Genomic DNA, 63,877 nt, shown 5'->3' on the forward strand with positions numbered 1-63,877 from the left:
GAAGGGGGGACCCCAGCCCTGGTGGGACGGGGACAGCTGGGTCAGGGAGGGCTCTAGGGACATCGCCCTGACCGGCCCTACCGGGCTCTAGACGGGGGAAAAGCCGTGGTGGGACAGCTCCGGGAAGGATGAGACATGTCCCCCCTTCAGACACGCGCTGCAAGTCCGGACGCGTGGCGGTTTGTTTAGCTACATTTTTATAATTACAAAATATTTTTCAATTATGCATTTTATATATTTTACAGATAGCACCTAGTTTATATACCACGTAAAATATGTAATTGCAATTAAAAATACATATTTATATACAATATGTAAAAAATATAAAATACTTAATTACTACTTAAAATATATTTTAATATATTTTACATAAGATGTATGAAATATATATTTTTATGTTGGTATATTTTAAAACTTAAGTAAAACTTTGAAATTATAAAAGAAACCGTGAGGGGCATTTGGTGGACCCTGCTGGGAGGATGAGCTCAGGCACGGTTTTCAAATAATTGGCGCCCTGCCATAACTCGTGGGTTATTTTCTCGGCACGTGGTTGAATATTGGACACTTCCAATACTCAGTATCCCAAAATTGGACGCTTCCCCTTCCCCATGCAGCTGTTCCTGGCAGCTGTCGGGATCAGCTGCAGGATGGGGCCTCTTCTGCTGAGGTCACCAGGCTATAATTAGTATGGAGAGAGGAATAAAATACTCTGACATGCTTTGTGGGGAAACAAAAAAAATCTCCAATACTTGTTTGTTTGTCAGCCAATTTTATTGACAGTGATTAGTATGGATAGAGCAACACAATACTCTGAAATACTTTCTGGGGAAACAAAATAATCCCCAATATTTAGTTGTTTGCAAGGCAGTTTTAATGACATTAATTGTTTTATTAACTTCCTCAAGGTATGTCAGCGGCAAAGGAAACCACTGTTTCTTACTTGTAGCTGCAAGCAGCAGACCTGTGTCAAGCTCCAGCTGTAAAATAGCTTTTAAAACAATTTAGTAATAAAACCCTTTCCTCCTCTCCAGTTACTTTTGCTGTGTTGAAGCTGTAAGTGGTTATCTATTGTCAGTGTCCAGCTTCAAAACAGCTGAACACTTGTTCCAAGGAGCAGTGGAATGTTTAAAGCCCTGCTGTTTACGTGCAGGGTTGAGTAATCCTATGATCTTCCAAAGGGATCTGCTGCAACGTCAACCACGGCTTCATAGATCCCCACCTTTTGCATTAAAATAAAATTTTGGGCTCATTTTACAAAACAGATTATCTCTTAATGTGGAGCTTAAAGAAGTGCAGCTCCCTGTTCTTCACAAGAATGCCCTAATTCCCATGGAATGGGTCAGAATGATTAAAGGTAAAGCATTTTGTGTGGTGCTCTGGGAAAGCAAATTAGCCATTCACTTCTGGAGAGTTAAATCAGATTTGGCTTTGGATCACCTTAAAAAAAGAGCTTAATGTTCAAATGAATAAGGAATGAAGATGGATGGGTAGTGACAAGAATTAACACCTTTCCCTTTTCCCTATTCATTCTTTGCTTCTGTATTTCAAGAAAACTGCAAATTCTTTGGCATGAGCAGAAGCTGTGATGAAGTGCTGAAGTCTTTTTTGGGGTAAAATAGTTGCAAATAGTGAGTACAGTGTGCTGCTGTAGCTGCTATCAGGAGAAAACACCCACCTGCTACACACATTTACAAACTTTTAAAGCTCCTAAGTTCTGTTTTTATAAGGTACTTGTAGAGGACAATGGTTTACACAGAAAACAAGGTGGTGGTTATGGTTTGTATGCTGATTAACAATATATGTGTTTATCAAATACACTTGAAAATCTTGACTTATAAAATTATGTCATAATCAGGCCAGGTTTCATGATTCAGAGTGATTACCTTAGCCTATTTGCAGGACAAAATGTATCGTTTGCATTTGTAGGAGTGTCATGTAAGATTTCTTCACTTTATTTCCCTAGTTTAAAGAGCAGATATAATAACACTTGTGTTCTCTCTCAGTGGTGACACTCAGGAAATCATCTAAATCTAAAACTGTCACTCTAAATCATCTAAAATTGTCAGATTAATATGAGTGGGATAACAGGAGATGTGAGAGTTACTCAAATGAATCGGGTCCTGAGATCTTTAATAAATCAGAAGTTAATAATGATCAAGGTATAGTGGTTCTAGGCTGCTTTATTCTTAAAATAATCTCTATGGGGCTCTAACATCATTTATTTTATACGCAGTGATTGACACTCACCAAGCTCCTTCAAAGACCTTTCCTCCACCTTGAAAAGTGCGTTGAGAAGGAAAAGATCTTGTGAAAGAGGTAATTAATAATTAAAAGTATTTTAAAATGAACAGTCAGCTCCTAGAGCGTAATTTTGTTGTAAGTTAATTCCCTTCAGGACAGAAAAATGTAACCACTCTTTTTTATTATTTACATCTGACTTTTCTGTTTTTCATCAGCTTTATGACCATTGAAAACCCTCTAATACTGAAGCTGAGGAAGAGTTCTCTTATGACAAACTGCAATCTAATTCTGTGGCTAAGCTGGTCCCTTTTATATATAATTCTAATGCTTTTTTGCAATAAGCACTCACACATTACCAGCATCTGGAAGCCTCTTAAGATCTTTTTAAAACATCTTGGCATAAGAAACAAGTTGTAGAGAACTCATGTTTGCCCCATAGAGGTGTCAGGCTGGGTGCACATGGAGAATTTTACCTCCACACTCACCTCTTTCTCAAAATACATTATATTCAACTATTTCAAGAAGTCCTAGTCTTTCATCTCAACCCTGTTTTCAGTGAAGCTATCCATATCTTTATGGGGAACAAGGCCTAGGTTTTGATATGAAGATACCACACTGAAGAATGTATGTTTTTCTGCCCCATGACATGTTATTCTCATGGGTGAACAAACAAATAACTGAGGAGATGCTGGCTGTTGCAAGACTGAAAGTCTTCTGCCTTTTTTTTGCCAGAAGATGGCATTAGCAATTTAGGATTCTTGAAAACCTCCTCTTAGTTTTCACAAAGCCAGTTTATTTTGATGAATTGTTATCTGTTACAAAAAGCATCTTCAGACACAAAGATCTCTCATTTAGGGTTGGATGAATTAAAGTATTCTTTCAATAAGGAGAAAGAAATTCCTTTTTTTTAGAGCATCTGTGATCGAAAGGTGAGAGGAGTTCCACTGGCAATTGCAGTTTTCCCTGAGTTCTTTCATGTTTGAACCACACAAAATCTTTTAGCAATTGTCTACTCTTGAGTTTCAAAGTGATCAAAAATGCTGATCCTCTTGTTTTGCCAACCCCTAATATTTTTTCCTGTGGTTAATTAATTTATTCCTCCTTTATTAGTAAACGGGTTTGTTTTTTTTCCCTAGCTTGTGAAATTCCTGTCCTGTCAAAAAGGAGTTGGTGGAGTTATGCCTGAAACCACTCAGATCCAGTAAGATTTATTCTCTCTGGAAAGGCAGATCTCAAGTCTCATTAAGAGGCCAGGTCTCATTAAGAAACCATTTAGTTGCTTTCACATGGCACAGAGCCTTAGCTAATTAGCCACAGAAGCTGCTTACATTGCTCTTGTAGGTTCTGGAGTACCTACATTGCTTGGATTTTCCTAATGCCAAGAATTCTTCTGACTTGTCATTCCATATAATCACAACCTGTTATTTTTAGCTGTTTAAATATATTTTGTTTCATTTTTAATTAGAACCTTGGCCTTGAAATTTGTAATTCTCTTCCCTTGTCTGCTGTTCTATTTTTAGAAAGTGTCTCCATTGTTTCCCTTTTTATTTTTTTTCTCTCTCCTGTGTTCACCATTATAATTTGAACAGAGGTTGTCACTGAATTAGGGTCCTTGGACACTCTGTATTTAAGATAAGGATATATAAAGATGTAGATGTAATCTGGGATACAGATAGAGAGTAGACAAAGTAAATTTATTTGATTATTTTTGCCTTTAACAGATTCTCAACATTTTTGAGATTGGTATCTTGGCCTTAAGTTCTAGTTGCTCCTTTCATCAAACAGAAGCTTCCCATGGCAGTGCATACAGAGAGTTGCATAGTACCTGTACTGGTTTTACATCTAAAGCTACCTTATGTAAGAAAGGGAATTTTTCCAAAATGTGTTCAATTTAAGTCTCAGGTTCCTGTGTGTTTTTATATGTTGGCAAGTTAGAGAAGTTGGCAAGTAGAGAATGCTTGTGAAACCCTTGCACACATGTGGTGATTAGTCTCCCTGCTCTCTGGGTTTGCTGTCCTCTCTGTCAGTTTTGATTTCCACCCTCCAGGATCTATCAGCCTCAGCAGTGACTCTAACTTTACCTCAGGATTTAGAATCATGTTATCTACAGGTTAAATAAATTTACTTACTTGTGAACTTTTGGGTCTTGTAGTTCATTGTTGTTGAATCTCATAATTTTACCTAAAGCATGGACTGTAAGTAATTTTAAATGTTCTCTACTGTACATTTTGGCCTCTGTAGTATCTTACACAGTCAGCACTTTATATATTAATCCGTATGGTTTTATTGTTGGTATCACTTCTACATAATGTATTAGTTAATGACATGGACTCAAATTTGGGGATGACCTTATTTTCTTCTATAGGGTCGTTGTAAAGAGCCTTGAAAATCCTCACAAAGACTCTATCCTGAACTACAGGGAGGAAAAGTTAAATAACTTGTTTTTGTTGAGTCTTACTGTGACCTCCAAACATGAGTAAGAGCAGTATTTGTTAAGGTCCTAGACTGAACAAACATATGAGAAGGCAGTGGGCAGCAAATACTTGAAGTGCTATCATTTTTGTGTTTTATGGAAGAAGTAAAAATATCTGCAGATACTAATCCGTCGGGATACAGACAGCTGCACCATGCATTGCCACTAAGACATAAGTGAAGAAGTTGGGGGATTTGGGGCATACTTTTTGGTGATTCATGTTTCTTTTTTGGGTTTCCCAAGAATGCAAGTATGGCATTCCAGTGGCATATATAGATTTAGAGAAATGCTGTCTTTCAGATTTTGCAGAATTGTTTTTTTGGTTTTTCTGTCAAGGAGATTCAGAAATGCTCAGAGGATTCATGACATAAAAGAGAAAGGTAGACAACAAAACTGCAACTTTGCTATAGTTCATCTGTAAGATGAATGGTCTTAATTAGGCAGCTTGAGGTGAGGACAAGTGCAATTTTTTCTCCTCTGGTTAGTTAACCAGGGGTAGCTGAACCACGTTTGACCATGTGCCTTGATATTAAATTGACTGTCTAAAATTAGGCATTTTACATTCTATAGCTTGAAGACAGGGTTTCAGTGGCTGAGGCATTCATCAAGTAGACACCAGGCGTGTAGGAACTCTGTGGCAGTGAGTAATATTGCCTTGTGCATTTCTTACATGTTGTATATTGTATATAATTTTAAAATACAGTTTCATGGTGAAAAGATGTGTTTCATGTTTTACTTTATTGTTGTTATGGCTATTTTCTTTAGTGTTTGTCAGTCTGGTGTGTGGTAAACTAGGAGCTAAACAAGCTTCTAGCCTAACTGCAAGTATTGGCATCAGGAAATGTGTAGTTTCTTCATTTAACTTTGTCAGATGTGGTGTTTCATATTATTCTAATGTTTATTTTGTTTGATTTCTTGTAGGCTCTAGGTTAAAGATGGCATCATGCCTTTACGAATGCCTTTGTGAAGCAGAACTTGAAAAATACTATCCCCACTTTGCTGCCTTTGGTGTTGAGACAATTGATGAGCTTGCCGAGGTTTCCATGGAAGATTTCTCCAAACTGGGGGTCCATGACATAAATGACCGCAAACGTCTTTTCCACCTCATTAGAATAATCAAATATACTCAACAAGAAGGCTCTGCAAACTTAAGCAAGCAGGATTTTCAACCACATGGCCTTTTCATGCAGCCTCAGGTGACCAAGTCAAGACCCCGTAGACAGCTGCATTTCGAGTCCTTTTGTGGAGAAAATGATGGAACAGTTAAAGACTCTGAACCAGAGTTGTATCAGTCATCTGATTTCAGTGCCAATGAAGAGAAGGACAATGTAGGGGAAATGCTGGGACACATCCCACCACACAATCCAGAGCCAATCAGATTAACTAGAAGAGACCTAAATATTGCTGGAATGGGTACAAAAAATGACCTGAGCTGTCCAACAGTTTCTGATGATATTGCTCCTCTCCTGGGCGATTCTGAAGTTCCTATTGTACAAAGAGTAACTCATATTTCAGGGTATGATTACGGACTACCTCATTCCTGTATCAGGTAATAATCACTCACCTTTATTTTGCTAATATTTCAGGTTAGTCATAATTGATTCTTTCTTAATTGTGGAGCAGAATCTGTCTTCCTTACCTCCAAATAAGCAATCCAAGCACTACAGAGCAATGCAAAGTCTTACAGACAAGAGAGATATTAATAGGCATTTCCAACTCTCCGAGTCTTATAGAAGGAATCATCTGAATTTGACCAGCTGCTACTCACCAAGGTTGTCTAAGAATAGTCTTTATTGTCTTTCAGGATTTAAGGCTTTCTTTTCTTGGTATTTGAGCCAATCTTTGTCTTTCCATGGGACTATTTTGTAAAACATTATTTTTCCAAAATACAGCATTGCCTGTGGTTAAATTTGTCAAGCTTTTCTTGGTAAAAAGGATACAAGCTGTGATGGCTATATTTGTTTATAAGGAAATTTATGAACTGAAGCTTTAAAAGGAAGCAAAATGAATGCAGCTGGGAAGGGTTACAGACCTGATGGTGAGAAGGATGCCTTGCAGCTGCTCCCTAGGCATGTGATCTGTAACTTCCATACTTTTCCCAGTGTTTGGTACTGGAGAGGCTGGGGTTATCATGAACCACTGGTAAATCTACCCTGGCAACATTTTTAAAGCACTAAATATTTTTTTCCTGATTCACCAGAGGCATATACACACCCCTGCCTGCATAATACCAGTATCTAGCTTTGGCAATGCAGTCATGGTAGTTAACAGGAATGAAAAGAGGTAGTTTTATGAAGTTAGGTTTGGTCTGGGAAGGTTGTGGAGAAAGATTTGGTCCAGGGAAAGATCCATGGGGTTGAGGTGTCAGTTACAGCTCCCACCTGGAGTGTATGTAGCCTGGAGGGATAGATGGTGCTGCCACGGTGGAAAAGTACTAAGGTGACATAGTAAGTAGAGCACTTAAACTGTGAAAGGTAAGACAGGTTTATAACTCTCCTTGGCTGGACAAAAAATCATTCCTACCTTCTGGAGAAGTGCACTCGCCTCCAATATATATTAATACCTGGGTGCATTCTCTGTCTCTTCTGGAAGATGAGCCTATGTGCAGCTAAAAGGACAGGATTTATAATGTTGGCAAATTACAAAATGAAACATTATTAAACCTAATGCCTCAAGTAAAGGAGTTAAAGATTTTTAATCCTGCAATAGAGACATGTTCTTCATTGTTCTCTCTTTCCTTGTTCTCTTCTTTTGCAAGCACATTCTTTTGTACCAAGCATTATGGCTCATCTCGTGGGCTTTCTGCATCCTCCTCCTGAAATGCCTCAACTTAATTTTCTTGTGTTTGGAGAGTTGTGCATTTCAGGCAGGCTTGGAGCAGCATGCTTACACTCAGGTTTGATTCCTGTTTTGCAAGTGCTTAACTGCTTTACTGAATCCATCCATTTGCATGGCACCTTGTGATTTGACCACTGTGAAGGCTCACCTAGTCTCATTTATGAGAAATATTGGAAAACACAGACACGATTTCAGATAGCAGAAGGACAAAGAGTTCTGTTAATATGTTCAAATTTATTTTGAACTTGCCCACAGCAAATAACTTGATTATGCAAAGGCATAATTGTCCTTCTGACCTATTATTAGATTTATGATGATCTGTGTCATGACTGTTGTTTGACTTTTTTTCCTAGTAATGAAAAATTATTTTATCATAAAATACAATTTATATTTTAAAAGAGTTAGTAAGAAATATGAACTTTGGGTTCAGCATATAGAATTAATGTGCATTCTATTCCCATACAAAATATACTCAACAAAAATGTTCCTCTGTACTAGAAAAAAATTATTCCTTTTTTCTCATTAACAGAGTCTCTAAATTTTCAGGGTTTTTTTTCTCCAAATACTGCAATCCTTTCTGCTTCAAGCTCTTAGAGCACAACAGACTCTTGCTGCAGGTCACCAATTACGCCATCTGGCATCAGAATTAAACTTCAGAGCTTCTGATCATTTGTTGGACAACATTTGGTGCCTAGTGATATGCATAAGCTCACACCAGCTTATGAAGTGGACATTGCCTTTCTTTTCTGACAAAAGAATTTTCCATCTAAATGCACAGCCTGATCCTGGACTGCACGGGAAAGCTGTACTAAAATTACAAGGACTCTGGTGACCAATGAAGATTGCTCATGTGTGGTCTTCAAAGACATATCTTGAGATTTAAATGTGCATCTCACATGCTTCTGGGGAATCATGGAGCACAACAGCAATGATACCACAAGCATGTGGATGTTAATGAGATGTTGAGTAGCTTGGGGGTTACAGTTTGTTAGACAACTGTATATATGAGTTTTCAGTTGCTATGCTAAGAGATTTTGGCACCTGGACAGTGTGGCAGAAACACTGCTTTTGGGCAAGTTGGGGCTTGATTATTTGAAATGCAAATCCAGGCTGAAAATTTTTACTGATTTGGCTAAAGACAGCTTGAAGAAGGGAGAGAAAAATTGAATACACTTTGTTTAATTCAAGCCCATTCTATTCACAAAATGCGGTACGCAGCAGGTTAATCAATGAAACATGAAATTACTTCCTGTGTCTGAGGTGTCTGAAAGGGGACTAAATTAAAATTGCTGAAACATAAGAGCACAACTTTGTGTATGGTCTAAAACCACATAACCCTTTTATGAAAAAAGACCAAAGGGGAGACAAGGATGAGATCAGTTTGGTTTGGGTTTTTTTTTGAGCTGAACAGGAACATGGTGATACTATCTGATTTGCCAGTTTGAGTCATTTACTTGTAACCAGCTGGACAGTCTATAATGGGAAGAAAAAAGTCCAGCATGAGAGGAAAAGCAACTAAGTATTGTATCTTTTCCTTTTCAAAATCTATTCATATTTTCATTGTACATGATTAAGTGACTAATCATGAGTACAAATAATTGCACAAGATTAAATTTCATTACATTAACTTGGATATTATGTCAGCTTCCATCTCATGTTTGTGTACAACTGAAAATATGTCAGTCCAGCAGCAAGTTCAGGAGTGTAACTGTGCAAACATAACTATTCCTTTAACAGAAGTGTACAGGAAGCATCAGTCTGTTTAGGAAAAAATCATCAGAAACTGCATCATGTAAAAATGAGGTGTGTTATGGAGTTTTTTGATAGGCATTAACAGCAGAAACATTCTGTGATGAATGTAACAAATTCAGGTGTATTCTATATTCTGTTGTAACTTGATTTTAAAATGTGGACCTCCATTATTGTTGTAGATCCAATACTTTCGACAAAGAGACTCCATGGACAGAGAGTGACAAAATCAGAGTGTGTGTCCGAAAACGTCCTCTCTGCATGAGGGAGGAGAGACGTGGGGAGGCAAATATAATCACAGTGAAAGATCAGGAAACCCTACTTCTCCATGAGAAGAAGGAGGCAGTCGATCTTACACAATACATTTTACAGGTAACATCATCCATTGAAGGTTGTGTTTATGGGCCAGTTATTTGCATGGAAGGGTCAAGCTGGAGTTTCCATGAGGGAAAACAGAAAAGGACTATTAGTATTTCTTATACTGAAATAGGTGGTGGGCTTTTGATTTAGCTCAGAGTTGTCTATATTTGAGTTGCTTCTGATTTATGCCAGACTGTGCCAGCAAACCCAAGCCCAGAATTTTAAGGTGTAGAGGTTTGTCTTTTGGAACTTTGTATGTGGCAAAATAAGCCCTCTGCTACATGCCATTGCTGCAGGAGTAGTGCCTGCTGAGGGCTTTCCAGGGTACTTCAGTGAGGAGCTCCCTTTCTACTCTTTAAGCATTGTAGGTCTGTTTCAATGAATCATACATACCCTCATCCCCTCCCTTCCATTTTTCTCAAATGCTTTTGGAAATTAAGTTCCCGTTTGTCTTTGTCTCCTAATCCCAAATATTTTGTGCTGTCATAGTTCAAATTCTCACTTGTGACTGACAGCACCAGGAACAGAACTGATTGGTAGAGGCAGCAAGCTATTCTCGCTCTCCTGACTGTTATTTTTACAACCTGGGCCCTAGTAACAACAGTTTGAAGTATCTGGTAAAATTTCAGATCTCTCTCAGGCCCAGTTCTTGTGCCACCTTTTACAGTGGGAAACATACTGAATCATTTCCACAGACTCTGTTTCTTTGAGTCTGATCTGAAGTGTGGGAAGTTTTGATTTTCTTGCCCCCTTTTGAGTTCAGACAATGTAGCTTTGCTTAGGAGCAGCTTCTTTCTTTTCTGGCACAAAACTTTTTATAAGAATGGAGGCAATTAATCACAACTAAGTCACAAGTGAGAACTAATTTTGAGAGAGTCAAGAGTTGACTCTCAGTTCTTTTTACTGTTACAGTCTGACAGTACATCTGTAGACTGATTAATTTCATGAATAAGTTTTCTTTAATTAGCTTTTTTTTGTTTCTTGTTAAAAGGCTCTGGCGTGTTATGCTTCAGAGTAATGGGAAATTGAGGCATTTTTGTTTTCTTTTTTTTTCCCTACCCTGAATCTCTTGACTGGTGTGTTCCTACATGAGTTGTGCTGCATATTAAGTGTGCTAGATCACTCTCTACTTAATCCAAAGCCATATGAAGTCACTGGAAAAGCTTTCATTGTTTCATTTTACCTTTGAATGGAGTTGGAGGGGAAGTGAAACATATTCATGCTCATGTAAAGATTGTCTTTGTTTTTTAGCATGTTTTTTGTTTTGATGAAGTCTTCGAGGAGTCATGTACCAATCAGGATGTGTACATGAAGACAGCTTATCCTCTCATTCAGCATATTTTTAACGGGTAGGGCATCAGTGCTTACATTGGTTATTTGTTGTTTTGCTGTTTTCCAGTTTTATGTGTATGCCTGAATTTTGCTTTATGCTTTTCATCTTTTGACACGTACCTTGATTTCACATTTGCCACATGCTTTCCTCCTTTCAGAATATCTTTGATTGCAATTTTGACGAAAGTAAATCATGGCAAACTTTTTTCATGCTAAGTGACAAATCTCAATTACAGAAGAAGGTTAAATTGAACTCAGTTGCAACCAAGTGACAGCATGGTCAGCCTAGAATAAAAACGTGTCCCAGGATTTCAGAGCTCTCATCTTCACTCTAACAAAGGCTCCTGTGTGGCAGAGCACACTCATCTGTAGAAAAATAATGTTACCTCTTTCCTGACACTACTGAGAGATATTTTTACATGTATTTGTACAGTTCACAAGGTAATAGAAATTAAGAATAACCTTGTGATTTATTTTTATTGATTTATATTTGCTTAGAGGTTTAATTGTAATTACATACCTCCTGATTAATGGGAAATTTATGGTGGCTTTACATGAGGCATCTTATTGCTATGCAAGGTTATATACATATATATATTGAATATATACTTGAATATAATTACTTTGAGTCTTTGAAGGAAAATATGACATATCCATAATGAAAATAACCAAAATGGAGCATTCTGTTACTGAAAATCTCCAAGTGTCATCGACAGAGATAGAGTATCATGCTCTTGAGAAAAGGAAAGTGAGAGCGGAGAATGAGGCTTCTACCTTGCTGTGTAATAATCACTAAAGCCACAATTCTGCTAGTCCAGTAATGCCACCAGAAGAAATTATGCTATTTTTTTCCCAGCTTCCCCCTTACTTTTCCATCCCTCCTGCCGGCATTCATTTAATGTGACACCATGGCGAGGCCAGTCTGCAATCTAAACTGGCAAGAAATTGTTTGCTGTGATTATTGCAGCCCTACATTTTTACCCATTCCTCTGCCAGGAGTACTGAGCCAGGTGCAAAATCTTTTTTTTAAAAGGGGCAGGGAAAGGAAAGGAAGAGAGCCAGCACCTTGTGCCACATCAGATCTCCATAGGGTATGCTTGGAAATCATTGTTAAGCATCCTTCAGTTTCCCAGAGAGGGTAGCAGATCAAACCTCATTGCTAAGGGGCCGCTATAGATAGATACCAGCATTGCAGAATATTATTTAATAGATATGAAGGAATCAGATGTGTCACTAAACACATATGCTGTCTTCACAGAGGCAATGCAACTTGCTTTGCATACGGGCAGACTGGTGCTGGCAAGACTTACACCATGATAGGGAATCACCGGACTCCAGGACTCTATGCCCTGGCTGCCCAGGACATCTTTAGGTACCTGGAAGCATCACCATCCAGGAAAGAGCAAGTGGTTTTGATCAGTTTTTATGAGATCTACTGTGGACACCTTTATGACCTGCTAAATGGAAGGCAAAGGTATGATTTCCTACAAGCCTGTGGTTGTGAATCAGTTGGTTACTGTTTGGAAATCAGTTACTGTTTTCATGTGATTACATTTAACATACTAGCATTTATAGTAAATGTTACATATTTAATTAGGGTTGTTCACAGGAGATACTTAGGGAGAATAGCAAGATCTGACAGTAGATACTGTGACATTGATAGGGACTCCTGGTTTGTTGTTTGGGGGAAAAATAAGGACTTAGGTTTGAGATACAAGCTCAGGCTCTTGCTACACTGTAATAAGATAATAGCTGGACATCCATAGGTAGAGAAACAAGTTTCTTGTAGCCAGAAGTTCCTGTCTTGAAATCATAGAACATTTTGAGAAGGTACCTTAAAGATCATCTTATTCCACCCCTGCTGCCCTGGGCAGGGACAACTTCCACTAGACCAGGTTGCTCCAAGCCCCATCCAACCTGGCCTTGAACGTTTTTGGGCATGGGACATCCACAACTTGTTTGGACAGCCTGTTGCGTGTCAACCATTGGGGAGTCCTTATCTTTCCCTGTTCAAGCATAAACTGTGGCTGTCCCTCCTGCTGTGCCAGTGGGGATTTGGCTCTTGCCAGTCCAGTCTCTGAAGATCCTGTTGATTCCTACGTTCCAGACTCTGCAGAGCCTGCGCACCTTCTCCCTGGGCACCTTTGCCTGGCAGCCCAGTGACTCAGCCCAGCAAGCCTCTGGAGGTGATGCTGAAATACGACTCTAAGGCTATAGGAACTGCTTTTAAATCCTGTGGAAAAAACATTAGAATATGAACAGAACAAAATTTACAGATTGATGAGGACTTAGGGGAGCCTGAGTTGTAGTTTAAAGCGAGACAGGAACTCTAACATGTAAACATGGTAATTTACTCCCCTGCTTTATTATATTCTTGAACTAGCAGAAATGCATTGGTAATGTCTCTTTAGCAGTGAAATGTCAGTGGTACTTGTTATAAATTAAGTACTTCTTCAGCTCTGAAAATAAATGAATGACAGCAGGGCCTCTCCCCGTCAGTAGCCTTGATTGCTTTTTCTCAGTGTCACGGTGCAGACATGTGTTTTCATTGCTGCTTTTTAAGATCTCAGATATCTTCTTTTTTACACTGTTCTCTTGTCAGGCTTTTTGCAAGAGAAGATGGCAAGCATGTCGTTCAGATAGTTGGACTGCGGGAGGTTCAGGTGGATTCTGTAGATGAGCTGTTGGAGGTAATGTTTGGGATTTGTTCTTTGTCTTCTGCAACCCAATTTGCTCATTTGTGAAGTGTGTCACTTACAGAGATTATTTACTGTGTAGCACCAGTGTATATTCCTGTTTAAGGCCCTGAAATTGGCAACCCCAGCAAGACACCAAGGGGCTCTATTAAAAGTGCCTTTATTTCTTCAGCTGTGTTAAACAGTGTCCCAGTAAGGGACCTTGAAAGCTGGATATGTATTTTCTGGCAGGGTGGTATCTTGCGGCTTTACGGATTTAGATTTTGTATATAAAAGATATGTTTTTTGCACAGAATATATAAATTTGAAAATTATTAGAAACAGACATTAGAAAATACTTAAGATTGACATATTTTGTCTGGATTAGGATTAAAATACTGCTTATGTGTGTGCATGATAACAGCCAAGTAAAATGAAGATCTTTAAACAGTAGCTAACATTCACCAAGAACAAGGCTTCAGTTTTCTTCCCTACTTGGCTGAGCCCTAAAAGGACACTGGCAAATTTTGTGTATTGTCCTGCAGCAAGCAAGCTGATTAAATCCACTTGCTATTTAGCCTGACTTTGCGTAGTTTAATTCTTTTTTTTTTGGTGAGGAAGTGTCAATTACAAGTACCTGATACTGTAACTGGCTCATTAAAATTGTCATAGTGTTGTCCACTGATATTGCACTTAATTTAGTTGTTCATCTTCCCATTAACTCCAAGCTTCAGGACAAGCTGGTGATGCTTCTGCAAGTTAGAGTGCAAATTTACTATATGATTGATTTGCAATTCCTTGGTATTATCACATTCCACACACAGAAGAGCTATTAAATTACTTAATTTTTACAGATATCCTGGGGGGAAAATTACATTGTTCACAGGCCCTTTTGAAGACAGAAATGTCACTGGCTTGACTCAGAACTTCTGAGTATTCTGCAACAGATATATGGAAATATATCATATGGAGCTTTGAAAGCATCCCTAATTAATCACTGCTCATTGATGTTGGCTTTGATTCAGAAATTATCTTCACTTAGCACTGATATAAAGCTCAGAAGCCGCAATGGGTGGTTATGTTGCTCATTGAGAACTGGCCACTGAAAAGCATGAATAATTCACATCTATTAGCTGAGAATGTATTGATTTTTCTAGGCAATATTTTGATTTGTTCTTGCAGCCAGAAGCAAAATTAATGGCTTTTCGATGAATGTCCTGCTGCAGTCAACGTTAGACTTTCTGCAACAGTCCTTTAAATTTTTCAAAAAAGAATTATCCAGATTTGTATCTTGAAATAGCCTTTATCCTTCTGCCTTGCCTTCCTTCCTTGTTTTCTTATTTTACTGTTTTATTGAGTATAATTAATCTTTTAAATTTGTTCCTTACTCTGGCATAATTTTTCTTTTTAGTTTTGGAAATTTAGAAAGGTTTTGGCAGTTCATAAATTTGTGTGTGACTTTCTGGATAACTGTACTCATCTAGTGAGTAAGTAAGAAAGTACTTGAGAAAGTAAAATTTTAAAAGAACACAAAAAATGGTCAATCTCATAAGTCTCTTAGATTGTATCTGTAGTACTAGAAAAGTATGCCAGCAATATAAGAAATAATTTAATTTTATTATTTGAATATTTTTCAAATATGAGTGAGTGTCTGATGCAACATATTGTTAGTAGCAGTGTAACTCTTTAAGCAGTGTAGCTCTTTAAGCTCTGTAGTGTCACTACAAACAAGTCCATGCATAAAGCTCTGAAAGAACTATTGGAAGGGATCCAGTCTACCTCAACTGCCTTGCACCAAATCTTAAGGCTGTAATGCACCTTTCCTCACAATGTTTCCTCACCTTAGGAGGACAAGATCTCTTTCTGAGAGATTGTGGTTTTATTTACAATTCGTTTGGATTTTGTCCCCCTTATTTTGCAGGTGATTTTGAAGGGAGGGAAAGAACGTAGCACAGGAGTTACTGCTGTCAACTCAGATTCCTCTCGGTCTCATGCTATCATCCAAATTCAAATTAAAGACACAAGCAACAGGACATTTGGGAGGTAAGACCGGAAGCAGAAGTGCTCAGTGCTGATGTCAAGCCCAGGGACATCCAAGAGACAAAGAGGAGGTGTTAGTGCACAAGTGTGAGTTAAATTAGAAGACAGAGTTAAAAGGGACTAAAAAAGTTCCACAGTCCTTTCTCCATTTCCAAGGAGAATGTTGTAGGCACGTCTGCAAGACCTTTGTCAAAATTGTTCATACAAATTTCCAGTGAAGGAGTTTGACAATCAAATCCATCCCCTCATCTTCAGTATTTAATTTGGCTAAAGGTAGACACCTGCGGTGTACTTATCCACATGTGAACTCACCACCACCTTTGAAGTCAGTAGAATGAAATTGCCACTTCTGGGATCCCTGCAGTAAATTATGTCAGGTGCATTTGCCCCTCAAAGCAGTTCTGTCCTGTAATTGACTACAAAGAGAGTGTGGGATGACCAGCCCAGGTGGAGATGATTCCACAACAAATGTTTGCCTTTGGCCAGAAGAATCAGAGTACCTCACATAAACCTCCATGATAATTTGAATGTGTGACTCTGATGCTATCTGCAGCAGACAGAAAGAGCAATTTACTTACACTTGTGGCATCCACTTTGTGTATTCAAAAATAAAATGTACCTCTTCTCAGTCATCTTTTCTCCAGAGTAAACAACCTCAAGAAATAGGTCTGAGGAAGAATGTCTGTGCATCTGCATTACTGCCAAGTATCACAAAATCCTGCTAACACCTCCTTCCATTAGCTACCACACTGTCTTCTTTCCCAGGATTTAATTTTGAACACAAGGCAAAATGGGAGGGCCACAAACACTGGAGAGAGCAAAAGACAGAACAGGCAGGCTTAGAAATAAAAGCGTAGAGGTTTATGTAGGTGTGGCATTTGAACTGGGCGGGTTTTGTGTGTCTGAAAGGGAGGTGGAGCTGAACTGAGGGAAGGGTGCCAAGATGTGCCGATAAAAAAAGTCAGGGCTGTTGCAGGAAAAGAGGTAGAACAAAGACAAAGATACAGTGCCACAGTCAGTACAGCAGCTGGCACCCGGAGCTAGGGAGTGTGAAAGGGAGTAATGGAGTTCTGTGGAAAGAAACAGTAGGGATCACTGAAAGCTCAGTGACTTGCTACACTGGAAATTTCTGTCCCTGTTGTCCTGAATTCCCATTTGACATGGCAGTTGTCTGTTTTACCTGGAAGGAGAAATCAAAACACTTACAATTTCTTTTAGCCCTTTTCTTAGGAAACTACAAACACAGTGATTATCTGGAAAGATGAATGTGTTGTACTTTACACAGCTTATCCATTAAACTGTGGAGCACTGTCATTGCGTGTAACTACATTTTATATTATTTAATGTTAAGATGCTCTGACACGGTTCTTGCTCCTATGCCTATTTTGGTATCTCAGATATTTCCAATGGATGTTTCTTGTTCAAAAGGAGTTCTTTCTAATCACTCTTCTAAGACCATGTGTTGCAGCCTGCTGGTTTAATAAAGAAAAAAAGAAGAGGGGAAAAAAGCCCCTAAGATAAATGCAACTTTGTTTTTTCTAGGATATCATTCATTGACTTGGCTGGCAGTGAAAGAGCAGCTGATGCCAAAGAAAAGGATCGACAAACAAAAATGGAAGGAGCAGAAATAAACCAAAGTCTTTTGGCAGTAAGCTACTATTATGTCTGGGGAAAGTTTTGTATTTAATTACTAGGATGTATTTTAGGATTGAAATGAACCACAGAATAATGTATGCATGTATTCCATAGAGAGGAAAAAATAACCAAGATACTATGTGTGTTCAGTTTAATTTGTCTCATGACTGAAAAACAATTTAAGAAGGAAGAGATATCCTTATAAAAATTAAGTATTTTTAATCCATTCTTACTGCCAGACAGGTAAACATAGCATGGACAATGTTAGGTGTAGTATAAGTCCCATATTTAATATAGAAGGTTTTGTCCCTTCTAAATAATACTGGCTTGGAATTGCCATGTTTGTTTCATGAAAGCACATCTGTTCCTGCCAGTTATTTTTACCACTTAGACTTCTCTTTCAATTCTGGAATAAAGGACTTAAGAGCATAAAAACGATCAGTCTATGTGTGGGGAGAAAGGAACAGGAAGATATGCACTCCTGAGGCAAACGGTCTTTTTAAGTGTCCTTAGTCAGGCAAAGAGGGACAAAGGAGCAGAAAAATGCCATCTAAGATAAAGCAGAAGTGCCTGTAAGTGTAAATGCTGCAGAAAGGTTTGCACCTCCTCTAATGCAAACAAGCAGGGCTCAGTGGTGACTGGGGGCTTCTCTAAGCCAGGCTGAAGGTGATTCAGGTTCCAGGGTAGGAGCCAGCAGTGCAGAAGTCTGCACACAGCTGTACCTCTTAGTGTGTTGTAAATAGGAGGTAGCTTGGTCTGCTTTAGGAATGTGGATGCTCTTTTGCATAGAGGCTCTCTCTGCACTGGAATATTAGTGTTTGTGCTGGGGTGGTAGCCTGTGAAGTGAATGTGTTTCTGTGCTTCATGCTTTCTTGAGTATTTGCTGATGAATAACTGAGTGTCATGGGGAGTTGGTACCTCTACAGAAAGAAGTCTGATCTTGAAGGTCTGCTCCAGCCTAAACAATTCTGTGATTCCCGAGAATCCTAAGCCCATGAAATTCTTTTAAAAGAAGCTGTAAAATCAGAGTCTGTACATTTTTGGTATTGTGTGAAACTAAGAAGATATCTAGACAATCTACAAGTAGTGACTGAATTAAATATAAAAAGCAGCTTTGGGTAAATCTTCATAACGTGCAGCCTGTAAAACCTAGCTCTGGCTGCAACGATCTTAACACTCTCTTCAGACCTTTTAACCCATGAAATCTCAAGTCTGCTGCTGGTTTGAATATTCGTGTTGTTTTCAAGTGGAAGACTTTCAGACACTGCAACTATGAGAGCCAGACTAAAGAATTACAATAGTTTAATCTCTTGTTACAGGTGCAGTTTTTGATAAAATGCTGTGAAAGTGAGAATAAGTGTCATTTTCAGTGGGAGTTTGTGGAATGTAGAAAGGCTGTAAATGCCTGATGGCAGTATCACTATGACAATGCTGTAATCTGCTATCTCGAGAAGAAAGAAAATAAGAGAGGTAGCTCAAAAAGCTCTGTCCTTTGGGTACACCTGCCCTGCAAGCTGCAGCATAGTGTAGGCTACACCCAGTCTGGCTTCAGACTAGCTAGGTGTAGTGCAGGCAGCAGCTCTGTGGAGCTCCATGTGTGCTCAATGTGTGTGCTTGCTCCTTGCATCTGGTGCTGCCCACAGAGCCATCAGGCAGGGCACAAATTCACCTTGCAAGGGACAACACATAGTAAGAGTCAAAGTGACACAGGACCTGGGTAGCCTTGGTTTGTTGCTGTTCAGATCCTTGCCAGTGCATGACTGATCTGTTTTTCTCTTCTGTTTTTTCTTTCTTTTGGTAGCTAAAGGAATGCATTCGGGCCTTGGATCAGGAACAAGTGCATACTCCTTTCCGGCAAAGCAAGTTAACTCTGGTAAGATGAGCAGAAAGGCAGGAGGAGAGATTTCCCTGCTGAGAACAAAAATAAACAAAAAAATCAAATAAATAAATAAATAGATTGCACAGTTCAGTAACTGCTTCCTCTCTTGAGGAAGAGAGGAAATGCATAGCTTTTGTAAATTTTAATTTTAAAGGTAATCACAGAATTAAAGGCAACTGCCAATTTCCTCCAGCCAACAATGGGGACTGGCATGGGAAAAAAAACAAACGAGCCAAGAGCTGAAATCAAACAAAACCCTAAACACTACCGTCCAGACTCATACAGACTTACCATCCATCTCCCCACAGTCTGAAAACACTCTTGCATCTTCTATTCAGTTACTGTCCTGGGAGCTTTCATCAATAGTTCTTTACTTCAGCTGTAACTTCTGCTTTATTCCTCAAACCATATTGGCACCCTTGCAGCATCTGGAACAAGGGCTTGTTTAGAGCTGTAATTAATACCTGCATTCATTTTAAACTATAAACAAATACAGGCAAGAAAAACTGAGACAAGAGGACTACATTTATCAAAAAAATTTAAAAGCCACTATCTCATGTTGAATTTCTTCTGTAGATATTGTTAATTTACAGGATATGCAAGAGACATGAACTGCTAAGAACTCAGTTTCTTTTTCCTTCAAACCCTAGGTGCTGAAAGACTCTTTCATTGGCAATTCCAAGACATGTATGATAGCCAATGTTTCACCAAGCAACCTAGCTGCAGAGCACACCCTGAACACTCTGCGATATGCTGACAGGTAGGAGGCGAAACTCAGTTCTTGCCAGGGTGAAAATCACAAAGTAAAAAGCAATGTGTGATGTTTGCAATTACATTTTGTTATAGTTGAATTGAAAATGTCGGTTTAGGCGAGAAACAGAATCTTTAAAAAGCTAATAAAATTGTTACTTATTTAGATTCTTATATTTTGTCTTAAATTTTTTGGGTCTTGTAATACTTTCTGATGGCCACTTTCAGTGATGAAAATATCACTGTGTGCCCTGTAACTGCAGGATTACTGACCTGAGCAATCAGAAGTTTTGATTTAGTTTTGTATTTTGATTCTACTTAGAATGTGTGCAAGGCCTTCACCCTCCCTCCTACAGAGCAGGAAGTAAATTACAAGCTGTGCAATGCTGGTCTTAAAAGGACAACAGACAGCTTGAGGGGCAAGAGGAGCAGAGGGAGCAGCTGAGGGTCAGGGTGGTAAGGGAAAGGGTGATACCAGTTAATCATCTCTTCCAGCTGTACTGCTGAGTCTGATCCAGGAGCAGTGCAGCCCTGTGCACATCACCTGAGCTATGAAGCCCTGCTGCAACTACTTCAAAAGTCCTGCTTTGAGCCTTGTGGGACTCTGTGATGTGCTGTGGAGAATACCAGCTGGTTCTGCTGCATTATAATGTGTGGAAATGCACTTGCACTGGAACTGAGGCCATTTCCTCGCTTGACCCTTTATGCACTGCTCAAGGAACAGCTTAAAAAGACTGCTATAGATTTTTCCAAAAGTCCAGGAATTTTAGCAGGAGGGTTTTGATACCTGTGAAGATCACAGACAGAAAACAAACCATGATGTTCAATTCAATATTTAGTCTTAGTATGTGAAAGCATTAATTTGTTCTGAAGATGCTGTTATTTATCTGAAAGCATGACATCTTCTAAATCCAGCCTCTTTTTTACAGGGTCAAAGAGCTGAAGAAAGGGATTAGATACCCTGCCCCTGTCACAAAAAGGCGTCGCAAAGCTGGAACTGTATCTCCAAGGCATATCCCAGGCTCTCCCTTTTTGCCGCCTGGGGAAAAGAGCTCTCCAAAGAAAGTGAAGCTAGGCCTACAGCATCCCTCAAGTGCTGCAAAACCAAAGGCATATCCTGCAACCCTCCAGCCACCTGGTGTCCCTCTTACCTCTACCCCCAAGGGAGCTGGCAAAGGACATGCCTACATAGAAGATACCAGCACTCCCTGCTTCCACCACACCACCCCAGTTAAGGGAGTCCTAGAAATAACACATCCCCTGAAGAGAAGTTATCTATCCCCCCTCCCTGAAAAGAGCTCCTCGGTGGAGGATTTCATTGCCACAGAAGAGAATGGCCAGCAAGACAAGTATATGCAAAACAGAACACCTGTCCAGTGCCTGAAAGTTCAGACAGTGCAACCTCTTCAGAAACAATTTGTTCCTAATGATGATAATTCCTCTGGAGATGGCAATCTCCAAAGTGAACAGGAATGGGGAAATACTTTTGCTAAACAGTCTGTTGAACCACGGACATATTTGCCTCCATATCAGAAGGAAAGGGAAGAGCATTTACGTCTTTATCACCAGCAGTTTCAGCAACCCCCTATTCTAAAGCAAAAATTGAACTATCAACCCCTTGAGAGGTTTTTAATGCAGTACAAGCCCGAGGAGATTCAATTGAAGCAGGAGCTGAGCCTGCCTCCAACTGAAGGGCAGAGCAAAGAGTGGATACAGCAGGAAGATCTGGATGACAGTGATTTCAGTGAAGATTCTTTCTCACCTGTCTGTAGTCAAAAGAGTGTGAAAAGAGGAAATAGCAGCAAATCCAGTCAACATTCATTTTTCCTTCATGAAAGAGAGCAAGGAACCGAAGAAGAGCAAAAAGGCCAAAAGCGGCAGGATTTATTTTTTAAATATTCAGTACCCATGGAAGACCATGGATTAGATGACAGCTGGAATTGTAGTGAGGGTCGCTCAGAGGTAGAGGAACCCATTAAAAATGCAGGCTGCAGCAAAACTCCTGCAGACTGGAGCTATGACTTAGCTGAATTCCCTCCAAGCAATACTGCAGAAAAACCTTACTGCCTGCAGGAAGATCCTGCTTGCAGCTGGAGAAATGGCAAGGACTCCCTACCTGATCACAAAGAGTACAAGTCCAAACACAGACATCCTGTTTACTCCAGTGAAGCCACCTTAACTCCAGAAACAGATGCTTCAACCCCATGTGTATCTCCTGTGTTGAAATCAGGAACTCCAGAGTGCAAAGAATGTGATCTCCAGCATGAGGAGAAGGAAGAATCCACTTTGGCTAAAAAGGCTACCCTTGTAGGAGGAGGTGTAAATTGGAAAGCTCGAAAAAATGGAGTCAGCCACTCCGTTTCTTCCAGTTGTTCCTCAGAATTCACCTCTGAGCTCATGACCCCACCCCGGGTATCACCTCTTGATGGTGAGGACACAACTGAAACAGAGAAAGCAACTTCCAACCAAGAGCAGCCCCACGGCGAGAAGCAGGTGCCAGACAGTGATGCCCAGAGCAGCTTTGAGGACGAGGACTGGCCGTGCACCAGGAGCAGAGCCATGACTGACAGCATGCTGGAGCTGGCAGAGCAGCCCAGCCACGGGGAAAGGCTCTGTGCCCTGCTGGGCTCCTCTCAAGCCACAGACAAGAAGCTCCCACCCACCTGTGGCCGTGTGAAGCCGTGCTGCTGCCACCTGCGATCAGTTTTATCCAAGCAGGGAGTCCGGCGCAGTTTGTTTGTTGAACGTGACCCGGCAGAAACATCCACAGCTGGATCCACAGCTGGATCCACTGTCCCCGGGCCAGAGACCCCCTCTCAGGAGAGCAGCCGGCTGCAGCAGCCCAAGCCAGGACTGAGGAATGAGGACCTCACCCATTTTGAAGACCCTGCCAAGTCATCGTTTGGCAATGAGGAGACAGGATTGCCAAAAAACAAGTCAAAGCAGAGTATTTTTACACAAGAAACTTTTGCTGCAGATGCAGGATTTGCAACCAAAGATAATAAGGCAATAGCAAATGCAAAATGCCCCTCACAGGTATCCAGCAGCTGTTCTCCAAGTGCTGCATCAGAGATGGGGAAATGGCAGAGGGAAGCCCTAGAAAAGGCACAGTAAGTCTTGCTCATCATGAAGTTTGTAGTGAAGCTTAGAAAATATGGACATGTGATACATTTGCCTGTTTTTGTATGTCATACTCCTATGTACTTAAAAAACCAATGGTTAATCATTTTATTAAATAATTATGAGGTTCATCATAATTTATAGTAATTATCTTAAAAATATATGGTTGCTTTTATTTAGTGATATTTTAAAATCTCACAGGAAACCAATTATTATATTAGAGCTTCTAGGATAATGCTAGAGGAATAAATATTATAATACAAACTGCAGTTCTCAGTAATTAATTGGCTTACTCTAAGCTGTAAAGTACCTAAAATATATCAAAACCTTCCATCAAGAATCAGGTTATAGCTGTTCCATCAATGAAAAGAAAAGCTGCTAGGGCAGCTGAACAGTCACTAAAGATGTAGATATAAAGCTTCTGAGTACTCTGAGCTGCCATTGTCAGCTCCCAGGACTAGACTGCATTCTCTTGACTGAAAATACATTGTTGGTCAGTGAAACTTGCTCAGAGGAATCAACAGCAGCACTGCTTTCCTGCTCAGCCTGTTTCGTACTGGAATTATTTACAGACTCATGGCCATAAACCATTTCACCTATTAATTAGACACAACAATTAGTTGTACTCCTTGATTCTCCTACAGTGAAAAGCAGTTGTGTGCTGCCTGTGCTAAGGGCGGGCTGTGGTCACTCCTCTGTGAGCAGCCCTCAGTCACCCAGCTCATCCTGAAGCCCACACCAGTGCAGTCCAGTGCACTTCATGGAGCACTGGCGTGCCCTTCCTGAGTGCCAGGGACACAGGAGACCAAGGCTTCCTCTGGGGTGTTCCTCTTTCTTGAAGGTTTATTGAGGCCAGCTGTGATTACAAACAGTGATTACACTACAGGCTGTGTAACCAGTGTGTGTTTTTGTTAATCAGAAAGACTCTAATTCGTGCTCATCAGCAGCAGCTGGATGAACTGGCACACCTGTGCTTCAAAGAGGAATGCTTGATAAATCAGATGTCAGCAATGGTAAGTGTTTCAAATGATGGTTTTGGTGCCCGTTGAGCCTGCATAAATTAATCTTAGAGATTGTTAACTTGAATTGGTGGTATGCTGTTCCTTGTCAGTTCAAGCCCTTCTCCAAGGCCTGTCTTAGTCCTGGGAGAGGCCTCTCATTTTCAGTGCCTACTGTGTTTGCCAGTCTCCAGTCTGACAGGCCCTTGGGGAGCAGGAGATGTATGGGCCAAGCCTGAAGCCCTTGTCTCTGATAAGAGAGCCTTCCCTTATCTTGCATCACGGGGCAGACTGTACCAGACAGGCCATCTGTCCCTGTGATGTTTTAGTTATTGCAGACTGGGACAAGTAAGCCAATACCACAAACAGAGCACACCCCTAGGGCAGGACACTGGTGGGATTTGGCTCTTCCCTCTGGGAGCCTCTTTGCCTCTCACACTGCAGGTGTGCCAACAGCCCGGGCCTCACTTACTCCAGCATTCTGACCACTGTGGCTTGTGCCTCACATGCTCTTGGCTTTGGTTACTCAAGTGTTTCTTGGCTTGTCTTTGCCTCAGATGACAGTGGTGTACCCTAGACCTAAAAACTGGCACCTGCATGGCCCCACTGCTAGCTAGGCAATCCCAGTTCTCTGTTTCTCCTGTATCCCAACAGATGCCTGTCACACCTGTGTGAAAATCCAGACTATGAACATTTTCTAATGAGAACACCTGCCTTCCCAGTTCCCTCTGCTTCTCAGTAAAGCCAAGCTCCATTGCTGCATTACATTATCAAACCGTTTCAATTCCTGTCACAGTTCAGATCTGAAGTACAGGGACTCTTCCCTCAGGGACTTTGGAGTGAGGCCACCATGTGGCTTATTCACTGTGATTTCAAATTGTATATGCTGTTTTACAGATAACATGCAGTTCACAAAGCAGCACAGGAGACATAAACTGTATGTTTTCTGGCAGACAACGCAGTGAAACAAAGATATCTTTCATCTTCTTAATTTTTTTTAATCTTCTGAGATTGTTCTTCTTGAGTTTGTTAGTCACTGGACACCAGCTCTCCCCCTGCATTTATTTGCCCCTTGCAGCAAGCAGTTATTTTCAGGCTAGCAGAATTTTTACAAGCTTGCCAGGCCTTCCCAGCAGTGTGTGAATAACATACCCTGTAGTTTTATTTCACAGCATGACCTTTTTTGGGTAATGAAATGTGCTTGGTCTTCATGCATCAGCTTCTCTCCTTCCATTTGCAGATGGTTTCAGCTTCTTCAGCCATGAAACTTTGGCTGCAGGAGAAACTCCTGCCAAGATCAGACACACACTGAACAAAGCAATATTTAAAGTGCTTAAGAAAATATGCCACAGCAGCTGGGCTAGTCGTCATCGCTGTCCTGATTTCCCTGCAGGACAGAGATGCAGTGCAGGACATACAGCTGGAGTACTGCCAAATAAGCTTTTGCATGATTGATTTTCATACACAGCAGCTGAATTTCCCAGACCTGGGGAAGCTGACACCTCCCAGCTTCTCAGGCACAGACCTGTGAACAAAAGCACCAAACTACTCTCAGCTGGAGAGCAGAGCACATCCAAGTGCTCCCTTACTAATACAAGCCCTACTTAAAAAAGGATGAAAACTCCAGTTTTAATCACAGTTCTATACTGGTTTTTATCCATGTGGCAATGAAAGGTAGAGTTCCCTGGGCTGAGGCTGGATACGGTGCTCATGGCAGGCCTGCAGCCATGGCCCCATGACCTGATGGGACATAAATCCCTTGCATCTCTCAAGATTGGACTGTAATGTCTGATCCATAGTGACCTAACTCACCATTTATTTTCATAATTGATAAATCCAACATGAGAGGTGTCGGGAACAGAGTTCAGTACATGGTAAAACTGGATGACCAGTCCTGGTACCAAACTTTTGAAAAGCTAACCAGAGTAGAAGAGTGACAGCAGCTGCTGTATTTTTATTTTTAAGCCACTACATGAGCTGTAATTTCACTAACAGATAAAACTACCAGAGTCAGTGAACCTTGGTATTTAGAGGCACTGACCTTTGCCTGTGAGGGCTGTGACTTAAAAAGGAAATGCTGATTTAATCTTCTACTCTGCAAATGCTTTTACATTCTGCTTCAGTGTAAAAAATATGCTGATTTTTTCAACCTACTGATACTGTTCGCTACTGTTTCCTTGTGCCTTCCTTGCCAGGATTTTCAGAATTTCATGGCCATGCTGGATGAAATCTTGGTGCTGAAGTCAAAGTGTGTCCAAACAATGCGAGCCCAGCTTCAGCTCTGTTCAGCCTCCCCTGGCACTGACAAATCACTGCAAACACGTCCACCCGTTTAGACCTTCTTTGCTTGCACATGCACTGGAGCAGCTACAGGAAACGCCAGCCAGCACTTTGCTACACCTGGTGCTGCAGAGTGTGGGTGGTAGGGGATAGTTTTTGGTTTGATGTTTGTGACTAGCGTGTGTTTTATATAAGGATGGAGAGAATTCTAAGTAAATGAGAGATGACTAATTGGCACCATAAGCTTTGTATTTCATTAATACCAATAAGCCACATTCTGAACAGTAACAATTCAGCAGCCTTTAAATATCTCACCAAGTAGCAGTCAAGTCATGTTAATGTATCATAGCAGCGGCTCACATGTTAAAGGCAATCGTGTGTTGCCAAGTAAGGGAAACAACTTTGAAGCCAGATACAGGTCAGAACAGAAATGCTCAAAAGCTACCCAGAAAAGTCTTTGCAAACAAAAGCGAGGAAAGAGAGGAGCCAGGGATTGTTACACTAAGGTGTCTGGACCTTAAGTGTTTGGAAGTCAAGGCAGGGTGTGAAGTGCCGTCAGTTTCAGAAGAAGGAAACCTATTGTTGAATTAATGCTTGGGATGAACCCTCCAGAGCTCCTGAAAGAGGTGGCTTTAAGTTATGGGTAAGGAGCGGTTTAGCAAGGACTTCCTACCAAAGATTCCATCTGGCATCTTAATAAGCACATGGGTTTCATGCTGCTGCCCAGAGAAGACGCCAGCAGCTGTACCTGCAGCACACCCCATCTAATGCCTGCTCTGAGCAGAGCTGAACAGATTTCTCACATGAAATCGGGGTCTGCTTGGAGGCACTGGGCTTCCAGAAGCTGTTGACAGCACTGTGATGTGAAACTGGTATTTGAATCAAGGGCTACACAGCCATCAGCTGGAGCCCTGCAGAAGCCCTAGTGCTGCAAGCATTGCATCTGAACCACAAAGCCAGTCCACTTGCTTTGAAGGCACAAGTGACCTTGAGCATGCTTGCTGTGTGTGCACTCCCACTCCCAAAATTAGGGCTGTCGCAGCACATTCATCCATCTCTGTGTCTCCTCAGTAATGCCTGTGGTAGCTCGTTCAAAGCCTGCTCAGTAGCCAGAAATGCCAAGGGGAACAGGACACTGCTGTTTGACCCGCTGTGGGTTTTGCTGCCTGCCTGCACAGTCTCCCTGAGGAGCCCAGGTTGGGCTGAGCAGCGGGACAGTAATCACAGTGACACTCTGGGATGCAAATTTGGTGCAAACACTCCCAGGAATGTCACCCAGCGTAGGCCTGGGGAACAGAAGCAAATCCCACATCACTGTCCTGGCTGTTGAGTTGTTTTTAGCACTGGTTAGTCTCCATCTTGCAGCTGAGACTGGATTCCTCTGTGGAGAAAAGAGCAGAATTTCTCTGGGGTCTGAGGTTATGGCTCTCAAAATGGCTACTGTGTTCTGGTCACAGACCAGCAGCAAGGCACCTGAACCTGGGTCAGAAGCCTCCCTCACTCACCCAGGGCTGTGAGGCATTCAGGAGCAAAACTCTTGGTATTTCTGCATGGCACAGAGCAGTGGTGCCCGACAGCCACCAGAGAGCTGTAAAGCAGTGGGAGATCAACACTCTGCTAAAACCACTCAGGGAGGAACAAGTGTTTAAAACCACCGATTCCCTCCACTTCCTGGGGTCAGGGAGAGCTTTCCTGTGAGTTAGGTGAGGGGAATACAGGGCAGCTGGGTAGTCCTCCTGATAGCATAAAATAGATATGGGCACTTAGTTTCCCCAGCACGTTCTCAGCGAGCATGCAGCAAACACTGCTGTCAGGGAGGAGTTAGGCAAGTCTATTTGAAACCAAAGAAAAGGTCAGACTGTAGGATGTGTGCACAGGTCGCAGACAAATGTGATGCCCAGTCAGAAACAGTGCAAGGGAGGAAAATTTTCCCTCCACGTACTCTGACATTTGGGAAATGAGTGTTCGTTGATCACTCAGGTTTTTAAAAAGCCGCTGAGCAAAGTATGTTCACAGGCATTTAGAGTGTCTTACAGAAGCTGGCTATTCCTAAGCAACACACAAGAATCATTTGCACAACCCATAGTGCCATGTACTAACCTCATAATCTGCAGGCACAGTTGTGACAAGACAGATGAGTGACCAAAAATTTCTGTGAGCAGAGGAGATGTGAGTTAAGTCAGCTGCCAGAGTGGAGCCACCTGTGAATCCCATCTGATCTATTGTGAAAAAGCAAGTCTGGCAGATCTGAGCCTCAGCAGCAAATCCCAGAGCAGGAACTATCTGCTCCCTTGAGGAACGGCCAGGGACACTGAGAAACAACAAATAATCAAAACAACAACCACACACAATTTTCCAATGTCTGATACAATCTTTTTTTTAAACGGGTTATCCAGCCAATCCACATGACTACCTTCTTAAATATTTTGTCTGTTCTCCAAATTTTATTTTCTCTACTGAAGGTGAGATTTGACCAAAATAAAATAAAGTACCTGGCTGTGAAAAGCAGCCCATCCTTGGCAATAACATGAACACTGCTGCACGCCCCAAAGATACCAACAATGGGTTCCTCATGTGCAACAGAAACTATCCAGCTGTTGTCAGAAATGGTAACATTTTTCTCTCCCCTTTGAGGTTTATTACCTAGTTGCTGCTTTAATTCTTGTGTGAAAATGTGCTAAATGAACATTTTAAGTGTCATCCCCTTCCTACTGTTTGATATTTCACTGACAACTGCTACAAAAGGTTTTCACTTCAACTTGAACATGCATTAAAGTGTCATAAAAGCAATCTAAGAGATTTAGAGAGTTTGGCCATGTACCATCAAATAAACACAGAACTAAAATTGATTCACTTTTGTATTCAGATGCAACAATGACTATTAATGCTTATTAGCAAAGGCTTGATACTTTATTTCAATAGTTGACAGGATTTAAAATAAAATTCAGTTTGCTACAGAACTCTGGTGAAAATCATTTTAGGTGAACACGATCAAAATATCCATTTGATTGACAGCAAAAGATTAAGAGGGCTGGAAATCTGTACGGGGATTTTAACAGGGCTCGTTGGTGTGGAGAGTTTCAGGAGCCCTGACCCACAGCTGGACTGACCCTTCCTGGCCTGGAGAGCTGTTGACACAGGCTCTGTGCTTCAGCAGATCTGCAGCAGGAGCCAGGAGACCAGGCAAGAAAAGCCCTGGGGCACTGGGGCAGCCAGACGCAGGATCAGGAGCCCTCGGCCGCCATGGGGGTGAAGGGTGGCTCTGCAGTACCAGAGCCATCTCCAGGCTGCTGCTGTCCAGAACCAGCAGGAGGCAACTCAAAGATGATCTCCTTGAAAGCACAACCACCAGTTCAGGCACTGTCTCTACACTTCTCACCAGCCTTCCCGCCCAGGCACACAGACCCCAGACAGAACCTCTGACAAAGGCACAGCAGGGACATAAATCAGTGTGACCTGACAGCCTAAGGAAAAGCTCCAAAGTCGCGAGTGTGACCAGGGATGCAGCCAATCTTCTCACCAGCCAGCAGCAGGGCAGAGCCTCGCCTCACTCCAGCCAGCAGGACCACCCCCCAGCCCTGATGAACTGTGCCTGGACAGTACCAGATTAACAAGTGCTGCACAGCACCCTGAACATTGAACTCTGGTCACACAGGGTCTCTTGTTACACATTCATTCAGCAGTTCTTCTTGTCTAAGCCACCCCCTTAACCCCTCACTCTGTGGTATTTTTTGAAGCAATACCCTTCATGCCTTCAACCACCCAAGGATTTAAATCCAGAAACATCACTGCCAAAGCAAGAGTGGCGTCACCAGGGTAGACTTGGGTGGGCATGGCTCTCTCAAATAAGACCTTGCATCTTCACAGCTGCCACTTCCCACCTTCATCTCCAGAAGGGCTCCAAAAGCAGAGTGATTATTCTGTGGGATTAAGAGCCAGGCCTTGGAGGGGAACTGTGAAAAAAAAAACCCCGTACACTAATACAATCAGATTATTTTATTCAGAGGTTTGGTCTAAATAGCTGTTTCTTTGATGGCAAAGACTTCTTGCCCCTTCTGGCCTGTCTGGTACCAGACGGGGACTCGCTGGAGTAGCAATTCTGAGAAAACCAGAACAAGCAACACAACCGAATGCTCTCAGCAGTGATGGCAAAGCAGTTTGAATTTTGTTTTCAAGGTTTTCCAAATAATTAAGAACGCCATTTCCTCACTTCACTGTTGCATTTCTCACCTGGGAATGAAAAAAAGCTGGACATTACCTGCACTCACAGAGGCAGCAGCTGCTGTCCCACCAGCTGCTCAGTGTCCTTCTTAGACAATCTTTATTTCAGTTCCACCACTAGAAAATGGTGAAGGGTCAACACTATGGGGTATATGCAAGGCAACCTGCCCTGCTCCTCATCATCCCTGTCCACATCTCCTAGATACTTGCCAGCAGATCTCTCTCTTGCATCATTTTAAGTCAACATTTAATTCACACAGTTGGGCACCCCACAGAGAATTCCATGAGTGCACACTGGGCCCAAATTGGATGTTTTTGTCACAGAGAGTTAACAACATAATGGAGACAAATGCCATCTCCTTTGGAGTCCTGATGAGCTGAAACCTCCTACTGAAAAACCTACACTGGTGTAATGGGCTGAGACATTTTGCCCTCCAGCAGGCTGATGCTCCAGTCCCAGGCTCTAACGTGAGTTTGGATCCCTAGGCTGGGGTTTTGCCACAAAACAGAAATAAGCCACAGAGAAGCAAAGCACCTTCTACCACTGCAGCTGCAGCCCAGAGACCTCTGGTTGTTCACCCAACAGTGTTCACACATGCCCACAGGAGCTGGCAGCACCTGGGTGGGCAGGATCCAGCAAGGTCCCTGTCTGCTGAAGCCAAAGAGCATGAGAGATGGGAACCATGACACTGGGAGTTATATTTCAGGGTTTTATTAGTTGTTCTTCTGCAGAATCAAAATATTTAGCAAATTAGAGATTCCTCAAGACTGCTGATATTTAATGTATTTAGAACTTGATCAATGTACAACGTAATACTTTGAACTATCAAAAACAACCCCAAACCTGATTTGTAGTACTAGATATTATTAAGTAATTCTATAGCAGTGTGAAAAATGGAACTAATGCAGTGAGTATATTTGTTTTAAAGAAAGTGCTTGAAAGAAATCTCCTGCATCACACTGTGTATTATTTAAAACAAAAAGATTAACTGACTTTCTAGCACGGCATTGTCTTAAATATCCTACAAGCCTGGGGGATTTAAAATACTGAGCCCCAGCTCTCTGCCTTCAGGTTCAAGAACCAACACAACTTGCAGGTCTGGGTCGAGTTCACAGCTTTACCTGCTTCAAGGGAACCTACCACTCAGCACTGGACACTCGTGTCTGGCAAAAGTGTTGGATGCATGGGTAAAAAACAAAAACCAAGAGGACAAAAAAACCAATGTTCTCTCTTTATGCATAGTGACAGTTTCTGAACCAGTGTTTTACTAAGTTACAGACTAACTTTCAACCAAAAAATAAAATTCCATTGCACTAAAGGTCAAATTTAACCAGGTAATCTGGACTGTGACACAGTCAAGTAATTCAGTACAAGCAGACAAGACACCAGGAAAGCAGCTTCAAAGAACCAAAGCATCCTAGTTTCAGAACCAACTTAATATTCTTCTGTCCAACTCCAGTGCAACAATGAGGGGGGAACCACTCCATCTCTACCTATGTACAATTCCAGTCGAGGCTGGGCAGTCTCAACTTTCCGTGGCCAAGCTGGAAAAAGGAAACTTAGGAAAGGACACTTCAAAATTTAATTTAAGAATGAAAGGTGGCCCTCAGTGGAAAGAGAAATGCTGGAGTGATGCACGCAGGCAGGCTTGCTCAGACACTCTCCCTTGTATGCAAAAAGCCGGACTCCTTCCGCTGAGAGCAAGTCACACTGGATGCGAAGGTGGCGGGGCTGGTCCTGCTCCATTGCACGCCAAGAATCCAGGAATGTGTCTTCAGCTGGCTCCTGCACGGGCCATTAGATCTTCCAAAGCATTGTGTTGGTCGTTGTTGTGTAATAATAAGACCTCCTTAATGTCTTTGAGTTCAAAGCCCATTTCTTTAAATTGACTCATTAATTGGAGAAGTTCTGTGATCTGAAAGACAGACAGCCTGTTATTTGCAAGAGAAAAGCAGATGGCTCTGTGCTTGGTGGAGGTTTAGCACAGAGCCTGTCTTCAGCAGCTGAGCATGCCATGATTGTGGATTCCTCCTCCCCAAGCAGAGCCCATTCCAGCTCTGTTGGGAGAAAGTCTGCTCACACCAGAGTTCACAGGGACCTTCAGTCCCCTGTTTGCCATCCTTCACTTCCAAAACCCTCTTCAACCAGGGTGCCAAAGCTCAGTCTGCCATGGTGTGTCTCTGTCTCTCTTAGAAGTCAACTTATCAACCTGGCCCAATATGGCATCCCAAAAATGCTGATTAAAATGGCACCCAGCTGCCCCATCCAGCAGCTCCTGCTGCACCTGATTTTTTTTTAAGTTACTTGGATTTCAGGAACAGTGCAGTAGCCCTTGCTATCAATTGGCTTCTCAGATCTAGGGCAAACTTGGGGGATTAGCACAAACCCCACTGTGTACATACAATATTTCCAACATCAACTCTGAATTCTCCCTGAGCTTTGAAAAATGAAACAGCAAGAAGTGAGTCAGCTGATCACTTTTATGAACCCTCTGCCATTTACAGTGCATCTCAACCACTCCATGAGAAGATAAAATCCCAAACAAGCAAGCAGGTTGAAATGGGCAATCAGATTAGCAATTTCCAATTCTGGGGCTGAGCCAATAGCAAATGGGTTTCTCAAACTCAGTTACTTTCCATCCTTGCACTGCTATTGCTCTGTTTATAAGATTATCACTTGTCCAAAGGCGGCAGGAAGGCATATATCTATGTTTGAGGGGGTTGGGTTGCACCTCTAAAGACTTCATGTAATAACTTGTCGCACAATAGGATGGCAGACTTTAAAAGATCCTCCTGTCCTGTGCCCTTGCTACTTGCTCCTGCTGTACCTCTGGTGCTGGTAAAGCAGCCAAACAATGAACCAGACCCCAACACATCCATTTTCTAGCTTCTTCCAGAGCAAGCCCTAACCCAATTTGCTGAGCAGCTGGGCAGATGCACTTGAATAAGGGAGAAAATTCATGGCCAGGGCAGGCTGGCAAGGTTTAAAAGACAATTTGCTGCTGCTGAAGTTAACTGTATCTGTACCAAGCACCTGGCCCACAAGATAACTCTGGGTATTCAAAACAATACGACCACAATAAGCAGGGTCTTAAAAAAATCCTGTCCCCATAAAAACTGATGCAAATGAGACTAATAGAATGGCACAGACAAATTCTAATGCTTTAACAATTTTTAGCTTTATCAACACAAAGATGTCCTTTGGCAGTCAGTTTTGGAAACAAGGCAGCATTACCATGAAAGCCAGAATTACATCAGCCAGAGGAATTGCTGCTGGAATTCCCTGCCACAGCATATTTTTCTATTCCTGCACACATTGCACCCTCACCTTCTCCTCTGAACACTGGTGCATTTCCAAAGCTGCTTCAACAAGAAGTGGATCAAAGCCCTTCTCACAAAGCTGTCCATGTACAAACAGGTAATCCAAAACCTGTGGGGAATGAAGGAAACAAACTGTGTTTGCAGAGAGGCACTTGCAGCAGGCAGCTGAATGTCACCTTGGTACATGCAGAGGGGTTGAGCATGACTCCACCCAGCACTTCACCAGGGACAGAGATACAGTCCTTCCTAGCAGAGTTGAGACACTCCTTATAGAAGAGCTTGTGCAGAGAAAGCAGACAAACTCTTCTGTCCTGCTGTGCTCTCTGACCATCCCCTCAGTTCTAGTCAAAGCAGCCTCAGAAGTGTATCTTTAGCCCTCTGATGGCAGAGCAGAAGTTTTATTATGCTTTTTATACTACAAGTTTTAAAAATGAAACTGTAGGTCCAGCAGCCAGGACATGTCTACTTTTAGCTTCCTCTCAGACAGCCACAAGAGCTGATGCAATCTGAGAGCAGTCAGCCTTTGAAGATCAGCTCAGCATATTGGCAAGTGAGCTACAAATCCCAGCTCACGCACACAGAAACTGCTGCCAAATTTCTTATCCATCATCAGCTTCAAGGGGAAGGGTCAGGTAGGCAGTGCTAGGTATGTGAAAGAACAGCACTTGCAAGTAGAGCAGGATTTAAAACCACCCTCCTAAGGGACCTTTTTCTCCACTTGATAGCACAGTTCACTCCAGCGCACAGCTTAAGCCATTCTCCATGTGTAGGGAGAGGGCCAGCAGATCAGTCCCACAAGCAGGAGTCCCTGCAGCATGCTCTGTGCAGCACACAGTCTGGTGACGGCAGCACAGGAGGCTGGGCCATGTTCTCCCACTTTGAAGTGTTTGTTTGAAGCAGATCCAAGAGCCACGCTTTGCCCAGCAGCACTTTGTGCCCAGTGATCTGGTTTGAGCAGGTGCTGGAGGCAGCGCTCGAGCAGGAAGGAGCAGCACCAGGGCACACAAGTCGGTCAGTGGGGCCTTGCAGGAGCCTGTCAGAGCTGTCTTAGGCCTGCAGGGGCCAGTCTCTCCACTAGGAGAGATGTCAGCGTTATAAACCCTCATGCTCAGAACAAGCCAAGGTGGCTGGATTTCTGTCACATGGCTCTTAACATAGCACAGAGCCATGCTAAGCTTCCTTTGGATGTGTTTGTGGCTCTTGGGGAGACCCAGAATCTCCCCCCCCAGGTTCACACAGAGCAAAGGGCCCATCCCAAACTCAGCATGGCTCCAACCCAGCACCCACAGGTGTGGCTGACTCTAACAATCTCTCACCAGAAATAAGCACGAGCTTTAGGTTGCAACCCCCTATTGGAGTAACAGCAGCCCCCAGGAGAACGAGCATCCAATCAAGCATTTCTTTGCACTGCACGAGCTCTTACCTGATCTATGTTCTGTCCCTTCTTCTTCATGGCTTTCAGGACGTTCTCAGGTGAGTAGCCCATGTTGACCACAGTCTCCACACAGTGCCTCTCACTGGGGGAGAGGCCCTGCTGCAGCTCAGCCGTGAGACCACCTGGCCACTTCGTGCAGCTGCTGTTATTGGGCACTTTAGACACTGCAAAGTTTTGGTGTGTTACCTAAGGGGGAAAACCCAGAGGCTGAGGTGATGGTCATCTCCTGCATCCCCTTCATTCTGTTTCTGCCTAGTGCTGGAACCAGGATGCCCCATGTAATTAATTCAAAAGGTTTTCTAGAGTGCCGTTGGGAAGTTACACACTGTGAGGATGAAACCAAGTAGCCTGATTCCCACCATACTCTTTTAACCCTCAAAGCAACAATCAACAACCCAGATTCTCCACAATGAACCTTCTTCGACTGGTGTGGCCAAAGCCTTTGAACACCCAAACCCTGCAACAGCGAGGGCTGGGATTCAGCCAAACCCTGCACCTCAAAAGAAGCACAGATTGCTTCCTTCACCTCTGGTTTACTCATGACCTATGGTTTTCTGTACTCAAAGGAACACCACTTACCAAGATTACCATAAACATGATCCAATGCAAGCAAGCACACAGGTGTATTTGGAAACTTACCATAGGGTTTTCTGTTTCCTGGTAGTCTGGATGTACCTGCTGGACAACACACGAATAAAACAAGTATAAACATCATGTACCGGTCAGCAGAATTTGCCACAGCTGGGCAAGGAAGGTTTTATAGAAGATTCTACCACAGGATGGGATATTTTAGGGTCTTATCAGGGTTCCACATACAAGATGCTGACATTACCCATTGCCTGCAACTGTAGAATCATCCTCATCATAATGATCATTCCTCCTCTCAGCACTCTACAAATGGATTATACTCAAGAAGGATGTGTGTATCCCACAGTAATTTTAAGACTGTTTATTCTGTCACTGTAACAGCTGCTTGTTCACACAGCTCCAGTCCAGCTCCTCACCAAGTCTGCACTGCCTGAATAACAGTGATAATTTTGAAGTCATTGCCTAAAAATTTCTCTGGACTTTTTGACTATGTGAAGGGGTCAGAGAAAAATACACCTCTTTTCTATTCCCAAAGCACTGAACTCCATACACCATACATGAAAAATGTGCCACACTGGCTCAAAAGAACCTGTGAGTTTTCTACCCAGCACTTGTCCCACTCCCAGCACACCAGCAGGGCTGGGTCATGTGCCCTGCTGTGCACCTGCTCTGCTTCTGCAGAACCACCCCACCACATTGTACAACCTTGCCCCAGTTAACAGCAGTGCAAAGCCAGGCCTTGGCCCCACCAAAGCTGCATATTTCAGTCCAATACATTCAGAACTCCTGCATGTAAACGGAGTTAGAACAGACTGCAAGAAATCACTGTGGGCCAAGAACTGCAGTTTTTAGCATTTCTTAATACTTATTATGCCAGCACAGATTGCTCAAAAGGTTTTCCATACCCTTCAGAAAGGCCTTCTTAGTGCCCAAACTGAACAACAAAAAACCCTCTGCAGAAAACCAGTTCTGAAAAGGTCTACTAGGATTTTGACAATTTCCATTTATTTATTCCAAAAGATACCAAACCACCACCAAGGAGGTTTTGTTCTGCATTCCCGAACATCTTCCAGGGTAAGGATTTCTCTTTTAGAAAACCAACCCCGAGACATCATATTCATTCTGATGCACTAAGGTATCCAAGAACCTATTCTCATGGTGTGCTCTTCAGACACATCCTCTCTCCAGACACTTTTTCAATGGCAAAAAGCACTGGAATATAGGATACATTGAAATAGGGAAAATACCCTGAAGTCAGCTAGTGGGTTATCAACAGAAGGATGATGCTTCGTTATTGACACGGCAGCCAGGAAAACCAAAACTGTTTCTGATACCAGAGATTCAACAGTCTGGGAAAGCCAACTCCTCCTACACAATCTACTTGAGTTTAATTTCAATCTCCTGTCTTCATTAGTCATTTCTACCTCTTCCAAAGCTGCAAAAATCAACATGCTGAGATTCAAGAAAAAGTGAAAGTGAGGAGAGGGGACCACCACAGCCTCAGAGAAACTACAGATTTATTTCCATCCAAAGATTCCTAGATCCAATTCAGCGGTAAAGCAAAAACTCCCATGGTAACTGCAAATTCAAAGTTACAATTTCTAATCTTGAGAGGGAAAAAAAAAATCACTATGGAATACATTTGGATATGAGCCTTCTGCTCCCAGCCACAGAGATGACTGTGATTGTGTTCTAGTTTTCATACTCTGAGGATTTTTGTTACATTTATTTAAATTCTTTTGTTGCATTTACTTAAATTTTGTGCATATCAGCCATCATTTTTCAGTGAAATTATACTATGGAAACATAAAACAAGTATAATCTGAAGTCTTGGAACTTAAACACAAAGAACTAAATTTCATCACCATAATTATTTCTTGGTTCACTACTTGCAAAGCATAAATAGTTTCAAATTAATGAATTAATCTTATTACTTCTCCTAATAAGTCTATTTTCTTTTCCCATTTTGCATCTTCCCTTACAACATTGTCAAGAATACACTTTCCCTCTTGGTCTTTAAAAAAATTTAATTCAGCAGAGAGATTTTAATTGTTTCAATGCAAATTCAGGCATCTTAATGCCAATCTATCCAGTTGTAAGTGATCTTTCATCCCCAGAGATGCTATGTGTTCCATAACTGAGGCATACAGGCCCCTCTCACACCTGTGACCTCCAGCAGTGAGCAGGTGCTCAGCACACTGCTGCTCCTGCCAAAGTTAACAGCATTGAATTTGTTCCAGTCATCAACAATCAGCTGTTCTGCTCCGCTCTGTCAGATACACTACTTCCCAGAATACTGTACTTCACAATTATGAGTGCATTTATCTAACTCCAAAAAGAGCTGGGAGGACAAAAGGGAGAAGCAGCATCACTTGTTTCACAGCACATGGTGTCACACAAAAACCTACAGCATGACACTAAAACCACAGAATCACTGAAACACTGCCTATATTGGACAGAGAAAAAAATCCCAGATTATTTTAGAACAAGCGAGAGGATTTGACTATACAGCTTTCACTAGGCTTCATGAGTACTGGTGTCTGGATCTCCTGTTCTTCATAAAAAAAACCCACAAGCTTAATCTAATCTCTGTTCTTAGTCACAAAGAGACAAAACAACACCTGATGTGAAGTTACTGTCCTCAAAGTAATTTTAGAACTTGCAACAAGATTGACTCTTCATTTCCTCAACCTCGCATCTCAGAGCTGTATGGTGAACAACTGTAACACTAAAAATACAAGATGATCTTCAAGGCTAGTTTTGGTCTCCACCGAGCAATGACTCTACCCTCCTGCACAAGAAAGGGCAAATACAAAGTTGCACATCACTATAATTTTTTTTCCTCTTAAAGTTTTTAAAGGCTATCAGGAAGAAAATTGAAGCTAAAAAAAAAAAAATAGGCTTACTTCACTGCAGGTCAACTGCAAGCACTTTTTTCTTCGCTGAATGATGCAGCACATCTGGGTGTTTTAACCTATTACTACTTCTATTTCTTGAGAAGCCTGCATTTCCCATTGTTTCCAGCAAATAAACAAGCAAACTAAGGAAGAAAACCAGAAGAGATTTGATTCAAAGCCTAACAGCACTTCAGAATCTGATATATCTCATCTGGATAGGATAGAATGCAGGACTGTACACAGAAGATGCCTTATATGCTTAGCTCAAAGGTGTGCAATTATCAACAACAAATGAGAGCTGAATAGCTATAAAAAAATCACTGGATTTGGTCTAAAAACGTCACATTTGGGGGAAAATGCAGGGTAATAATCTAAGGTTTAGAACTACCGGCACAGAGACCTGTTGAACTGATCGATTTGCCACGTACATTAAGAGGATCTACAATTCACTCCTAGTAAATGAAATTATAACCAAAGCAACAGGGCAATTTAGAGGCAAGAGCTGCCTCTGCATCTCCACCTCTCACCCCAGTTCCACTCCACTCCATGTTTACCGTAATCGATGTGCTTTGAGATGATTCTTCTTCCGCACAAACAGTCGAAACAGCCAGGGAAGACAGCCTGGATGAAGAGGATAATGTCTCCCTGCCACTGTCCTCATTTAGAGCGGAAAGACCAAGCATATGGTGTCCATTCAGTTCACTGGCTTTGCTCTGAGCACAGGTTTGCAAAGAGCTAAGCAAAGTGCCATTGCGGAGACAGGTAGTACTGTGGAAAGTGCTCGTGAGCTTTGATGATTTCTGATCACCCTCATCGGAGTCAAGCTTAGGGAATGACAGGGATTTGATATTGCTCACTGAAGTGATGGGGGAAAGGGACACTTTGGAAGACAAGGACATCTTTTCACAGTTTCCCAGCTGTGGTAAAGTGATAAAGCCATTGGGTTTGTGAAGGGGTTTGAAGTCCAACGTGGCCTTTTCTATGGATGCCAGAACTTCCTCATCTTGCAACACAGACTCAGACCCTCCTTTAGGCAAAGTATTATCTAACAGCTGGGCAACAATCGGCCCGGTAGTACCAACATGAATTTCAAGGATATTTTTTAATTCCTCCTTATCATCTATAGTTTTTAATTCCAGTTTGTCAAATGGGTCTTCTTCACATTCAAAATCAGCTGGGTTGAAATCTGCCTTTGGACGAGGTGGACTGAGGACCTTTTGCTTCACAGAGCTGGTGTTGGCTGGGGTGGGAGTCAGAATATTATTGTGCTGCAGGCTAGCGAGGATGGGGTTAATAGGAGGAGGCATGGCTTCAGGGCAAGGTCCCTCTGAGAACCCCATCTTGGTGCTGTCCTCTGGAGCTGCTTTTGAGTTTGCTAGAGCTTCTTCTGCCTTGCGTTCAGCTTCTCTCTGGGCAGCCTGAATTTTTTTGATGTCTTCAGCCCACTCGATTGTTTTCTTTTCCAGTGAGAAGTCATACTGAATGGACGTGGAGGGGAAAAGAGAGAAGGGGAAGTTAAAAAAAGAAAAAAAGATTAGTTATAAGGATCATAGCTGCTACTTCTAACAGCAATATAAATTAATGCAAAGAGAACAAGAGCTACATGAATTACAAGGAACAGCAACATTTTTTCACAGTCTACAGATTGACAAAGCTGGCAGACACCAGAAGTACTTAATTTTGCCACTAACAGTAAAATTTGGCTGCAACCTGGATTAGAGAACTGTATTTTGCCTCCTTCCTACATTCAGCTTTGCTTTAGAACTAGTCATTATCCCAAGATCAGTTTCACAGCCCTCCAAACTTCTTCCCCCAGGACAAGGGAGGTAGCAAGGGGAAGTCTAATGAGTTATTAGATGAACAATGACACTCTGATCTGGCACCACTGAACCATCCCCAGTCCACAAGTTCTACAAGTCATTCAGCAGAGTATTTGTGCATCCAAAGGCCAATACTGTATTAGTCAATTACAGTTTCCCCTAAAAGATTCCTAAGGGACTTGATGTTAGCATGTTACACCCATTGGTTTAAGGCAGTATTTTCATTCCCACTCCAGTGCAGTGCCTCACCAGCCAAAGGGGATACAGTGGTTACACCAATGACAACACACACAGGCAGCAGCAGATTTTGCTGTAGTTACTGATGTGACAGGATCTCAAAAGCTTTTCCCATTTAACATTGGGTGCTTTAAGGCCAGATCAGCACAGGGAGGCATCTACTCACTACCAGTGTACTGGCCACAGAGTGGCTTAGCTGTAAAGGGCATAATTCTGAGGAGCCTAACTCCATCTTAAAATATCCACATATTTTTTAATGCTAAAAATATGGGTGGGAAGCTAAGTTTCCTGCACTTTTTTAAACAGTGCTCATTACAGCTATATCAAGAGTCAAATTCCACTGTGAGATGCACAGTCCACACTGTGCAGGGTGAACAGGCACACTATGCTGGATGAGCCCCAGCTTGGCAGAAAAATGGAGACACAGCACAATCAAGCCAGCAACAGGACATCAGTATCTGCTTTGGCTCTCCCACACCAGCTTAACTGAGTGGAAATATGGGTACTAGGAAAATCAGGTAATTGTTTAATGGTTATGAGGGAAAAGCCATGAAGTAGGATAACAGGGTAATATGTAGGGCAGGGAGAGAACAAAAACAGCAAGAAAAAAGCAGAACCACCTATGGCAACATGTCACAGACAAGGTAAAAACAATCATCAATTGGGACTGGTCAAGGAAAATCATGGATCCAAATTAGAAAGCATAATTCAATTAGACCTCTTGAATCACAATCTGCATTTGGAGATTAGATTTCCAACAGCTGCACTAAAGGAATTGATTTTATGCTACTAGCAATTTATTTTAGCAGAATACTAGCAGAAACATGCTCCTCAAGACAGGGAAGCCATCCATGTACCCAGCTGTAACCTGTTTGTCCCACAGCTTGAAAAGAACTGTCACTCAGAACTACCCAGAAAATAAGAACTGAAAATTATGTCATTGCCTGGGTGTATCAGTTCTTAGGATTTATCCTATTAAAAACTATATTCATATTTTGTCAAGGTAACATTCAGAACTAACTACAAGCACAAAACCACTGTGCTCCTTTGAAACAGAGAGACTAAAACAAATGCTTAAAAATAAAAGCCTAATGGTTTTTAAGGCAATAAAAATTAGAAGCTTTCTGCATGACCCATCATATTTTACTTTTCTATATAGCCTAACAGATCTTCTAGAAATACAAGACTGTCTGTGTGCAAACTGTGACAACTTGGAATGTACAGCACCACAAGTTGGGGCCAGGGGTGAGGGGAGAGAGGAGAGAGCAGGAAGTCAAATATCACTTACCTGGGCTTCTCTGACAAGCTGAGAAGAATCAGACAGACAGAAACCAATGGGTAATCCAACCTTTGCTGGGGTTTTGAACTTGTCTCCTATCTTAAATGGGACATCATCAAGGTAACTGAAAGGCCCTGAAATCAGAAGCAGGAATTGTATTAAGAAAAAAAACCCCACAACTCACGAATTTCACACTTTCAATTCAGGCTCACATTGCTGTGTTTGGGAACTTTCATCTCCACTGCAGCATCTACACCACATATGATATATGTAGATATGATATACAACACTAATGGAGTTTGAAGCTGTTTGGACCTCAGTGTCTCTTAGTTTAGGGAGCTTGGTCAGAGTTTGTTTAATTCGTAAATTCTAGCCCATAACTGTTAAGAAAAAAAAATTAAAAAAATAAAGGCAAACCCCTTCACAACCATAATCCACCAGATTTTGACATCAATGCAACCAGTATCTTAGTTTCCTTTGTGACAATACTACTCCTACACAACTGGATACTGAAGCTCCCCTGAACACTGTAGTCTATCTCTATAAAAAGGTCTATCATTTTTTTGTCATATTCAAAGCAGATTTTAAAATTACTCAGCTTTAGAACAACTAAAACAAACTACAATCCAGGTTTTAGCATACAAGTAGCAAGTAGCATTTGGACAGAAAGTGGTCACAAATACAAAGCAATGAAGCAAAGCCATTCCACGGTAAATAAAACACAGTGAAATACTAAGGATATTAGCACAGCAACTCTAATTTTTGAAACAAGGCAATCTAGCTTTTATCAGGCCCTACATCTGTTGTTTTTTTCTAAGATTACATTTCTCTGGCAAATTTACAAGGAAAAGGCACTTAGAGCTCAACCACCTCCAAACAGCCAGAGTATTAGTGTGCTTTCCTTGAGCGACTGTGAAGAGAAAGCTCAAAATATAAACAAAACAGCTTTTCCATTAACTGAAAGTTATCTCTTGGATCACTCATCTAAGCTTTTGGAATCACAGGCAAGGTTTCTGGCATGTGCAACAACCCGAGGAGTGACTCTAGGCCTCACTTGTAGCTTCTCCCTGAGTGACACAGATACAGAAAGACATTAGTGGCAACATCTAAGATGGTGTTCAGTGACCAGGCCCTCCTCACTCAGTGAACTGTGACTTGCTGCTTTTATCTGACCCATTTTCATACTCAGATGGCAGTATAAGTACTGTTTGTGTTCCCTTGTGTTGATTCATCTACAAGGCAGCCACAGATTCCCAGAGGCTGAGCAGCTTTCATGACCAAGAACATCCTGTCAATTTGCAGTTAAAGGCTTATATGCTGTCATTACTTGAGCTCTCATACTATGCACACGCTGGGTGGTCACAGAGTCCTGGTAGGACGCTTTGAAATTATCAGGATGAACGACCTACATCCCTCCTGCACCTCCAGGATGAAAAGAAATGCTCCAGCTAGAACACGACAGTGTTTTCAGTGATCCTTACTGAGAATCCCATATCCAAGCGTTGCACAGCATGGCATCCAGACAGCACCTCACTTGGCCAACACTACCACTCTTTGCAACACAGCATCCAAGTTGTGCTCGAGCCGCCAACTTGAGAGCCTGATATGCCAAAGCATTTACTTATACAGAAATAACTGAGGCAGCCTCTGCAGCCAGGTCAGAGACAATCAGATCTGCCAACTGCTGCTACCACAGCCTGTTAGTCCCACTGGCACAAGTCCTGCTCTATACCAGATGATCCAAGTGCAGCAAGATTACTTCTCCACATGGATCTCCCAGGTCAAATTGTTCAGCATGCAAATCCTTGTCTTATTAGACCCACTGACAATATGTAGTGGGCACTTCCCCTTGCACAATTACACCTGAAGCAGATACCAGCCACAGAGGGTACAAGCACAAACTTTGCTGTTTACATACCAGTAACACTGTTTTGCACAGCAAATAAAAAATACTAAGCACACTTAACTAGCATTATTAAGCTGCCAGCTTAACGCCATAAGCTTGACTAAGGAATAAAAACTTCCTACTTTCTTCCCCAGTATACTGATTTTTTTAATAACAACCCTTGCTAACAACCTCATCCTGAATATGAGAAAAAGCCAATAAGCACATATTAAAAACACTTCAAATGGTTTAGGACATTTGATGGCAAAAAGTCTGAGGCAAAATACCTATGCACATAAAATTCAGCCCAATCAGAACAGTGCTAGGTTGGTGAAGCTAAACTCTTATCCAGAGAGCCAAGAATCCTTTTCTTTCTGTAAGCAGATCAAGTGCACACACTGAGGATAAGGCTGCAAATTGTTTTAAATTCCACATTCTAGGGCAGTAAGAAAAACCTATATAAAAAAGGTATTATGAAAGACATTGTTACAACAGTCACAGGTTTAAGTGAAACAAGTCTTTACCAAACTGTTATTTAGTAAGTCTGTTAGCCACTTCATCCTTGTACCAGTTAAAGGCATATTGAGTAATTTCTGAGAATAGGCCTGGCAGAAGTGTACTTGTCAGCCTGACCTCTGTACTACATTCCTGGCACAACAAACTACTGTAAGAATAGGATTTCTCTCCACTTCAGTATAACTCATAGAAGTGTCCAGTTTGGCACCAAAGTGGAAACACTTCAGAAAAAACAACAACAACAACAGAACAACCAAAACAGGCATGAATGAGGAACAGCTTTGAAACCATGTGGAAGGAACTTACTTGCTGTGGTCACACGAACCACTTACTTAATTGTGGGAAATCAGAGTTTAAAAGCTTTGAAATTGTATAGCGACAGCAAAAATACAACTGAAATATTGAAGCATCACACTTGGCATAATCCACGTAGGAAAAGGGATTCCTTTCCCTCCACTCATACCGTGTGTTCCCATCTTCACCTCCGTTTGAACACGGTCCTGAACAACCTGCTTTAGGTGACCCTGACAAAGGTTAGGACATGACAATCTGCGGATGTCCCTGCCAGCCTCAAGCATTCTGTGATTCAGTGACAGCCCTCTAACCTCTAATAAGCAGTTCAACAATAATCACAAGAGATACATCAACAATATTGACTGATTTCATCAGCCTGCCAGAGACACCGAGCTGAAGGCAGCCATGGGGATGGATGCTCTACAGTAAACCAGAACTCATTTAGTGAGATAACTCTGGAGTAGACTGAAACAACTACCCTGCTGATCTCTTAAGACATAATTAAGACAAGGAAGTTGGTCCACTGTTCCTCAGAAACAGTACTGCAACAGTGTGATTAGGAACAGAGGGTACACAAAGGAGCACACAAGTTAACCAGCCAGCTCATAGCACCATTTGTTTGGACCTTGTTATTTTGAAGCCAGCAGCATGTTCCACCACACCATACTTTTCTCGGAAATATTTAAGACATGTTGAATTCTGGCCCTGAGCAGCCTTTATTAGTCTGGTTAGGTGAGAAGAAAAATAAAAACAGACATAAAAGACAAGCAGATCAGAGTGTTCATAGAAACTGTTTTCAGACACAGGAGCAACTGCTGAATAGCTGTCAAGTACCAAATGAAAAAAATCAGTTGTCTCGCAGCAAAGTCACTGGGCCACAGCAAAAAAGGAGACCATCAAAAAATGAAGTTTTGATACACTCTTGCTATTTATACTTAACCCGGTATTTAAATGAGACATTTCTTATTTTGTACTATTCTTACTTCAACTTTACACTTGCAAGACTAAATAAAAAGCTCCAGGAAAACATGAATTCCCCAGGACCCCTTTATTGCAAAATTATCCAGAAAGACCAAAGTTGAATTTCTACATTAGTTTTGATAGCCTGAAAAGTCATGATTACTGATTTGAGGAATCCACATTACATACAACAAGCTGAACTTTAATGTTCCACAGCAACATTAATTACAATGAAATTACACCCCGTTTTCTTAAAAATAAGGACATTACAGGCAAATAACTTTCATGATACCAATCACCTGCATGACTTTATGCATCTCATATGCAGAAGACAGAAAAATAGAGTCTTTTCTTCATCTGCCTTCTGAATCAAGTTTGTCCAATTTAGGAAATAAATTCATGGCTGAGCAAAAATGAAGCATAATTCAATGTTGTATTAAAAGCTTCACTTTCAATTCAACTTTTCATGTGACTTCCATAGGAAGATGCTCCAGATCTAGGGCCCACTTAAGCAAACACCAGAGCAGTTCAGCTTTAATTTTGAAGGGGAATTTGTTGGGGAAGGAAAACATGTTATTCTACCATGAAGGAACAGGGAACAGCCAGAGACTGATTTTCAGTTTAATCAGAGAACAGCATCAGCAAGCAACTATGCATGAAGGAACCCAAGGCACTTCACTCCTAACAAAAAACTACTCAGAGGCTGAACAGATTAGTCTCTATGGACTGTCTAGGCTAGGACATTAGTCAGCAGCAATAGCAGGATTCATCCTATTGAAAAGACAAGGATGCTAAATCTCACTTACCATGAGAGTCGGATCCCAACTTCTTAGAAGCCATCTAGAACCTGAAAAACATTTTAAAACAGCTTGAACAATTTTGTATATGTAGCACAGAGTGCGTCTGTGCAGTTCCAGAGTCTTATCTCTAAGTTATGGAATACATTGCAGACACCTGATGTGCCTGCTCCCAAGACAGATAACCAAACATATTTTTTAGCCTTGAAACTAATTGAGCAGAGAAATAACAGACCAGGGTCTGCCAATTGGAACAGTAAAATAAAGACAAAAAAAAAAAGCCCCAGCCAAAAAACCAAAACAGCCAACAGCCAAGACACAACCAGGGTGAACAGGAAGACAGAGTTACAGATCACAGCACACAGAGGCCACTCTGTCCCAGCCTCATGAAGTACACCCTGCCTCCCTTGGCATTAAGAATAGCTCTTCCTACTGGAAATACCATGCTGATCCTCTTCAGTTTAATCCCTGCTGCTCTGAAAAAGGGATACTACTGCACTGGGTATGCAGCCAGTTAGCCAGCATGGCACTCATCTAGACACACTGGGAAATGCATAAAACAGATGTAAAATAAATCGTACCATGAGAAAGACAACTTGGATACACACAAGAAACCAATGAGAACAGGCCCCATCCACTGCCTACAACAGTAAACAACAACTTCAAAAACGTGGATGTGAATCATTCATGGCTAAGATGTTAAACACAGAAGTGGCTAGCCAGCTTTTAATAGAGACTAGGCCTGGCTGACCAAAACAGTTGATCCAGATAGAATTAGCTGTCAGCTAAAACTCTGCTCCAGGATGCTTATGGTATACTCAGTAACATGGGGTTTTTTGCTAGATTAGAAGTACATCACAAAGTACTACAGTATCATTTCTAGAGTAACTCAATTTATTTTTAAGTGCTCCTTGTAACGTGACAAAGACTCAGAGTTGCCCTTTGTCTCTGAAGTTCTCCGTCTCAGACTGAAATGCCCAATAGCTGTTCTTCAAAACCATGGAGACCTCTGGTACATCCCCACAGACAGCCGAGCACAACAACATGGGACAGATCTAACATTCATGCCCACCATGCCTCTTGTCAAGGACTCTTGTGAGCGCTGTTTCCATTGCAGATTCCAACTGCCAACATTACATATTAAAGGAAGGTGAGGATTACACAGCTTAGCTATTGCTGCTGCTGACAGGACTGGGGACAAGAAGAGCCAGTTTCAAGTACTCTAGGAAAATCCCTTTTGCAGTGCAAAGATCCCTTTCAACATTATATTGAAATCAACAAGTGAACCAGCCCTGGCTAATGGGAAACCTACACCAAGCTAAAGCCAAATCTGTATGAAGATCACCCACGTGCAACCAGACTTTGTGAAACACAGTGGGCAGATGCTGGGCCATGGGGAAGTGAGTCATGCTGGGCAAGTCCAGGTGCATGCTGCACATAAAAACTGTGTGTCATCCTGCTTAATGTTTGTCAGGTTCTTTTAGGAACTCAACAACCTCTCTCAGCCATGCTATTACGTCTGAAACTATTCCACTAAGCCAGAAACTGGTTCTGGCACCTTGTTCTCAGAAACAAACAAAACATTAAGGCTTCCAAGACAGAAAGAAAAGAAGATGAAACAGTGCCAAGCCTGCCATCCAAGGAAGGATGTCAAGGGCAAAGCCACCAGACTACCCAGAAAAGCTGCATGTCAACCACTGGAGCTGAACAAGCCTTACCGGTCCCAGTGCCCAGACTGCAGACAACAGCACAAAAAATAGGTGCACTTTCAGACCCAGGTTTCACTACCAGACAAGCTGTTGTGTTAGTAGTTCCTCTGTGTGAGAGTAGCAACTAGGCATTGTTTTTAGTGAAAAAGCCAGGTGACATGTAGAATCATACAGCCTTCATATCCTCACCAGTCCCCTGTTTGTCACTGGAGACTGTGTGCAAGCACTGCCCGCTTTCCACTTACCTTGGGACAAAACCTTCACACACTTCTTTTGATTTTTCAAAGTTTTTTTTTTCTAGATACTGCCTCAGACTAAAAAGGAACTCCTTTTTTAGAGGATTCCAAAAACTTCTGATTAGAGAAAGTAACTTTCTCACTTTGCCAGCTTTAGTTAATAAGGGTGTTTGCTCAAAGCAGCACCAGTTACCACAGGTTACTGCTCCAGGGACACAACTTGCAATGCGTATAAATCCCAACAAGCCAAAACTGCACATCCAGATTCCAAGGAGTTTTGCAGTAGCCTATCACTCTGGAGCTGCACAAAGTCTCAGTGACATCCCACATAAGATCTATGTATCTTGCTTTTGCTGATCCTGTAGTAAAATCCTAATGCTGACCTAATGTCTGCATTACCTTCAAGATGCAGTGGAAAAATAATTCCTCTGCCATATGCAACACCTTAATTAACCACAGAACTAGCTAAGGCACATCAGCAGCAAGCTAGTCATGAAATTGATAATTTCAAGAGCCAGTCACTTTAGATTCACATAGCACTTGAGTTTATATCACACAGGTCTTGCTGATGCACTGTGAGTGTGCACTTATTAAGACAACATTACTTCAGAAGGCACTTGTCAGCAAACAAAACTGTTAAGCACTATACACTATAACACAAGAACAGGCTGCCAGCCACATTTCATCAGCACCTTCTCAAAGGAGGTTTAATTAAAATAGTGTCTTATGACTGATCAGATTTGACAGGCTAGTCAGGGACCACTGTTACAAGCATCTTGCTGTTGCTCTGTTGTCCAAGCTGGGAAAACAGTATCTGGATCCACTTAGGCAGTTAGTCATTTGTTACTATGATTCTGGGCATTATCTTAACATTAATTACACAGTGCAGTAAAAGTTTGCTTATTTTTGTTACCGCTCATTTTGAAATTTAATTTGAATTTGGACTGCTTCCAAAGCTTTATTCCACATCAGATGATGGATAAGTGCAGCTGTACCACGGTTTCCTTTGGTCTCCAGACTCCAGAACAAGATGCTGAAAGGCACTGCCACAACAGCACATGGTGGCACAGATTTGGCCTGATACGTTACTACACATTGTAAACTGATAGAGGACAAAAAAAACTTTTTCACCACCTTTCCTGCTCTAGAGGAACCGGTTAGTTGCATAGTACTACAGGGTGCTCTTACAGCCACCTACAAGCTCTCTTTTATAAATGTAGACCTCCACAGTTTCACTCCCTCATTCTTGGTTCTGGACAACTCACCATGGAGAGGATCAGGGCTGCAAGAACCTAAAAGTTATAAGGAGCTGAAGTAACCGGATGTGAACGCTTCCCTACCCATCTGTATCATTTGTTATTTAGTAACACTGAGGCGGCAGGTCAGGATTCATAAAATCAGCCAGTCAGAGTAACACAGCAGAGCAAGAGCCAAAGATGAGGGCAGAGGACCTCAGAGTGATCATGACAGAAGGGGAGGGGGGACAGGGAAACAACCACAACAACAAACAACAACACAAAGATGCCGAAACAGAAGTGGCAAGGCAAAACCAATGACAGCAACAACTGGCACACAGAGGTGATGAACTGGAATGGCTTGAAGAGACAGAGGTGACCAAAGCAATTCACTGGGTATGTCATCACTTAAACCTGAATGGCATTTAGTTGTGCTGCCAGACAAGGAGAACACAGAAAAGTATGACTTGGTGCAAGAGGCAATACCAAAGGGAGAGTCTCATCAACAGAAGAGATACAAAGAGCAACTCACTAAAAGCTTCTGGGAAGTTGGGGTGGTTTATTGCTATTATTTCAATGTTTCTTCATTCCTTTTCTTCTGAAGGAGTTCTGACTAGACAAGTTGGAAGTATCCTACCACTAATAACACCTGCAATTACTTTATTCATGATAACAAACCAATTTAATTATTTGGCAATAAGAAGTGGACTCCTGCTGCTATATTTCTGAGTATAGGGTGCAAACATGCCTACATTCCAGGCCATGTGTATTCTCTGAAGTCATTTCCACTAAAATTTGATAAATGAAAAATGAATAACTTATGGGTGATAGAAAACTTGAAAATGCTTCAAGTTATCAACCATAATCAAATCAGCACATCTATGATTTTCAGAGAAAGAGACCTGATCTTGCAATTTCCATTTCACCTGCCAATACACATTGGTAGCCTATACAGTACAAAGAATACAGGATTCAGTCTGAAAACTACAAACACATAAGGCTGAAAATGTAAAAAGAAATTTCCTGCCTATGTTAGTTTAATGAACTACTGGTTTTACAGTAAAGAAAAAAGCAAAAATCACTTTGTTTCAAGAGACTGATTTCTAATGATCACAGGTGTTCAAAATTTAGACCTTGTGTTCAGTTTTCACTGTACCTACTTGTTTCACTGCAAGTGAAGGCCTATAACCAACATCAGGCTTCTGTATATATAGCAAAAACAGAAGTCAACAGTGCGTGTTGCTAAGACAAAACAAAAGTTCTCATCAAAGCTTCCTGTCTATGTAAGTGTTCAACCACTGCTACACAGCTCAGATCTCTTATGACCTCTCTCAGCAAAAAGCTGGTAAGTTCACTTCAGTACAAAACAGATTCCATGCTTTTACTGCAGTATCCAAAGAGATGGCATCACCTGCAGCAATCACCTCTGCTTTGTTCCTCTAAGAGTTCTGCATACAAGAGCACATGGAGGTACTCCCCTTGCAAAAAAGGACAATGATGTTAAACCACTGGTAACAGCTCTCTGGATAAAGATGTAAAACTACATATGATGTAGTGCAACATGGCCAAAACACTCCCCCCCAGCTCCCCCACCAAAAAAATAACCCGAATCAAGCAAAACAACAATAAAAAACAAACGAAAAACTAAAGCCAAAAAAAAACCCAAGACCCCCAAACCAAAAACCCACAAAAAGAGAGAAGAAAAACCATCTCTTTCACTAGTCTTAACAGAAAGGTTCCTTCTAACTTGATCTACAGTAATTTCTCTTAAGTGCTACCACAGGAGATGTGGTAGCACTTAATCCAGAAGATAAAGAAAATTAAATTTCTTGGTCAATTTTAAGATGGACATAAACAAACCAAACCCTCCTTGAAGACAACACTCAAAGTTGCTATCCAACTTTCAAGGGACACCAGTTAAAACGAATGGGATACAAATACAAGTGACCATCATCCTACATTTAACCATTCAGAGTAGGGTTCACACAGACAAAAAGGGGTTTGAGGGAGGAAAGTGTGAGGTGTCCCTGCTGCATACATATCCCATGGATCAACAGTCCAAGCAGCTGTGATGAGAGACCTAAATCTGAAGAGCAGCCTACAACAAACTAATGCAGTTTGTTATTAACTAGTGCAATGATTGAGGGGCAGAGGGACAGGAACAAATAAAATGGCACTTTCTAAAGAATTTTTCGTTTTTCAAATACATGAGTAGGAAGGAAAGGGAGAAAAGACCCTGACAAACAGGACTGTGCAGATCACAGTACTGGATTATAAGACAACACTAGTGATGGTCACAACATCCATTATGGAGTCTTCCATGGGGATGTTCGATTGCATCTTCCTAGCAGTGATAAACATCAGGAGACATTGATTCTTCAAATTGTGCCACTGCTTAACGTGACACAGTGGGTAATCAGCCTTTTGCTCCAGGACCTCTCTGCTGGGAGCTCCCACACGCTCTCAGAGAGGCATGGCATCTCTCTGTCATTCCATATGGATTCATGACACTGACATCAGACACCTGCAGTTCCAGCTACCTCATATCATGTCCCGCTTTGTTCATTAAAGACACTAGACTTGTTACAAGCACATACTGGTTGGCTGGTTAAGGATTTAAGGTTCATAACTGGTAACAGACAGCTCTATTCTTGTAAGATCCTGACTATGTGTTTGAAACATAACGTAATTTGCCATACACTTCACCCAGAAATCAGGGACAACCCTACAATGGCTGTGCAAATGAAGCACACTAATATACCAGTTTTTTAGTCACTTTGTGACTTATCAGCCATACAGGTTCCCAAAACAGTTGAAGTTTATACACCACACAAACCTCTAGAAATACAAGTTTCACCAGCAACAGTACAAAGAAACAGAAAAGTAATTAAGGCAAGCCCCGAGGTCAAAGCAGATCAAGGTAAGCTTTTCCTTTGGCCAGACACTGACATGCCAAACAACAGCAGGGAAAACGCACCTATTATAAATGCACCTATCATATTTAACTGTGGCAGCAAATGGGTAACCTTTTTAAAAAGGACTTTCCAGAAAACTCAATCCTGTCACAAGAGAAAACCATCTGTAATAAACGTCTAAGGCTGGACTGATTTCCAGACTCCAGAGAATTGGGCAGTAGCACAGGTTCTGCTCATCCAAGAGTAGATGTGGACTTCAGAAGGCAGTTTAGTGATTTTTACCCAAATTATTTAAAGATCATGTAAACAAAAAAAGCTGAGAGAAAATATATGTGTTGTTTTCTTTTTTTTTTACTTCAAAGTCAGCTTCACTAATCTACAAATTACAATATCACCAAGAAAAAGAATGGTAAACTAGAAATAGAGGACTAACTTCCCCTCCTTGAGGCACAAAAGAAGCAAGACAGAAATTCAAGAGATAAAAATATAAATGTGCTATGCAATTCCTACATTCTAGGAAAAAAATGAAAAAGATGACCCAGGACTCATACCAGCAATGAGGGCTGCAATAATCTCAATGCAGTAATGGAACAAGTCCGAGATTTGATAAGCAGAGCAACTGTTTTTAAGTGCTATTTTCCTATATCTAAAGTTTGGGTAGCAAATACCTACCAGTTTTGAGAGTTTGAAACTGTCAGATGGTAAGCATCTGGTAACTATCAACAAATGTAGCTACTTCAGCTTAATTACCATAAGATTTCATACTACTACAAAAGAGTCAATTTTTTCTAAGCCATCTTAGCACTAGCCAGAGCCAGGAATGTGCATTAACTTCCCTCATTAATCACAGCACTTTAGAAGAAAGCTAGTATTTCAATACAACCCTTCTTGAGGGAAACTGCTGATTGCTAGTTTCAACAACAAAATAGCCCACTTACTGTTCTTTTGGTAACGATGAATGGAAAAGCATGGAATATCCTGTACATTTAGAATGTACGCCTGCAACCCAGAATATCATAAACTAATTAAAATGCTGCTCTATTTGTTGCAGCGGTACTTCAATATGTAACAAGCTGATTCTGAAGTACTTGAGTATTATTAATATTTCAGACTTGTCCCACTTATGAATGAGAGCTAGACAGACACTCTCAAAATGCACAACAGAGTAAAACAGCTTTTAATCCATTAATCACAACATATACTATTTTTAATTCAAAAATAACAATCTCTGCAGTTTCAAGCTTTTTGTTCTTATACTCTTTAACCAACGGAGGTAACAGGTAGCTGATCTGGTATTACTTAGAAATAAATTCAACTCTGTTGACCATACCAGGACCTACTCAAAAACTCAAATATCAATACCAACACAAAACCTCAAACTATTTTGGTACATAAGGCAATTCATATTCATTAATGTTCAATATTTATTTATTAACCATAACTTAATTCATTTAAACAATTCATTGCAACAATTAAATTGCTATGTAAAAAGTCCATTCCAAAGAAAGCCGTAAGGTTGTCATTTTCTCCCTGTAAAAGCTCAGAAGAGAAATTTTAACATTTGTTGATAATTATGGTTTTGGTTATAAATTTGGTGAAATATTAACACTTATGGAATTGATCTAACGAAGTAGACAAAAATCTATCAAGAAATGCAGTTGGACAAAGTTTTTAAATGGAAAAATAAAATCTGCCAGCAGGTCAAACATCACTTGCAATTCCATGTATTGGATCTCAGCCAAAATATGTGCCTCTTGTACTGTACAAGAATAATGAGAACAGTGTTATACTACTATAGATGCATCAATTTTTCCTTTTATACTTGGGTCACATGCACTACCCACTCTTACCACACATTTAACATTTTCCCAGCAAAATTCAGCATGGTACTGAGGGAAAAAATAACCTGTAACATTAACTATTCCACCTCCAAACAACCCTGCCTGTCCTGCAGCAAGCAGGCTGAAACATTGATATTCAGCATGGGAACCACTGTTTCAGATCCTGACTGCACACTCAGCCCAAGCAGTTTCAACACACATCAAGCCAACAACAGCCTTCTCCCATTCTTGAAAGGACCTCTCCCATCACGCGGTTAAAACTGTTGAACTATTTCTGCCGTCTGATGTCCCTGTTTCACACTGGCACATCTTATTTCTCTCAACTAAAAGAGGCACATTCTAAGAATATAAATTCCCTGCAAACTCACTTGATTCAATCATGGAACATTTCCATTTGGAACAGACATTCAAAGATCATCTTGTCCACACACTCTGTACAGGCAAGGGTATCTCTTCAATCAGACTGCTCAAAGCCCCATCCAACCTGTCCTGGAACAGCTCCAGGGATGAGTTATCCACAGCTTCCCAGGGCAACCTGTTAAGTTCCTCAGCACCTTTGTTTCTCCCTTATGTTCAATCTCAATCTTGCCTCTTCTCAGTTTCATCTTTCAGTGTTGCCATTTTCCAGGAAACATCTCAATTCACCATAAATTAATCTTTCTCCAAATATACACTTCGAGATATGTGGAAGCAAAAGTCCTAAACACTTCACACTTCTGAAGCAACTAAGAGCTGGTCATAGGACACCTGGAAAAGTGTGGTCTCCCAAATACTCATTTGTGAAGTGACAATATAAGCTCATAGCATCTTAAATCTCACTGATTTTCAAAATATGCCTCACGAGACTTGGTTTGCCTTTGCCTTGACAGTGCTGTTGTGAGAAACCTGAATTGCATCCTAGGTGCCACAGGTGTGACATTCCTCACAAGCTTATTTGACTTTTTCTGGGGTTTACGCATTTCTCCAACACATCATCACTAGTACCATCTTAGCTTTCAATGCCAACTCATTTTGTCCTTAATTCATGTGTCACTCCCGTTTAGCCAACAGGCATCTGTCTTCATCTAACCCATCTTATTAAGACTGAGGCAAGAAAACAAGCATAGACAGAAGCACGTATCACATGCCAGGTTTTGCAGCACTGAAGGATGAAACTAAAAGACCAGGAAGAAAACAAACCCTTATCACTGTTCATGAATACTCACTTCAGCTACTGTCATGTGTTTGCTGAGCTGAGGCCTCATCAGGGACATACTCCTTACCTAACCAACTCAACAAAATGAAGAAGTCAAACTGAAATTCAAAAAAAATGTATCAAGCAAGTGAAAAGATGGTCCCATTGCAGCAATGCCTAAAAACCAATCTTGTTTCATCTCCAGGCATAGTATCAGTCAATCCTGCTTTCAAGACTTCCCACTCAGTCCAAACAGGACTGAATGACTGCATCAAAAAGATGAGCTGGATGGGAAATACTGTGGGTAGACAGCACCAAATTAAATTTCACTACTAGAAGTCATGTTTTCAAATGAAAAAAAATTCACTTGTTTTAATTAACAAGGAACTGGTGCATAACAGCAATAAGAGCAGGAAACTGATTTAAAATTAAGAGTTATTTCTTCATTATTTCATGCAATGGCTTGTAAACTTTGGAGCGGCTGGAACTGGTATAAGGTAATGTTCTGCCCTTTAAAAACACATAGCAACAGAAGCATCATTACCAGCTATCAAAAAAATAAATGCTCTGTATATGAAAACAGCAGCAGACACTTGAACAGCTCAGCTAACTGGCAGTACCCACACTGAGTATACTTCTGAAACAATTAATTTGGAACACAGGAAGGTAAGTTGCCTTGAGCAAGCTTGTCTAGTGTAGAAAAATAAAAATTTGCCTCTGAATAGTGAAGTGAAACTTAGATTGCCCTCAGCTATAGCAGATCTATTACAAAACAAGAGCATCATAAGTAAAGGAACTGCTCATTGTGCTTTATATCAGAAAACTTCATGGGCCCACACTACCTGAGGGCAGCATACTCAGTCCTGAGCACAAACATCTTCCTTGCAATCTCTTCATTTTTTACTTCTCAAATAGCAAATGCCCCTCTATTAGGGGCTGCTTAAATTGAAATATGATTCAGCCTGCAATCCAACTACAGATTGAAAAATTCAGGAATGGAAGTCAGAAGCAAGGAAAAACCAAAGAAACTGCACATCTGTTAAGCATGGTTTACTCTGTGTGTGCAACTGCTACAGCTGAGGTTACTAGCAGTAAAGATACACAAAGAGGCAGACCAACAACCTCCACCTCCAAGAAGGAAAGCAGAGCCACTACTCAGTCCTTGAGATGTACTTTTCAAAGATGTTTCAGCTGCTACACTCACCTTCATATAGTGCTTCAGAAAGCCTTTCTGTACCACAGGTGTCATTCCTCCCTCCCTGCCACATTCACACAAGGTTCTTGGTAGATCTCCAAGCTTCATAAAATAATCTCCTTGCCCACCTACCTTAATTCCTACTGTTTCCACTTAAAATGAGCTTTAAGATTTAAATTTCCTCACCTAAAACAAACTGAAGGGGTGTGCTTTCTCTCTGTGTAAGACAAGTCTGCCCTCCCAGCACTGCAACCGTACTTGCAAACCCTGCCAATGTTTGGGCAGGTAAGTTTAAGAAGCAGTGTAAAAGTCTGCACTCAGAGAGTGAACTTTCCATCACAAATGCACGGAGCAAAATCCACAGACTTGCAAGGTAGTAGGAGAGACAGACAGACACATCCACACAATTACAAGCCTCCCAACAGGGCATATGGATACTGAACTTCCAGTGCTCAAGTGGAATGGAAAATAGAAAAGAAACCAAAGACAAGGAAAGATACTGCTTTCAGATGAAATCCATACACCTATAGGATATTTATAATGCCAGGAATTACACACTTCTTATTCATTTTCTTTCTCCTGAGGGCAAAGTAGTTTTGCTGACATTCCCTTATACCCTCTGCACCACAGAGCTCCTACAGGAGACTCCAGAATACCTGCCAAGGCACTCAACCAGCAGACAAACTGTCCCTGCTTTGCAGGTTTGAGGAATAATGCATAAAGCTGAAGCAGTTTGCTCACAGTCATCCAGCTTAGACAGCAGCAAAGTCAGAACACAACCTGTGTTTCCCAAATCGTGAACCCACAGCTACCCCAGGAATCTCACCGCAGTCTCTCAAGTTTGGAACAGTATCTATTCCCTACCAAATTACTCCTATTCAGTCTTTTTAATCTCACTATAAAAGCCCCGAGGATGCACTTCAGATTTGAATATTAAGTTTGTTGTGGTCCGAACTCTATTTTTAAGTTACCACTTCCCATTAATTTAAATCTGTAATTTTGTTACATACTATATAGCCTGTCTCACTTAGGAGTACAAACTTTTACCCTGCACATCACAAAGTTCTTCAGCAGATACAGTAATGAATGCAAGTCCCAGAACACTTAAAGTGATGAATAACTAAACAGAAATGGCTCATTTTATGTGCAAAAAGAAACCTTCAGAGATGCATTAGCTTAATTTTCTCAGGACATTTTGACAGATCTGACTCAGTTTCAGCAATCTAGCCTTACTTTATTTTAGAACTAGACCAGACTAGGTTGCTGGATGAAGCTGCCCCATGACCACAGAAGTCATCCCACAGATTTTCCTCTCCAAACATTAAGGATGGCAAGAACACAGGACTGCTGACAGCATAGAGATCTCTCTCAGTGGACCACCATAATAACCATGACATAGCAGTAAGATGATTTTTTTTTAAGAAGTGGCAATACTGTGGGCTGACCATTCCTCCTCTGAGCTATCAGATTTTCTACTGTCACCTGAGAATCAGTCCCAGCCTGCTCCTCTCATAACCCATATGTCTGGCTCAATCCAGCTTACTTTAGGAAATTAATCCAGTGCTGCCTAATGACAGAACATGAGTATCATATTCAGATTCCTGCACGAACATCAAATTACAGCAGAAATTTGCTTTGAGTGAACACCAGCATAAAATGGATACACAGTTTCTCTCCTAGCATGAAGGGAAAGTGAGAAATCCTTTCCATTACTTGGTAGAACTGATTTATTCAGAGTACAGCCAGATCCCCTGCACTAAACATGGTTACATTTCAAGCGTTCATCTCCAATATTGTAACACATACAGAACATCCCCAGAGACAGGCAGGCTTTTAGAACTGTACAGTAACTGTGTATGCAATATGGGAGCTCAGTATGAACAGGGTGACATTACTGTGTCACAAAAACAGCCATCACAGTCATTTTGCCAACAGAGTTCCCAGAGTCCCCCTCCAACTTCAAAAGCAGCTCAGACCACCGCATCATTTGTGCCAAAACCAACCTCTTCACCTTTGCTTTCCTTCATTTACTTTTCATCTTATAATACAACTGTGAATTCTTTAAGGTATATTTATGAAGACCTTTCCAGTTGAAGACCTTCATATAGATGAGATTACAGACCATAACAGTACTACTTTTATATTCACACTTGAATTTGATAGCTTTCCCTTTGCATACAAATTCAGAAATATTCAACAGTGTTAGTTAAAAGCAACAAGACATCTTACTGTCTTTTCTTGGGTTTTCTTTGCAAAAGAGACATTAAATTACTAACCACTCACTTCCAGGTAAGTAAACAGAAAACATGTATTAGGCTCCCTCCCACAAGCAAGAATAAAGCCTCTAACTACAGGTACTTTTTTTTTCCCACCTCTTCTTAATAAGGAATATAAAGGTACTTGCTGGAAACAGTTCTTTTGTATATTGTTACAAACACAGCAAGCAAAATGAAACTTAATAATCCTTCACCTGTTTTCTACCAAGAAGTCAAACAGACTGCCAACAAACTGCTTGTGGTGACATAATACTTAATTAAAAGATTAAGAACACATTCTTTTCTCAGAGGCTGTGCAGCATAAAGCTTTTCCGGCCTTTTTCATCACAGTTTTATTCCAGATGATTAATAGTGACTTTATTCAAGAGTCCCTTCCCTGCTACATGTGCCTCCTATATTTCTACGTCAGATTATGACACAGTACTATGCAAAGACACCACATGACGGTATTAGTCATTAGGGTGGAACACAGAGTGGCTTTGCTGTATCACAGAAGGAAACAAAAGTTTAAACAAGTACTTTGGAGACTGTTAATAAACTAGGAATCTAGTTTTATTTTAGTGCTCACAATTGATGAAGTGTACCAAACTGAACACATAAGCACTTCCCTGTGTCTGAATTAGGCACAGGGCTAAAACATGACACAGCACAACTGGTAACAGGCACACCTTTGAAACACACCTTCCTGAAATCAGGGAATAAATCTCATCAGTCATTTCAGTCATAGCTTCCTCTGCTGATAGCCTAGAGATGACAAATGGTGCAAGCACAAATATTATACAAAAGGAAGGCATTTAAAAATAAAATCTTTCACATAATCTAGTAGATAGTTACCAAAAATGCTGAGCTCCAGTAATAGAGACCAGACAAGAGCTCACAACTCTTTACTACTAATGTCCCCTATGCCCACCAGCAAAATACATTAATTGTACTGATATGCAGATAATCATCCAGATGAAGAACTGACTACATCTTGGATAGGACTCACCTTCTTCTAATTTAAAAATGTTACTCTTGTGTAAGAGTTTCTGACACAAAATACAGCTGAGAATATACAAGCTCAGTCAGTTACAAACTGTAATACTACTAATGCAGCATGGCATTTTGAACCAATCTGCTTTCCTTCTATAAGGGAAGATTTAAGTCTAAATTAGAGCAATGATACTGTGTTCTCCTTCTGATATAATTCTGTTTATTCTGTTTCAAGTACAGAATTACAAGCTTAAGAGATTCTGGAAAGATCTTGTAGCTTTCAAAAAAAATACAAACCAAACCGAGTCTGGGCATACAATCAGTCCTTCAAAAGTTTCCCATCCACAGGAAAGACAGTATTTCTTAACATTTAAGAAAAAAAGCCTTTGCACGAAAGGATTTTGAATAAATCCAAGACTTGAGACAGGGAAAGCCCCCAGTGCCCAGGTTCTGATGGAGACCTCAGGACAAGACTACATTGACTGCAAAAGGTCATTAGGGACACAGAGCATGAGCTTATTCAAACCAAGTCAGAGGGTCAAAGCATTAAGCAACGCACTTGCATACCAGGGAGGATTACCTACCTAAGTAGTTAACACACAACAACTGTGAGCTCGGGCTTGTATCGTTCAGCTGCACTAATCCCAAGGGTCGATTGCAGAGTGGTGTGTGCTGCAAGATCAATAGCCTTGCCTTACTTTAGCAGCGTAAGCACATACAATGCAGGGATGAGAAACCAATCTTTGATGCATCTTAGAAGACCTACTTTTTCAAACAAGAAAACTATTTATAAATTGTAAACAACCCTTCTTTGCCTTTCCTTCAAAGAACTGTTTTCACAAGCAGCTTCAGAGCTTTCCAATTATGGCTTCTCTAGATCTTCCTTACGCTGACATTGATCTGAATTGCACTGATCAATTTTAAATAGAGAATCATGCCTTTAGGTAGAGATCCCTGTAAAATGACAGCTGAAACTCTGGAATTCATGATTGATGAGACTGGGAGTGATTATGCTAGACAAAATACCAGAGAAGGCTGGAAAGAAGTTCTATGTAATAAGGAAATTTCTCACAGATCATTTTATCAAAATATTCATCCCAGCATCAACTGGAATATGCGGGAATGGACTGCTGTTAAAAACTCATGATGCAGAGACTGGATATGAACAACAATTATCAATTAACTAAATTGGACAACGAAATTATCAATTTCTAGAGTTTGTGAAAGCAACAAGAAACAATAACCTTACACAAATTAAAAAGTAGGATGAGTAAGGTGACACCTTCTGTGTCATTACAGCACTTCTGCCCCCAGCACCAGCCAAAACAGCTCCAGCTGTCACAGTGTGACAGATGAGGCTGGATTGGTCCAGAAACCTGACTCCATTCTGTCAGTTACAGGTTTTTGTCTCCAGGATAACAAAGCATCATAATGGAATAATGGAGATGGAGCTCTTCCACGTGTTTTTGATGATTTTTCACCATTATGATTTTTCTATACATCAGCATAAACTATACAGTAAATCTCCCAGCTGATCAGTATAGTCATTCTTTCAATATTCTGAAAATTTAAGTTCTCTTCATTAAAGAGAAACTAACACCTATTGATTCACATATGTTAAATATGAGAGTTTTTTGGTTTTTCCTTTAAAGTTTCATGTCTGTTTCTTTCAGCTCACAATTGAATAGCACTTTAGTAGCAGCAACTTCTGCCCCGACTCCTTTGTGCCACAAAGCATGCCCAGGAAAAAAAAAAAAAACAAAAAAAAAAAAAAAAAAAAAAAAAAAAAAAAAAAAAAAAAAAAAACAAAAGGAGATATCAAACGTGCAGGTCAAGTACAGGAGGTGAGGCAAGGAAAGTATCATCATTTTCAGGTTTTTTTCTGAGACTAAACCCACAAACTTGCAAAAGCTGTTTAAAAATTACACAGTTTTTTTGTTTCCCTGCTCTTAGAATTAAGGTTTTTGCCTAAAAGGTTTAAGCCGCCCAGTGGAAACAGTAACCTTAAGAACCACTGGCACTTCTGAATTGCAGCTCTGTGTGTACAGGAAACTGAAGTCATTGAGCAGCAGTTCTGCGTGGTGCTGTAACCCAACACCACCCCACACACACCCCAAAACGCTCCTCGTGCTGCAGCACCTCAGCTCACCCTACTGCCAGTGCCTGCTAGCTACACAGACCTTCCCTCTGGAGAAAAGGGAAGGAGGCCAAAACAGGTTTTCCCCACTCTTGCCTAAAAAATGCCAGGAAACCAGGAGTGCCTGCACAGGGGCAGAGGGTCCCATGCTCCAAGGCTGATAAGGGAAGGTGATGAGGAGGTCTGGCTAACAGCAGCACTTCCTCTTTTTCCTCAACACCGTGGATCCCAGTTGGAGCAGGAATAAGATCCCTCTCACCAAGCTCCCACAAAAACCTCTTAGTCCCTTAACAGGCTGTGGGATGCAGCAAGCCTTCCATCAGCAGCACAGCCACTGAAGTTACACCATCAAGCACAACCCAGCTGCCCCTGACTCTGGCAATACTCACTTGCCAAAGTGAGTCATGTAGAAATATCGACCTCAAAGTGCTTAAATCCAGCACAAATTCATTTTACTGGGTCTGGGATGGCAGCTATAATAGTTCCACAGCCAAGTGCCAGAGTCCATCTGCTTATCTCCACTCTAATGAGACAACATCAGTGTCGTAACATTTCTATATGACAAGGGTTCTTTTCAGTTCTTTGGATTTTTTAATGATGTGGGGAATAAAAACAGTGAATAGGGCAGCTATTAATTTCCATCTATTGTCATTTCTTTTACTAATTAAAAAAACAAACCAAAAATCCAGAACAAATTTATCCCTTCAGTAGGATAAATTTTGAGCTATCAAAACACAGAAAAACAGCCCTTGAATTATACTAAATACAAATAAATAAATAAATAAATAAATGCACTGAATGTCTTACTTCTAGTAAGCACTGAGTTGAAGGGATTCCAAAGCATTATCAGGAAGTTGAAACAACTAAACTGAAACATTCTTACACCAATGTATACATCCATGGGATGTTTGCATGTCATACTCTGACAAAAATGTAGCCAGAAGCAGAATAGCTAACTGGAAAAGATCTAGAAACTGGTGATCAGCATAAAAAGAGAAGTGTAGGCTACAACCCATGAAATAAAGATCTTTAGCCTACAAGGAGATGCAGCCATGATTTAGCAGAACTCTTAAGTGACAAGTAGTATAGGAAAGATGAGCACCGTGATTTGCATAGCACCGGAGGCAGAAATTAACAAGTTACCTGAAGGCAGACTCGACACACACCACACCCCCAAAGAAAATCAGATGTTTGTTTGATTCTTCACCGACTTAGTTACTGCGAGGAAGCACTTCCGAACATCACGGACACCAGCAGCTTACTCGGATTTCAACAGCCACCGAGGAAACTCATCAAGGGCAAACTCATCGGGGGTTACGAGGCAGAAAGAGATTCCCTTAACTCCGGCGGTCCCGGAAACTGCTGGAAAGCAGGAGCGTGTGGGGCGGGAGCGTCCCCCGCCTTGCTCCGCGAGCCCAGCCCTGGGCCGAGTGCCGGCACCCCAGAGCGGCTCTACCGAGCGGCAGCGGAGGGTCCCTGTCCCCGGAGAGGAAGAAGGGGCGCGGTCCGTCCCCAGCTGCCCCCACCTGGTACCTGCGGCCCCCGCAGTCCCCGCCCGTACCTGCGG

At 41.4% G+C, this 63,877-nt stretch overlaps 2 protein-coding genes across 4 annotated transcripts; one reads left to right on the forward strand and one right to left on the reverse strand.

The window, feature by feature from the left end:
- The first annotated feature begins 2,239 nt into the window (after nucleotides 1-2,239).
- Nucleotides 2,240-29,330, forward strand: KIF24 (kinesin family member 24). The gene is made up of 13 exons (XM_005424979.2): nucleotides 2,240-2,316; nucleotides 5,636-6,263; nucleotides 9,484-9,673; nucleotides 10,913-11,010; nucleotides 12,252-12,467; nucleotides 13,596-13,683; nucleotides 15,590-15,711; nucleotides 17,251-17,356; nucleotides 19,145-19,216; nucleotides 19,873-19,982; nucleotides 20,902-23,082; nucleotides 24,012-24,105; nucleotides 26,286-29,330. The coding sequence occupies exons 2-13, from the start codon at nucleotides 5,650-5,652 to the stop codon at nucleotides 26,424-26,426; spliced, it is 4,032 nt and encodes a 1,343-aa protein (XP_005425036.1). The 5' UTR covers nucleotides 2,240-2,316; nucleotides 5,636-5,649; the 3' UTR covers nucleotides 26,427-29,330.
- A 1,957-nt stretch (nucleotides 29,331-31,287) lies between these two features.
- UBAP1 (ubiquitin associated protein 1) lies at nucleotides 31,288-46,673 on the reverse strand. 3 transcript variants are annotated; one of them, XM_031060273.1, is made up of 7 exons: nucleotides 46,630-46,673; nucleotides 42,178-42,302; nucleotides 39,387-40,310; nucleotides 35,987-36,022; nucleotides 35,336-35,533; nucleotides 33,920-34,021; nucleotides 31,288-32,507 (listed from the first exon to the last, which is right to left on the reverse strand). In XM_031060273.1, exons 1-7 carry the CDS (start codon nucleotides 46,661-46,663, stop codon nucleotides 32,367-32,369), a joined length of 1,560 nt encoding a protein of 519 aa, XP_030916133.1. In that variant the 5' UTR covers nucleotides 46,664-46,673; the 3' UTR covers nucleotides 31,288-32,366. The 3 variants fall into 3 exon arrangements, with proteins under 3 accessions (XP_030916133.1, XP_014164112.1, XP_030916132.1); XM_014308637.2 differs by having other exon boundaries at nucleotides 35,987-36,025; XM_031060272.1 differs by having other exon boundaries at nucleotides 39,360-40,310.
- Between the last annotated feature and the right edge of the window lie 17,204 nt (nucleotides 46,674-63,877).

The sequence above is a fragment of the Geospiza fortis genome, unplaced genomic scaffold, assembly GCF_000277835.1.
Source record: "Geospiza fortis unplaced genomic scaffold, GeoFor_1.0 scaffold49, whole genome shotgun sequence".
Lineage (NCBI taxonomy): Eukaryota > Metazoa > Chordata > Aves > Passeriformes > Thraupidae > Geospiza > Geospiza fortis.

Coding starts and splice junctions, on each gene's coding strand:
- UBAP1 (XM_031060272.1), bottom strand. CDS start 46,663: ATGGCTTCTAAGAAGTTGGGATCCGACTCTCATG. Junction 34,022..35,335: donor AGGGACAGAACATAGATCAG/GTAAGAGCTCGT, acceptor CATTCCCCACAG/GTTTTGGATTACCTGTTTGT. Junction 32,508..33,919: donor ACCAGTGTTCAGAGGAGAAG/GTGAGGGTGCAA, acceptor TCTGTCTTTCAG/ATCACAGAACTTCTCCAATT.
- KIF24 (XM_005424979.2), top strand. CDS start 5,650: ATGGCATCATGCCTTTACGAATGCCTTTGTGAAGCAGAACTTGAAAAA. Junction 13,684..15,589: donor CTGTAGATGAGCTGTTGGAG/GTAATGTTTGGG, acceptor CTTATTTTGCAG/GTGATTTTGAAGGGAGGGAA. Junction 17,357..19,144: donor TAAACCAAAGTCTTTTGGCA/GTAAGCTACTAT, acceptor TTCTTTTGGTAG/CTAAAGGAATGCATTCGGGC.